At 34.5% G+C, this 72,089-nt stretch overlaps 3 protein-coding genes across 4 annotated transcripts; all 3 read right to left on the minus strand.

The window, feature by feature from the left end:
• Positions 1–23,214: 23,214 nt before the first annotated feature.
• Positions 23,215–33,587, minus strand: LOC138705965 (uncharacterized). 2 transcript variants are annotated; one of them, XM_069834787.1, is made up of 4 exons: positions 31,970–33,587; positions 29,756–30,033; positions 25,680–26,278; positions 23,215–24,401 (listed from the first exon to the last, which is right to left on the minus strand). In XM_069834787.1, the coding sequence occupies exons 2-4, from the start codon at positions 30,017–30,019 to the stop codon at positions 23,996–23,998; spliced, it is 1,269 nt and encodes a 422-aa protein (XP_069690888.1). In that variant the 5' UTR covers positions 30,020–30,033; positions 31,970–33,587; the 3' UTR covers positions 23,215–23,995. The 2 variants fall into 2 exon arrangements, with proteins under 2 accessions (XP_069690888.1, XP_069690887.1); XM_069834786.1 differs by having other exon boundaries at positions 31,963–33,587.
• Positions 33,588–33,747: 160 nt separating this feature from the next.
• LOC138705966 (uncharacterized) lies at positions 33,748–53,889 on the minus strand. The gene is made up of 4 exons (XM_069834788.1): positions 53,722–53,889; positions 47,081–47,354; positions 46,137–46,732; positions 33,748–37,877 (listed from the first exon to the last, which is right to left on the minus strand). The coding sequence occupies exons 2-4, from the start codon at positions 47,339–47,341 to the stop codon at positions 37,481–37,483; spliced, it is 1,254 nt and encodes a 417-aa protein (XP_069690889.1). The 5' UTR covers positions 47,342–47,354; positions 53,722–53,889; the 3' UTR covers positions 33,748–37,480.
• An 11,204-nt stretch (positions 53,890–65,093) lies between these two features.
• LOC138705654 (uncharacterized) lies at positions 65,094–71,127 on the minus strand. Its single transcript, XM_069834243.1, has 3 exons — positions 70,893–71,127; positions 67,736–68,379; positions 65,094–65,852 (listed from the first exon to the last, which is right to left on the minus strand). The coding sequence occupies exons 1-3, from the start codon at positions 71,124–71,126 to the stop codon at positions 65,453–65,455; spliced, it is 1,278 nt and encodes a 425-aa protein (XP_069690344.1). The 5' UTR covers position 71,127; the 3' UTR covers positions 65,094–65,452.
• Positions 71,128–72,089: the final 962 nt, after the last annotated feature.

A 72,089-nucleotide genomic window follows, 5' to 3' on the forward strand; every position in this document is an offset into this window, starting at 1 on the left:
TTTGCACTGCCACTATAAACTATAAAGCTTCACTGACAGAAACACACTTCACTGACACAAATACCAATTACACCCTTTAAATAGTGTGTATAATATACTACCGTCTATTAATAGAGTCCTTAAGCCTATTTTAAATACGAACTGCTCATTTGATGGAATAGTTCCATATGCTCAATGCTTTTTCTTAACGTGGAATCCTCTATCCTAAAGTCTTCGAAGAACCCTCAACAGTTGCCCATAAGATGACTTTGAATAAAAATGTTTAGTTTCTTATTAAATCCACGTGACAGTATATTTGGTACGTGAGTACTATTCTCGTTGATCAGTGCCTATAGGAATAAGCAGATTTAAACACACGAAACGGAGCGGAGAGACGAGTCAGAGCTCCTTTCCAAGAGAAGCTGGTAGGCCTAATACATGTACATCTAACTTATACTAAAAACTCAGGAATCTCGTAATAAAGAAGCAAATGGCTAACAAACTTCGGTTCTTTCAGTGCTTAATTTATGTATCATAACAATGGAGAAATTTGGTTTGGCACGAAGTCACTATGACTCCGTTCTTCACACATTCCATAGACACCTAGGTAATCTTGATTGGTCACTTTGTTTACAACATATTTTTCAGCTAGTTAGTTACTTCATAATACCATTATAATGCTCAAATAATTGAGTATAAAAACATATTTTCTTGTCATGCGAAGTTCCTTGCTTTGTGGACAAATGTGTCTGCGAGCCAACATACTTACTCACAAATGGCTTTTAAGGAACCCGGAGGTTCATTGCCGCCCTCACGTAAGCCTGCCATTGGTCCCTATCCTGAGCAAGATTAATCTAGTCTATCAACATATTCCACCTTCCTCAAATCCATTTTTATATTATCTTCCCATCTACATCTCGGCCTCTTCAAAGGTCTTTTTCCCTTCGGCCCTCCAATTAATACTCTATATGTATGTCTGGATTCGCCAATACGTGCTACATGCTCTGCCCATCTCAAACGTCTGGATTTAATATTGCTAATTATGTCAGGTGAAGAATGCAATGCGTGCAGTTCTACGTCGTGCAACTTTCTCCATTCTCCTGTAACTTCATCCTTCTTAGCTCCAAATATTTTTCTAAGCACCTTATTCTCGAACACTCTTAACCTCTGTTCCTCTCTCAAAATAAGAGTCCAAGTTTCACAATCATACAGAACAACCTCTAATATAAATATTTCATAAATTCCAACGTTTTGAGAGCAGACTGAATGACAAAAGCTTCTCAACCGAATAATTCCCATATTTATTCTGCGTTTAATTTTCTCCGAGTATCACATTTCTCACTGTTCAAGATATTTCAATTTTTCCACCTTTTCAAAGGCTAAATTTCTAATTTTTATATTTCCATTTCGTACTCTGTAAACGAGACATAATCAAATATTTTACCCTTTCCGGAATTCACTTCCAAACCTGTCTCTTTACTTCCTTCAAGCAAAAATCCCCTATTTTCCCTAATAATTTGCGGATTTCCTCCAACATATTCACGTCATCTGCATAGACAAGCAGCTGATGTAATCCGTTCAATTCCAAATCCTCTCTGTCATCCTGGAATTTCCTAATGTCATATTCTAGAGCACAGTTAAAGCCTTTTTCTAGCCCGCAGTGAACTGGAAAAACATCAGATAGAAAGTTGCATATACGGACTCTGCCGTACGTTTCACTGACAAGGGAAGTACCCCAGCTCGAACGGCTAAAACCGAGTGTAAATGCGTTTAAAATACAGAGCTGTGCTTGTTCTACCGCTCATCAAGGTTATTTATCTGTAAAACTCCGGAGTTGTGTGCAATCAATGATTGAAGAATAACGAATCTAATGACTAGAGAAGCACAAATCGCTGAAGAAACAACACCGTGTAACAGACAGTTATGACAAGCAGATCCATAAAATACATAAAGAGGTATTATGTGGCAAGAAGCTACACGACATTTGCTTTAAATAATATACGAGTATAGGGTATTTCAAAAGTCAGTTCAAACATTAAACCGCTATAAACATTATAATATGAGATAGGGAAAAAACAAAAATATCACAGTGTTGGGCAAACAACGGGGTTTACAAAACATTGGGAAGATTTCCGCCGTTCTCTTGTTCAACGTAGGTAGCTTTCTCTCTGCGACACCATGCACAGCATTTTGCAGATGATGTCTTAGAATATTGGCAATTTCTTGTGAGATGGCATCTTTCAGTTGCAGTAGGGTTGTTGGATGTGTGAGGAAAACTCGTTCATTAAGGTAACCCCACAACCAAAAGTCGGCCGGATTGAAATGTGGAGATCGCGGAGACCACATTGTTGGAAAGTGCCGACTGATGACACGATCGCCAAATATCTGCGTAATTAATTGTTTTTCAGAGATAAAGATGTGGGGTGGAGCGCCATCGTGCATGAAGATTATGTTTTCCATATCGTGATTCCTCAGTCTAGGAATGACGAAGTTCTGTAACATGCTGTAGTAGCGCTCCCCGTTTACTGTAATAGTCTGTCTTATTCCATTATTGTCCACCCCTTTAGAGTAACGGTTAGCGCGTCTGGACGGGAAACCAGGTGGCTCGGGTTCGATTCCCGGTCAGGTCAAGTTACCTGGTTGATGTTATTCCGGGGTTTTCCTTCAACCCAATATGAGCAAATGCTGGGTAACTTTCGGTGCTGGACCCCGGACTCATTTCACTGGCATTATCACCTTCATCTCATTCAGACGCTAAATAACATAAGATATTGATAAAGCGTCGTAAATAACCTACCAAAATAATTAATAGTGGAGTTAACACGCGCAATTAAGGTTCGTTTTCCGACCAAAGTCATCAGTAGGCACTTTTCAACAATGTGGCCTCCGCTATCTCCACATTTCAATCCGACCGACTTTTGGTTGTGGGGTTACCTTAAAGAACGAGTTTTCCTCACGCATCCAACAACCCTACTACAACTGAAAGATGCCATCTCGCAAGAAATTGCCAATATTCCAAGACATCATCTGCAAAATGCTGTGCATGATGTCGCAGAAAGAAAGCTACCTACGTTGAACAAGAGAACGGCGGAAATCTTCCCAATGTTTTGTAAACCCCGTTGTTTGCCCAAAACTGTGATATTTTTGTTTTTTCCCTATCTCATATTAAAATATTTATAGCGGTTTAATGTTTGAACTGACTTTTGAAATACCCTATACTCGTATATTATTTAAAGCAAATGCCGTGTAGCTTCTTGCCACATAATACCTCATTTATGTATTTTGTGGATCTCCTTGTCATAACTGTCTGTTACACGGTGTTGTTTCTTCAGCGATTTGTGCTTCTCTAGTCATTAGATTCGTTATTCTTCAATCATTGATTGCACACGACTCCGGAGTTTTACAGATAAATAACCTTGATGAGCGGTAGAACAAGCACAACTCTGTATTTTAAACGCATTTACACTCGGTTTTAGCCGTTCGAGCTGGGGTACTTCCCTTGTGAGACACATTTTAATTAATCGAACTACAGTCTTGGGAATACCAAATTCAATAAGAATATCATATAAAAGTCTGCGAGCCAACAGAATTGAAAATTATATGATACCCTAGACTTGATGTGCTTTCGGACATGGTTATTCCAATATTGGCAGAAATATCCTCAGTTTATCTACCACACGATTTACTTCTGTGAGTATGAAACTGATTGATTGAAAACTCTTCAGCAGAACGGCATATTGACAAACCATCAATATTAATCTTAAGCGTTTAATATGATTTACAGTTCTTCGATAATGACACTGATAGCTCATGTGAGGGCCTTTGTTTTCCGTGCAGTATGATCGATGGCATTCTGCATAATTGTAGAGCGTGCAAGTGTGTGGGTACTGCGATCGTGCGCTCAGGGTACATTACTTGTTCGTTTTACGTCCAGAAGTTCGGTGCCCGAAACTTGGCACGGGTGTCGAGCTCTACTTTTACTTTTTGTGTCTCGTCATGCGCTGGGCCGCTCCCTTTATTTTGCATTAATTGTAGTACACGTGCGGGAATAAGACTGATTAACTGTTGACTTATCTCCTTCCCTGGAGGGCACCAAGTATCGTGTTCGCCATCTGGTCCTATAATGAGAGGGCTCATATTTGCACACAGCAGGTTTCTTATGCTCTAATTATGCTGTGAGTATAAGATCCACAACATTTCAGAGTTCAGACCATCTGACCATAATGCAAACAATGGTATCACATTGATTAAAAATTGGTTTGATTCCAACATACTCGTCTTAAATAATTCTAAGACTACGGTTGTACCATTTTCGTTAACATCTGTTGGTATGAAATCTTCTGATTCGCTCTTGTGTTTAAAAATTCATACATCCAATTGTTCTTCTAATAGTTGTAACTGTCCTATTCTAAATGAATCTCCTTAATTTAAATATCTCGGAATAATAATCGACCAACATTTACGTTGGGATAAACATGTTCTTTTTCTGTGCAACAGATTAAGAAAAATTATTCACTATTTTTTCATCCTACGAAATTACTTGACTGTCCATACTTTACGACTGATTTACCTCGCATTATACAAGCTATATTACAATACGGCATTATAGGATGGGGTAGTGCTTATAGTACCTCCCTCATGCCAATAACTCTGCTACAGAAAATAATAATAAAAATATGCCTTAATAAACCTCTTGATTACCCTTGAGAGCTGCTGTATTCATAATTTGAAGTATTTGACTTCTATCAAATTTGTAACAATGTATTACTGAATTTCATACATAAAAAACGAAACATATTTAATTTATATTCACATAAATATAAAACCAAACGATCAGACAACATATGCTTGACAGTTTCTAATGTACTGCAACTGTAGCATATAATCATACTAGCACCTTCGGTTCAAGGCTTTATAACATGATAATAGATAAATTTCCAAACATATAATTTGCTAATGCTCCTTATTTCAAAAAAATCTATTGAAAATTGCTGTTAACAGAGAAAAATTAAAGTTCAATTATTCTTATATGTGTTTTTTTCTTTTTTTTTCCTTTTATTACTTTTTAGTCCGTTATTCAATAAAATATCTCAACATTAACTTATGTGGAATGCCCACTGAGCATGAGTATGTATGTAACTTACTCGTTGTGGGGTGCTAGGGAGTTCTTATATAAAAAATCAATATGTATCTTTGTTCTGGCAATAAAGCATTATTATTATTATTATTATTATTATTATTATTATTAATATTATTATTATTAGTATTATTATCTACAGTGTAAAAATGACATCAGTAAATAATGAAATAATGGAACAAATCTCTAATGTCTATTTGGGACACATACCTTAATAGCTCAACTGAAAATTTTTTTTCCTGTAACTGAACTTCGATCAATTCAAACGAATTTAATCATTAAATACAGTCGGATTGTTGAAGGTGGCGACCTAGGGTTCTCCTGCAACCTTAGAAATACTAAGATTTGCTAACAAATTTACTGCTACTGCCGAGTGGCTTTTCTTCCAGTTTGGTGGGTATAGCCTCATTCTTTGGAATAGGTGATGCTAGGAACAGGATTAATCTTGCTCAGAGTAGGGACCGATGGCGAGCTTATGTGAGAGCGGCAATGAACCTCGGGGTTCTGTAAAAGCCATTTGTAAGTAAGTAAATAATACGAAACCGTTTGCTGATTATGCAAGTAGGTCGTTATTGTGTTTATTTGGCAAAGATCCAATAATTTTTTACTGAAAATGATTACATTTCATGTGCTTCATTCCATTAAAAACTCACTCGTACATGTTAAATAGAAAAAACATCAAGTAGTAGTTTAGGAGAAATTGCCGTATAGACAGACGGTTCCCAAAATGAATTTCGGTATCAGGAATGTTGAAAGGGTGTTTTCATGATAATTAACAAATCGATATTTTTATAGCATTACATTACAAAGGGTGTAATTGATGTTTTGTTATTTGAAGTGTTGTATCAGTGAAGAAATGTGTTGTGACAGTGAAGTGTGTTGTATCAGTGAAGTGTGTTGTCAGTGAAGTGTGTTTGTGTCAGTGAAGTTTTATAGTTTATAGTGGTAGTGCAAAGTATTTAAACAGTGAAATTTTGTGAAAAGTTAGTGAAATCAGGATAGTATCAGTGAAATGTGTCATAGTACCAGTGCAGTGAGTGAGTTGACAGCGAAATGAGTGTAGTGATGAAATGTATTTGTGCATGTATGGACATATCATACTCGTGGGTTTTAGTTCGAACTTAGGGTTAAGATACAAATTAGATTTACTTTAAATTTTATTTTAAGTGATCGTACTTCGTTTAATTTAGGATGCTCCTTGTTAATTTTATTATACAATTGTTATTATTTATTATCAGTTATTATTATCATTAATTTATTATTAACTGTATTTATTATTAATTGTCATATTGAGTGTAATAAGTTACCACTGCCACCGGATATTTACCCATTTGCAATGTGAATACATACATATATACATACATACGTACTGTACATACATACATACATACATACATACATACATGCATACATACATACATACATACATACATACAATATTTCATACTAGGCTACGTCATTATTCTTCGTACAATGCGAAAGCATAAATAGAATTGAGAGTTTAGAACTTAGAAGTACGAAATATACTATTGGGGAGTAAAGGAAATACATGAAAGAGTAATTTCATCAACAGGCTGGAAAGTAAAAATTTGATGACAAAAGCTGCAGATGATAATGATATGGAATTGCAGTGGATTGACGTCTGGGAGAATCCCGAGTATTCCAAGAGAAACCCTCAAGCATCCATTCATACATTCCACTTGGAACAGTCGGAATTTAAACGAATTTTTTGGACATGGAAAGCACATTAAGCAAGTTTTCTTCTGACTAAGCCAGTTTTATAGCATGTGAACTTAAATTTTAATTAGTTGAACATGATGATAATTTGCACACAACACTTTTTAGTTGGTTATTTAACGACGCTCTATTAACTACTAGATTAATGAAATTTTATTGGTGATAGCGAGTTAGTATGTGGCGAAATGAGGCCATTATATTACATGATATTCTCCTTAGAGTTTGGGGAAATCTAAGAAAAACCCAGAAATCGGCTCAAGCGAGAATCGAATCCAGTCCGAACTCAGCTCCGTATCAGCTGGCACATGTGCCAACCACCTGAGCTACGCCGGTGACTGAAAACTTGTTAAGTGGTATTTAAAATATATGTACTGTACCTCCGCAACCAGAACACTAACAATGGAGGCAACTGAGTACAATAGCTCTGCAAGACAAATACAAGAGAGCTGAAGATTCTATAGTATACAGTACACAAAAGGTTTCCTTGAATCTGGCTTCGTATTCAATCGGAGAGTCACTTCTGAGGTAAAATTTATCTACAACACATTGAATAGTATTAGTAGGCCTACCGCTGTTACACTGCACGGCTGCAGTAAGAAATATGCACGATTGTAAAGTGTGTTACAAGTTTAAGTGCTCTTCTGCGTCCTGTTTCAAATGTTCAAGACGATGTTTTTCTCATTTCTATTGCTTCCATTACCGATAAGTTTTCTCACTCCAGAACGGGTTTCTAAGCAGTACAATTCAGGTAATTTGACAGTATGGTACGTAACATTTAGTTAGACTAACAACTACCAAGCATTCAGCTCGACTCCCGACAGAGAACACGCGCATCAAGCATACTTGCATGGCCGGCGTTGACTGCGTCATTATTAGGACCTTATTCTAGCCCAAGTCATACGGAGATAAGGTTAGTTGTTCATAGACTATATTGACGTGACGCCATGTTTGGCACGTGCCACAAGTACTATCAGGGAGCTTGTTTGTGTTGCAGTTTATCTTCTATTCATGACTGAAAACTAGACCTCGAAGACTGTTTACAATGCATTTTAGTGATAAAGACTAGTAGGTCTACTACAATGACCGTTGTCATAATTTGAATTATTTGTTCATTTCTTTAATTGATGTATTTTTACTGGCATTAAGGCCTTCTTTTCCATTGAATTGCTATAAAGATACATAGCAAATATAAATAACAGAAATACAGAAAACAGTGGTATAATAATAATAATAATAATAATAATAATAATAATAATAATAATAATAATAATAATAATAACAACAAAATGTAGATGTGTTCAGTTACGTGTAATTCTAAGAGTTAAACAATTCAGGGGCTAAGTGGAAAAGGGGCCCATGCCACAAAAACTAAATTTTGTAGGAGAAGCATTTATTCCACAGAGATTCTATCCTCAAGTGAAGAAGAGGCATTTATAAATGCTTACCATGTCTTGTAAACATATGCCACAAGACCGGAAGGTCATAAAAGAGGTCCTAGATGGCAAGATCTGTCAGGTTATCGAAGAAACTACAAATGTGGTGTGGACCCCTTTTTTCATTGGACCTCTCAATTACAATTTAATGATAACTAAAACAATTTGGATTAAAGGAATTGTTAATATAACGAAGGAAATTTGATATATCAAAAATAAAAATCATATTCTACAAAAGTTATATTTTAAGAAAGATCATATTCTAGAGACAAAAAACAGTCTTTCTGACATTCGGCTTTTGAAAGTTGTCTAACAGCTCTTCACACTATGCATACTTAGAATATGCTATTTTTACTATTTACATTATCATGAAGAATGTAGACTTACACTGACCAAATATTATTTTGAGTATTACACATTATTTGGGGGAAAGAAACTGGCCACATACCCCATTATCTCCTGGCTTAATTGTCTCATGAATGATGTCTTATTGGTGTCACTTATGAGGTTCAAAACTGTGTTGACTAAAATACATGCACTATTTACAAAATAAGTAGGTTATAATATTATTAAATAAAATAGCTTTGCATTACAATACACAACATTGTGCAAATAGTGTAAATTAATAATGTTTGATCAATGTAGGCCTACATTCTTCTTTATGATAATGTAAATAGTAGAAGTAGTGTATTCTAGTGTACATGGTGTAAATATTTTAAATTGTAAATATTAGTGTAATTGTTGAAGTGTCTCACGTTTTGTTCCGGCTAATTTTTCCAAACAAGAGTCGCGTAAGCAGTCAGTCAAGTACTTCGTTTGCTAGATGCACGCACGTCGTTCACTACCCTAAGAATTCCAGTAATAATTAATCCTGTAGCCTCGTGGGACAAAGTACGGTCCCTAGTCATCTTCTATCTGAAGCATTCCACGTACTACTCTGTGTCATAGGAATTGTTCGTCTGGATTCACACATTCCCGGCAGTACGAATAATTATGTGAATTTTTATTTTTTTCTGTATGAAAAAAAATTATAACATAGCAATAGGCCTATTTTTTTCTGAAATTGATTTTTATCTGTGAGCTGATTTTCTTCCGATGTACTGAATGAATCTTGTTCGTATTGACACTGAATTTTTAAATCCCATTGATTGCGTGACTAGGTCTCTATTTCTTTATTAATATTTTATTAATTTTCTAATAAGGAACATTTAATTTAAATGAGAGGATTATGAGTATTACAGTCTTTCTTTTATTGCTTTATATTCTACTGCTTTTATCGTTAGGGATATACCTATAATAATAATAATAATAATAATAATAATAATAATAATAATAATAATATCATTGTATTTTTATTTAATTTTAGATTATTAAAGATACATTTAATTCACTTGCAAGTAGATTACCTTAACACTCGACAGATGGTAGTACGCACACGCTTTGAAATGTGCAACATCTAGCTGAGACTTCTTGAACTTCGTGTTACTCGTACTACTTCCTGTTAAGCATAAAATGTAGTCTTTTTTTTCGTGTTTATACAGTACCTCCAATAAAGAAGTCACTTTTTTCAAGAAATTTGCATTTGTTATTTAACATGTTATTGAAATAGTACATAAGTCGATTTACGTACGGTATTTTACAGAAATAGCTCAAAGTATACTTACATTTACCCCTCAACGTTAGTACTGAGTTGGTGTACGATTCCCATTGCCAACAAAGTAACTTTTCCCATAGTAAAACATGGCAGGCGATTCGTAGAATAATTGCGTGGAATGTTTAAGTGGTTGGTGGTTGTATGGGTTTGGGTTTTTGTAGAGTATTATGCGTATGGAATAAATGAAAGATCATTGTTATGCGGAGTTATTCCATTTACATTTTTTATGTTATGTTGCAGGTAGCATCGGTCCCCTACAGCTAAGAAGTAAAGATTTATTCCGAATTGCATCGGCGCGCTTCTGCTAAGGAGGAAGACACGCGTGGAGTATTACAGAAATGGTAACGGACACTTTTCCCGAATAGGTGCCCACTTAAATGTTCCATATTAAGAAACTAATCATAGTAATAATAAGTGGCTCTTTTTAAAAAAGTCCTCCCATCTCAAATATTGTCTACAAGCAAGACATCCGGTGTGCGTTAATCTTTGTGAAAATTCTGATCACTAGATTTCTGTCACGATAATTTGAAATTATTACATAAAATAGAAGTGTATTTCATAGCTATATTGAATAAAAAGACAATCTGCATCGCATTAACTACGGTTTAATTGCAACACATTTTAGATAAGTTACTGTATACAGTTTAACGACGTCTATCGTTTCTTTTGTCACGAATATCAGTTCAATTATAATACATACAGGGTCAACCGTAAGTAATATAATTAATTTAAAGGGGTTATTCCTTGAGTTATTTAAAACAAAAAGGTTTAATACAATTTTACTCTTTTTTGCTTCCTTTTCGAGAAAAAATAATTACATGAAACATTTTATAGCGTATTTTGGAAAGCTATTGAATTCATTGCCGGTATGCTCTGTCATTTAAGGGAGAATAATTGAAAGAATTTTAGTTTTGTCCTTTAAATGTGCAGAAATTTGATCCAAACCAATGGAAGTTTTTGTTCCGCAGAGGAATTTAAAAACTTTCAGCGCTGTGACAACACTGTAAAACTGCCTGGACAGATACAGTTCGCGTATGCAAGGAATGGTTGGGTGAGACAACGAGACCGATTACTATTATAAAACTTAAAGTGGGTGGTAACTATTTCTAATTGGCTGAAGAAAATGTTCGTAGTACGACAAAGAAAGATTTTTAAAATCATTAATTATATTTGTATAATGTAAAATAAGCTTTTCTTATTGGCTGTGTTCATCGAATATGTAATTAAAATTAAGTCGAAGAGTTTGAAAATAAAATTGTTTGGACATCAGCATTATAAATATTCTTTATCGATAGTGAAAAACGTGCTTAATATGACACATTATCGTACTAGTGCCGTAAAATATTACCATGACAACTAACACGTAATGAATTCTATTAAGAAGGCATAACTTGTATCGTAAAGTTAACATTATGAAACGATTTGTCAGTGCTATAATAATAATAATAATAATAATAATAATAATAATAATAATAATAATAATAATAATAATAATAATAATAAATAAATCAAATTTGTCATAGCAACCTCTTGTTTCATAGACCGTGATATCAAACTACACATCATTACAAATCTGATGTTATTTCCTTATTAATATTCTTTTATGCTCGACTATGCCGAAATGTAGTAATTATACACCTGATAGCAGACCTTTAATGCATGTCATTAAAGTACACCTACTCATTAAAGGTCAGGTCTTTCAGCCAATGACGACTCAGTTTACAACTGTTCAGCCAATGACAGGTCAGCTTTCTACCGTTATAAACCGCAAGTATCGATTATTCTCGGATATGCAATCGAAAGAGAATTAGCGAAAAGTCACGGAGGCTGGAAATCCAATACTGTCGCAGGAGGTTATGTTATGTTACTATAATAATTAGCGTTAATTGTACATAATATTCAAATAAATTCAATTTGTCATCTCGTTTTTCAATGTCTAATTTTATTTCAATGTTATCTCTGTAGGTTCTTATGGCATAGCAAGGTCACTGTGGACATCTGTTCCTCGGAAAAAACCAATACTTTCGCGTCTGCGCACATCTCACAACATACGGGACATTGCTCCAGGTCAGATACAATAAAATTAATAATATCAAGTTAGAAATATGGTCGAGCATAAAAAGTCGTATGAAATTCGCCTATAATGGTAATTAAGAAGCTCGCTTGCGCTCGTTTCATAAATATCCATACTCACTTCTTAATTACCTTCATTATAGGCTCGTTGCATAATGTACTATTATAATACTGTCGTACAAAAAATAGCGTATGAAACTCATTAATAATGTTATATACAGTAATTATTATTACACTACACTAATTATCACTACGTTCGTTTCATAACATTTACTCATGTAATAAGGTATAACATTATAAACATGTTTCATAATATAGGTACATTAACTCTTGAATTGTCACTTTTCTTAAAAATTTTGGTAAATAACATTTTCGGCTTATCTTAAAAGTACCGGTAATTTCCTGTAGTTTTCAAAAACTTATAACTTGAACATATTATCTCAATATTCTAAAATGATTCGGGCATTTATAATATCAGCGCACTAAACTTTCTACACAGTAAGTTATGCCATCTTTAATTCCTGTTTTCTCCTATTTAAGATACTTCGAGAAATTTTTTATCATTTTGTCTTAAAAAAATGTAGGATTTCATTTCCGCAAGAGACTTATTTCAGGTATCTAATCATAGTTTAAATATGTGACTATGTTTTATACTAAAATTATTCTTTTATTCACTTAGAAGTGGTTGAGTCCAAAAATAAATTAAAATATATTATAATATTTTCAAACGTACTCATATAATGCAACATATTTTGTAAATGATTAGTAAAATATCAACAATTATTTTACTATGTGACATCCTTCATATATAGAGGATCATTTTGACGAAATAAATTTCACTCTAGATCTATTTGTAGACTAATAAAGCTTGGTATATCCAAAATTTGATATTCTCGTTTCAACTACACCTACATAAATCGCTTAGTTTATCCCCATGAATCTTATCACAGAAGTTTGAAAGACATTAGGCATAAGTAAAATATGTGGTATTTTGTCATAAGAGTCGATGTATAATGCATTCATTTTATCTCTTCACGTTCGCGGAAGTACAGCGGAAGCGGCTGTGCACAGCACAACTGCTCATATGAGAGTGCGGAAAGATAAATATATGCACTGCATATCTTAGGAAAATCATACGAACTACTTATGGGTGAAGTTTTATAACCCGCATTTGCAGTGAATGAGATAACCAGCGACTTTATCGTGAAGAAACGTATTTTTATTGCATCATAGATGGAGACAGTTTCGAAACTGTACGTTTCATAATGGCGTATTAAAAAGTCATACACAAATTAAACTGCATATCATTATTCAGACAATACTGCTAAATCGACACAAACAGGGCACACATTTTATCTTCCCCCGCTCGCGGATGTAGAGCGGATGCGGCAGCTGCACATATGCGAGTGAGGGAAGATAAAATGCATTCACTGTAGAACTTAATTAATTTATATACTACACAGGACGACAATTTATTTCAATCGGACAACGATAGTGAAGTCCCATGTCGTTCAATCAGTAATAAACTTGTAGTACAAAAAATGTTTATAAATATAAATAACCTTAACCAACATAGACAAGGATAGAAATAACTTACAATTATTTGAATATCGAATTTCTAAAGTGTACTTCGAAATACTAGTACTGCATTATACAAAATTCTCATAAAATTTGAAAAAGTTATACAGCTTACTATCATATTAGTGTGTCTTACCTGAACACTCAGTAGTAGGTACCGATCTCTGGAGATTACCATACAGGAACTTTCGCCGTCGGACATCCGTGAAGTTGGTCTTCTGTGGAGATAATACAAATCAATAATTTTCTACGGATAGTAATGAGGATGATCTTAGTGTATGGAGAAATTATGGAATAACTGTGCGAGAAATGTTAATACCCTAGCAAGCCTGCCATACAACTGCCTTGGTCCACCACGCCCACCGAAATCTCTGTTTGAAAATTCCGAGATTTGAACTCGAATCTCCGACCTGCAATACTAAGGCTGTAATTGTTCCGCAAAAGCTACATGGTATTCGCAGTTAATTACTCTTATAGGTGTCATCGTCATCGTCATAGTAGTAATTTATTGCCATAGTTGCCATTATCATAGAACCTATGTCTTTACAAATATTCGTTAACATCTGCGGAACAACTGGATAATACGCACGGTACACCAACGTCGGTCGGTAGTCGGCGTTGCTCGCTAGCCACTAGTCACCGGGCCGTACCGAGCCGTGTCAAACAAAAGACAATCGAAACGGTGGTAGTAAAATTCGCAACTATATTCTTAAATAATTCACTCCATTAATCAAGTGCAAGGTTTATGCAGTACAACGGAGGTATTTTGAATGCACCAAATTAAAACGCAGATGTAGTAAGATCTTAAAGTAGGTTATCACAACGAAATAAGGGGGGGGGGAAGGCGTGTTTCAGGGAACATCATTCAAATAAAGGAAAGTAAATTTCCGGTTAATGTTTTCCAAATCGTTAAGTATGTAATTATGACCACATTGCCGTTTTATTTGTGATATAGAGAAAATATCTCGTCTTTTACGAAGAAAACTTTTAGCGACCATGAAATTATTCACAGCTTTCATCATATTATTGTTTACCATATTACGAAATAAAAACTATCATAAGGACCATGACCGACAAGGTCATTTTGGCTGTCTGCGCATGTCTTGGATAATAAAAACCTAAACTAACCAAACCTAACCTTCGTATAATATGCAAGATGTGTAACCGGAGCAGGAAGGGATCTTCTTGATTTGATCTGGAATGTACAGACGAAAATAAATTCAAGTAAGGATCACGCTGCCACTGCAAGCGCCACAGCAAAACGGTTCCTGTCGCGAACCGCTCATCTAAGACACGTAATCTACTCGCAATATTTACGCAAATACATCTTGTCGCTAACAGTGTTGCTATTTCTCAGTAATGTTCAGAACAAAGAAGGTAGGGAGAAAAAAAAATCAAATTTATCCTTCTAACGACGCCACAGATCAACGTCATGTCCTTATGTTGGCGACATTGTGTATTTAGTTGAATTTCGTCGTAACCGTAACGCATGGTTCAAAGCTACCGTAGCAAATTTTCCAGTTTAACGACATCTGCTTTAAGGAACTAAGTCACAAGATCTTTCATTCTCTTTTAAGACAGTAATCAGATGCGAATGAATTTCGGATACTCTATCAAATTGATTCGGCTGACAGTCTAAAAATATAGATGGGAAGGACGCACTAGTGTATGTAATAGTACGTCTGTGTGCAGTCTGTATCTCGTGGAACCTACCTGAGCGTGGAGGGAAGGAAAATGTGGACTGGGAAGCTTCCCTACTTCGCTATGCTTTGAGTATTAAATCAGCTGTTTAGCGTATTCCTACCATAAGGTTCTTACTAAAAGCTATGACGCACATTGCATTTGGTTTCACGGGATACCGAATGGCCTATAATTCATTCAACTTTAAGAGATTTTAAACTTGAGCTTTTTGGATTTATTACCAAGAATAATCCACAGTTGAATAACTGTAATCCATTAGTTACTTTTATTTTATTTTTTAAACAGAGACTTAAGTAATGTTTCCCTTCCTTAATTAAATTACATATAACTTAAATTAATTTTTAATTGTTACTATTTTTTCCACGTGAATTGAATTGCTGCTAGCTAAAAGTTTACTTTGAACATATTCACAATGATTTTGAGTAGGGTACATCTTTCTATTAACACTAATGATAATAATGATAATAATAATAATAATAATAATAATAATAATAATAATAATAATAATAATAAAGGTTACACTTTAGTGATCTTCACTGCAATTAAAGAAGAGAATAAACTTACGTTATTTTTACTCGAAAGTAATCAGCACCATAACTTTCGAAAGTGTACATGCCACTAATTATGTCCAAGAAAAATACACAACGTTTATTACTTTTGTCCACAATAAAGTCCTAATTTTTACTCCATTTGTATTATGTTTTTAAACACTAGAAATACTAGTTTTATAGGAGAATACTAGTCTTTTATTCAAAGATTCATATTATAATTTTTGGTCAAGGAAAAATACTCGTTTAGAACATAAAAAAGACCCAAGCATCGCTTCGGATTGTACCACTTTGACTTGTGTTATTATAATGTTAATAATGATGGTAATAATACGATAAATAATATGGTAATGCATAAGGTTAGCTCATAGCTTATTGCTTTTAATCATCTGAACAGAAAGCAGGAAAGTATAACATTGAAAATAACTCATTTCAGTTCTAATCACATGCTTTTGCCTTTCATACGCACAATTATTACATCAATGACGTGCTACTCACTCAGATAAATTATGTATTCTTATGCTACACCTTCTGACCAGTTACAGATAGATTAAATACAGCTACAAAATCGTAATTTTGTCAGTGTACTTACCTAAGAGGCAGCTTTGCATTCGTTTAACTTAGATCTTCGCCGTACGGAGTCTCGATGCAAATTGACTGTGTCCACCACCCTTCTCCTCCTGCTCATCCTGCCTAGGATATAAGTGAACCAGGATTTGAATGCCGCAGGCCGCTGAAGTAAATCGGAAGGAAGGAAGCAATAGAAATATGTAATACATATAGGTCTACAATTTTCTAATGAAAACAGTTACTTACACATGCGAAGAGTTTGGCTTGAAAAAAGTTTGTTCCTGTTCCACACTTTCATGTTATATTAAAAGTCTGCCAAGTTCGCAATATATTTTAGAGGAAGATGATAGGCACGGATCTCTCTGAAGTAAAGCTATGTTAGTAAATTTTATCATCATCATCATCATCATCATCATCATCATCATCATCATCGTCATCGTCATCATCATCGTCGTCGTCATCATCTTCTTTTCTTCTTCTTCTTCTTCTTCTTATTCTTCTTCTTCTTCTTCTTCTTCTTGTCATATTATAACCTTGTAAAACAATTACAGTCTACAAGAAATTTTTCACCTGGTTTTCCTGGGGCCTCCCAATGATCTTCTCTCATATGATCAATAACTATACAAAAGGTGGCGTAAGGTTGATCATGATGTAAACAAAAAAGAAACTGTGTTCATCCCCGGACGAAGATGGTGATTGGTGCTTATTCGGCACTACTTGCAGCAAGTTGTCGTCGAGAACTGACTCATTCTCAGGATGCGTATTGTGTTGTGCAACAGCCATTCTTCTGAGATGACGTCCGCTGATTTTTTTAGTAGGTTATTTTACGACGCTGTATCAACATCTCAGGTTATTTAGCGTCTGAATAAAATGAAGGTGATAATGCCGGTGAAATGAGTCCGGGGTCCAACACCGATAGTTACCCAGCATTTGCTCATATTAGGTTGAGGGAAAACCCCAGAAAAAACCTCAACCAGGTACATTCGTTTCGATTTTCTTGGTACAGTCTCCATGGCACCTTTATATTTAAATATATTAACAATATACTGCACCGTTATGTGACTTTGTTCCTATTTTTCTTAAAGAATATCCCTGCAGGGCAAGATTGACAAGTGTATGAATAAGAAGTGGTTTGTATTTTGGGTTAAAATTACTTATTTTGTTATAAATAAAGTATTTTAGTTTTGAAGTGCTTTTTTGCTCTGGATTTTACATACGCTATGTCTCTTTACTCATACAAAAATACAATTTAGTATTTTGCAGTAAACTTATTTAAAAGTTCTGATTTATAATAGATTTGGTCTTGTATGAATAACAGTGATACACTGTATATGAGAAGAAATGTAATATAATCCCTTCTTTCTGTATATTGGGTTCTATAGCCTGTTTCTCTCTCATGACCACAAATTTGGATGCGGGAGCAACCATAAAGCAAGGCGTCTTTTAACCCTTTGTTTGATGTAAACAACTTGACCTTATCGCGTTCTTCATGTGCTGAGATTATTACGTGCCAAATACATAGGTAGGCCTATACCTTGAACTGTATTCGATCAATTATTATCTGTCGATCATCATATGTATTTATTTAGCCGCGATCGATTTATCAGTTACGCGTCATTGTTCTGTCAAGCAGAAACGTGACGGCACGTGTGTTCAAGTCAACTTAAATTGTAATCAATTTTCTTTGGCAGACGCAAAGAACCTTATGAATACCATGCGAACTATTTATTTACAATATGTGTTTTTGGAATTTTACGGTGAATGTGTTCAGAAACAGATTTTTGGGTATTCCGTCGTGTTATAGAACAACATTACCAACCTTTCGGAAATACTACAGGTTCATAATCAGGACAAATAGGTATGACCAGATAGGTCTGCCTGGTGACGGGACCTTCATGTACAGTAGTGGCAAAAAAAAAAAAAACCGGACCGACCCTTGTAGCTGATTTCAGAGTCATAGATTCAAATTTGGCTAGTCACAAAACACATCCATCTTGTATAATTTATTGTAACAATGAAATTTATTGTTTTTGTTCGATTCTTACCGGCTCTTGTTTACTTCAGTGCCTCAAACTTACAGACGAAAAAACTTTGAGAATTTTATTTTCATCTGGCATCAATATTACATTTATACCTCTATTCGGCAAAGATAACTGCGTATTTTTACATAAAATAGCAGTACATACCTCTGGTTTCACTATCCATATTGAAATTACCATAGTTTGACACAATACACAGCACATGATTCTTTTGTATCAGATACAAGGGTCGGTCCGGTTTTTTTTGCCACTACGGTACATAATTCTAAAACGTTTGAAATGTGAAGTTCCAAGACACGGTGGAATGCTCATAAGTCTGTTTCTGATGTTTATTTACAAGTTCATATGTTTCAGTTACAATAAACAATCACATTGTCGAAATGGAAACAAAAAAAAAAAAAAAAAAATTATTAGCTACAGAAATAAATTGTTTAAAATTCTCTGTAGAAATTTCACAAATGTATAAGATAAAAATGAAGAAATTTATTGTAAGGGAAATAAGATTAAGAAAAACATTTTACGGTAAGTGGAAGAATTACGATTAAGTTGATATGGAATACCATTTTAACGGTTAATTTTTTGCGGGGTTTTCCTAGTTTTTCTAACGTTTAAAATGTTAGAATGATCCCCAATGGGTCACGCACCTAGTCATAGGCCTACTCAACATAAAGTTTTAGATTTTTTTTTTTACAAAATTAATTTCATGTTTTTCCTTCTTCTGGATAACTGTTGACCCTAATGGCAACAACTGATATATATATATATATATATATATATATATATATATATATATATATATATGATTCTTATGAATTCATAACAGCGTCTGATTACTTCCCGGCGTGGTATAGCAATAACAAGAATTCGTAAAGGGAAACTGTGCTTGGGCTCATTACATGGCTTGTTACATTTCTGATGTTTTCTCAAAGTGTAAGATTGATACAGCATCGTTAAACAATCTACTAAAAGAAGGGCGAAGCTCTGCTTATGAAGTAACTGAACCTGTTGTCGCTGGTGAGTAACAGTTAGCACGACTGACCGTGAAACGAGCGGACCCGGATTCATATCCTGTTTGGGACAAGTTACATGGTTGGTTTTTTTTGGGGGGATTTTCCTTCAGAAGGAAGTAGAAGTGTAATTTTCGGCGTTCGACCTTAGACTCATTTCAGTATCAATAATTTATATCTCATCATCATTCATACCATAGCCTGGGTTAAGTTCACGCTGCACCGTTCGGCAACATTCACAAAACAGGAGTGGTAAGGACAGTAAACCTTAGGTTGCAGTGTAACCTTCATGTCCCTCCTCCGTAAAAGTGAGAAAAAACTGAACAACTGATTAAAAGGTGTATTACAGTATCATTTTGAGACTTTCAGTCTACTTTTTTTTTACTATTTATTTCTTTCTGTTGCTTTCAATGCTTTAATTGAATGGTTCAGTGCCATGGCGGGCCAAGCGCCATTTATTAAAAACGGAGAAAGCAAGGGTTAAAGTTAAGTAAGTACCATAATTTAATGAAGATTGACATATCATTTAATTTTATATTACTTGCTATATGTTTCGTTAAATTATGGTAATCACTTAATTTAACTCATGTTTTCTCCGTTTTTAATAAAAGGCGCTTGGCCCAATATGGCTCTGAACCCTTCAATTGTGCCACATGTTAAAGTCTGAATCTGAATTTTTTTACCGTATGTTACGCTTTGTTTTGCACAAATAATAACTTTGTTACTTTGTTGGTATAACTGGCTTTTGCATTCGTAAGTATGCTACGAGATCATACGAAATACATTGCGGTGCTAACCATCAATTCTGTCTTTGCATCTAATCCTTTGCTAACTTTCATCTGGACATATCTAAAATTTCAGTGTAATAAACAAATCGGTTGAGTATGGCATGAGTGAGAAGCTTGTGTTTGTTAAATCGGAAAACGAAGCAACTGACATTTGAAATAAATCAACGTCAAGAAAACATCATGGCATTTCGTTAATAATGAAATGAAGCTTTAAGCTAAAAATTGTCGATCATAAAAAAGAACTATTTCATTTCGAAGCATACAACAACGCTGAACTAGATCATTGTAATGATATAATCAAAAGCAAAAAGAAGCGCTATACATTTCAATTACATACTTGATCCTCTTATTATTATGAACATTTGATCACGATAGTTCGACATTGATTAATAGTATTCAGGCTTTGGCATCCACTTTACAAGTCCGTTGCTGTTATCGGGCGTACTAAGCAGCAATGATGGTGATGAGGTTGGACTCAGATTGAAGGGAAACGAAGTCATACATTCTTTATAACTAGGAAATTGATCGTATTAATTTTGTTTAATATATCATACTTTGTGTAAATTTATTTACAATTACTATCCAAGTTCAAACACGCTTTTCAACTTCAGACTACAAGTGTTGTAAAATTAGGGTGGCCAGAGTCACATCGATAAAAAAAGAGGACACAAAGCTTAAAAAATGAGGAATTGTTCGAAAAAAAAAAAGAACATAAAATATGTATACTTAGATTTAGACTTGGGCCTATATTATGCTTTAAATTACGTCAATATCTATTTTATTACAAAATACTTACAGTACAGACTTAGGCTTATATTATATTAACCCTGCATTACTCAGGTGGGGTGTGGTAAACCCCGTTGCGTATATTTCAACGAAAATCTAAGAGATGGAGCTAGTGTGTACTCTGTGCATTTGTATACTTTTCAATCACATCCAGAAGAGTTCACTTAAGAAATTGTTTAAGTGACCTAAGAATAGTATATTTAATTGCGTTTATCTGATTTCTGAAACTTGCGGAAAAATATATTAGTTATTTAAAATGGGGTTTGTGAAACCCCACCTGAGCAATGGTGAGAATATTTATAACATGAGTAACGCAGGGTTAAAAGTATGTTAATGTCTATTTTATTACAAAATAATTATGAAAAAATAATTATTATTTTACAGTTAGATACATATGAAAGTCATGGGAACTATAATGAAATTATTAAAGAGAAGAGAAAATATCTATTTAGATTTACATCCGCATCTCGAGCAACGACAATAACAAGAAGGAGCAGAGGGAGTTATGATCCTTAGCAAAGAGTACATTCCGTCGATGCTGCTGCCACCTACAGGCAAATTACTTTAAAAGGCGTCAAAGCAGATAATTTCAAATTATCAGGCATACAAGTTATGAAAAGGAGGACATTTCTTGACTTTTAAAAAAATCCGCCCGGACCCCGGACAAAGGTCTAAAAAGGAGGACATGTCCGGGCAAAAGAGGACGTCTGGTCACTCTATACAAAATACAGATGCCTAATATGGGAAAAACGGGAGAACACCGAGAATAACCCCAAGTGCGACCTTGTCCGCCACAAGTGTCTCTATGGACTTTTCAATGAAAAATTCCAGACCTGACCGGGACTCGAACCGGGACCATCTGCATGACAGGCCGGAGGTCTGACCACTCAACCACCGCAGGGGTAGGGACTACAGAAACATCAGTGACTTTATTTCAGTCTTCCCTGTACTTGCATTAGAAACAGTAAAATGGGGTTTTCCAGGAATATGGTCAAGAAGCCTCTAAGGCTATTGAGGTCAATCCTCCTCTATTCGTGACACGCACTATAGTTTTGTTTTCCAACCTTTATTATTGTATGTATTTTACTACTGCTAAATGGATTGGAATGTGATTCCCAATATTTTTTACCTGGGAACACCAGCAGTCGGGTATACAGAAGCGTATTGTATGTGGTATAGGCTTAAAACTTGCTACCTTTGGGTGTTCTTAACATCTTCACTGGCTCTGACGCTGTTTGCTTACTGATAATGGATCTGCGGCACAGATGCGTTTGTGAAAGTAACATTACTGTAGTGTTACCCATTGAGATTCAGGTTAAGCGTGGCAGATGAAATAATTTAAGGAATTAGGTACAGCTTACAGCAGTAAAATTTTGAAAATATTCAACATTTTTTTCCTCCATTACTATATCTTATACAATAATGAAAATTAGTAAGTGTAAAACACTGTCCTTCTACTATATGAAAAAATATTCTTACGATTTAAAAAAAAATATTTATTTATTTATTTATTTATTTATTTTTTCAAAATGTTGGCAGTTCACTGTGGAGTGATGAAGCGTTTCGCTCATAATTCAAAAACTGACCAACATTCTGTGATGAAATTTTTTATGTGTATTTATGCATGTCATATCTACAATATTATGCAAAATCACTTCTCTACCTTTGATAGAATGTCTGATAAAAAATAAATTCATTTTAAAAATGGTCAAATATCAGTATTTTCTTTTAACACAAAATAAAAAAAATGATTTATTAAGGAATGTGGTTGAAAGAGCATGATATTGTAAACATGAATTTCAGCAATAAAATAAAAGAGAGAGAACATGAAAAAGTTAATAAGTTATGAGTTATGAGGGAAATGCTTCATCACTGCACAGTATACTGCCACCGTTTTGAATTTTGAAATAAAATAAAATAAAATAAAATAAAAAATAAATAAATACTTTTTTTAATAGTGAAAAAACTTTTTTCATATAGCAGAAGGGCAGTGTTTTACACATAAAATTTTCATTATTATACAAGATACAGTAATGGAGGAAAAACATGTTGAATAGTTAAAAAAATTTTACTGCTGTAAGCTGTAAGGGGTTTTTAATTTGACAGGACAGTATCAGTTCAGTAGTAACTATGGCTACAAGAACTAAAATAAAAAAGAATATAATTCGTAAATATAGCAAGAAATATAGTTGTAAGTTTTGTTCATAAGAATATTTAATTTATTTATTTTATTCTCGGCGAGTAACAGTTCCGTTGTACCACGGGTAAGTTATAACGCGGACAAGCATGTCCCATAACCTCTGTGTTGTAACGGGCCTTTAATGTAAAGTCAGTCTACTCGGGTTCGCTTCCCGGCAAGAAAATCAAGATTTCATCTCTTACATAGGAACCAGATGTCACTGTTATATTGAGTTTGTTCTGTGTTCCATTAACAGACAATACAGCGTCGCACTAATCATATGATTTAGAAATTCCATCGCATATATTAAATTGTTTTGAAGTTTGTCATGTTTATCACAAAAAGTAAAAATAAATAAGCTGAACGGTGTAAATCTTGAGGCTAATATTATGAATTTACTTATCTAATGTAATTATGGTATAAAAGGATGCACGATAAGCTTCGAATGAGAATATAGGCTTATATTTAATTCACATTTACTTCTATTTATAAGTTATTTCGGCTATTATTTGTGACCGAGATAATTTACTTCAAATAATGTGTTTTTTTAACTCTTACCATCATCATTTACATGAGGATTTTGAATTAATAATAGACATTCACAAATCTCAAGACTTCGTGTTGGTCCTTATCAAATAGCGCAAATCCAGTACAGGACAAACAAGACGAACATTCATGTAAGGAGAAAGATCACCATTTTCTTGTCGGAAGTTGAACCCGACCAACTAGATTTCCAATCAAACCCGCTACCGCCTGTTTCACAACAGAGAAATTTTCCAGGACTTTTCACAATAAATTCTTGGCGTCGAATATAGGCAGAATCTTCTTCATCATTGCCTTGTATGCCTCACTGGAATGTAATTTGGATTTGGCAATTCCTTCCTGCACATCGTTCTTGAAGACCTGGTCCATGTCCATTGCGCGATTGGGGTTGCAGAGGACTACGGGCATCACTGCCACCGCCGCAAACATGGCGTACAGCATCCTCTTCTCCATCTGCTCCTGCAAGTCACGTAGAGTGGGTTGCAGATGTGCCAGACCGAGCTCTTCCAACGTCTGTCCCAAGGCGGAGTGGTAAGCTTCAACCAGGATGTGGTGTTGGTCGAGAAGATCCTCCGCGGGACTCGTGTATAGGAAGTACAGCAGATCTAACGCTGGTGAAGTCCAATGCGGCAGCTGGAAGTCCACGAACCTGCGATGATATCGACCATTGTAACTACGTTAAGAAAAGCAGGCCTACCTATTACACTTTCCATCTACCCAGATATTAAATTATAATAATGGAGTGTATCCTAATTATTTTCAAAGACACTTTCTAGCTAAATCAGTACGCCTCACTTTGTTAAGACAAAACCTTAATACTCCATTGAAACAACGCGCTAGAGGTTATAAGATGCTTTTTGGATTTACATTTTTTCAAAGATAGTAATATTACAGTCTAATATATACAGTCACGAAGCTCAATACGTAGTAAATATGCATCCATAGATAGTTGCTAACCACTAGGATCGCTACTATCGCCTCATTACAAACAATGCGAAATAGTACCTGCATAGTCTATTGTTCCTAGTACCCTCATAAACTCAAGCTTCGTGACTGTATATACTAGACTGTGATAATATCTTAACTATAACACATCACTGTTATTTCCATTGTTCTAAAGATTCCAGTTCAGCATCGTATTTCTAGTTGTGAGGATGTTTTCTTGAGATTATTTTCAGTTGTTTAATTACTTATACGGAAAATGTTAAAAAAAAATTAACTTCATTACAACAATTTGCCATTATAGGCCTACATATTGTGTAGGTAATAATGATACTATTATTATGATGTACCGAAGTACATATGATATTTCCGTGCAGATATTCTGGGTCATCATATGATGAAAGATGAGTGGAACGAGAAAAATTCTCTCCGGCACCGGGATTTGAGCCCGGGTTTTCAGCTCTACGTTCTGATGCTATATCCACTAAGCTACACCAGATTCCCATCCTGATGTCTTAGTGATTTAAGACGGCGCTTATTCCGTCGGATCCCGGCCACTTAGTCACTCATAACGAGTGCACCTCTACACATGTGTGGACCTGGTCCTATTGCCATACGTCTATGACGCAGTGCGTGAGGGTAGGCCACTAGAGGGAACCCAAGAGGTGGAACTTAAACTACATCGGGATGGGAATCCGGGATAACATTTTTTCATTCTCTCTGTGAGAGGAATATACCCCTAAAATTTACATAAATTTTAGTCACACTCTGTATAATATTAACTACTTTGCTTTGATTGACCTACAGTACAAAATACTCTGGTAAGATTTTTCGGTTTACATCTGGGAGAGACTGTACAAAAAGCTAGTTACACATAAAATAAATTTTCATTAGAGGAGACATTTTTATATTAAAATAATCAATGTTACAGTCCACTACGTAATATAGGATTGTTAGTGCTTACTGCCATTCGTTTTCACAGTACCTTATATCCTGAATGTCCTCCGTGCTTCCTGAGTGGCGAAACATGATGTTATTCACCCACATGTCCCCATGTGTAAGGACATTGAATTCTTCTTCTTCTCTCTTAGTTACATCATACAATTTTCCTTTGATATTGTCCGCTAAATGTCGAAGTCTTTGTGGATAGTTTTCTCCATTTTCAAACCATGCTTCCACTTCGTCGGCCAGAGATTTCAAGACACCTTTAAAATAATCATCCATCCATACTTCTCTAAGTTCCTCAGTGTCTGATCCTACTCTATTTTTAAAAATACTAAAGTAATGTGGATTCTTCTGGTAAACTGCTACAGAAGCTGCGTGGAATCTGGCTAGAGTTCGTATCACAAATAAACTTTGACTCAAGTTTAGTCCAGATATTCTCTCTGCCATCGTAAATCCCTGATGTTTCAAATCCTCTAGAATCACCACACACGATGTAGGAGTGATAATGGAATATAAGCACTCTGCAGAGAATGGCTGATAATTTTGTAGCGAGGCCTTATTCAGGAGTAGAAGCATATCTGGAAGAACCACTCTGTACATTTGTTCTTCTCGTTCGAAAACTCCAAGTTTTGAAATAAGCTGTAAACAGAGCAGAATTACTATGAATAATGTGCAGCCATGTTGTCCCGTATTTTGTACTTATATTAGTGTTATATGAGAGTGATATTAAAAAAATGATTTTAAGGTAGGATGGTTAGTTTAATGTTTTTACTTACTTATTACAGTACAAAATTCGTTTAATGTTTTTACTTACTTATTAGAAGAGAAAAATTCGTTTCGGCACCGGGAATCGAACCCAGGACTCTTAACTAGGCGTGCTAAGTGCTCTTCCCATCTGGGCTACACTGGAATCCGATCCACAACTCCGGCCGAACTCTCCTCCTTATGTATCGTCACTACCTGCATTTTAGATATGTCATATATGCAGGAGCGCATATTTAAATGACATTTTGTGGCCATTCCAACAACAGTTCTAGAGAACTGTCAACATTGTTACATATATTCTTATTAGGAGACCTCGCCGTCTCTATTGAATGTCAATGGCTTTATGTAGTCATCACTTAGATACTTATTAGCGGAGAAAAATTCGTTCCGGCACCGGGAATCGAACCCAGGACCCTCAGCTTGGAAATACATAAGGAGAAGAGTGCATCTAAGTGATGACTACATAAAGTCATTGACATTCAATAGAGGACAGATAGATAGATAGATAGATAGATAGATAGATAGATAGATAGATAGGTAGATAGGTAGATAGGTAGATAGGTAGATAGGTAGATAGGTAGATAGGTAGATAGGTATATAGGTAGATAGATAGATAGATAGATAGATAGATAGATAGATAGATAGATAGATAGATAGATAGATAGATAGATAGATAGATAGATAGATAGATAGATAGATAGATAGATAGATAGATAGATAGATAGATAGATAGATAGATAGATAGATAGATAGATAGATAGATAGATAGATAGATAGATAGATAGATAGATTAGATAGATAGATTAGATAGATTAGATAGAATAGATAGATAGATAGATAGATAGATAGATAGATAGATAGATAGATAGATAGATAGATAGATAGATAGATAGATAGATAGATAGATAGATAGATAGATAGATAGATAGATAGATAGATAGATAGATAGATAGGCAGGCAGGCAGGCAGGCAGGCAGGCAGGCAGGCAGGCAGGCAGGCAGGCAGGCAGGCAGACAGACAGACAGATTAGATAGATAGATAGATAGATAGATAGATAGATAGATAGATAGATAGATAGATAGATAGATAGATAGATAGATAGATAGATAGATAGATAGATAGATAGATAGATAGATAGATAGATAGATAGATAGATAGATAGATAGATAGATAGATAGATAGATAGATAGATAGATAGGCAGGCAGGCAGGCAGGCAGGCAGGCAGGCAGGCAGGCAGGCAGGCAGGCAGGCAGGCAGGCAGACAGACAGACAGATAGATAGATAGGTATATGATGCCTTATTGGTGTACCTTATGAGGTTACAACTTGTCTTTGGACTGTTGACTAAACAACATTAAACTATATAAACTTTTAATTAATTTTTAGGAGGAAAAAATGCAAAAACAGGCATTTATTCTTAAAATAGGCAGCAAGAGCTGAAATAGACAAAATAATAATTGCCCTTGGCAGTCCTAAATACTTAGAAACGCTTTAAATCTACATAAATTTGGAATTTATCAACATATTAATAAAAGGCATTTTGCCAAACAACAGGGCTTCAGTGATGATAGGAAGAAGATAGTGCTGATAAGTTTATGTGGCTTCGGACGTGTATGGAAGAGAAAAAGGAGAAATGACAGAGAACAAGGGCGAGAGGGAAAGGGGGAAACATAGAATTTGTAACTACACATATGATAAACTTTGTTGTGTGAGGACACTTAAGTAAAACATTATATAATTTCTTCCAATTTAGTTTAAGTAAAATAACGTGACATGAAAATAATGAAGGTCTATGTTGACAGTAATTTAAATGAAACAAAGTTGTGTTGTTATTTAATTTACTTCATATGCTTCTGTTTTGTAAGTATTAACTCAGCTATTGGAAAATATGTGTCTTTATTATAAAAATAAAAAGGCACGACGATAATAAGAGTAATGTTCTGTCAGAATATCACAATTATTTAAAGCTAGAAGAAATACTATGACGTTTATGAAATGGATAAAATGTGAATGAAACGTGGAAATAAATACTTCATAAAATCCTTCCTTCAACACCTTCCTCCATCAAGATCGGCCGTTAACTGAACACATTTTTCTCGACAGCAGCCATCCTCCTAGTTTTGTGAGCTAGCAAATTGTAAAGCGTGAAGGAAAATATGAATTTCTTACATCTAGTGGAAATTCATCCCACAACAGTCAGTCCGTCAGTGACTTCTTCGACATCTCGAAGTTTCAATATCGATGTAAAATCTATGGAATGCAATAAAAGAAATAAAAAAATTGAAAAACTAATTTCAGTAAGTTAAAGTTAAATCAATTCAATCATTCATCGATTGATCGGTCGGTCGGTCGGTCGGACAGATCAGTCAGTCAGTCAGTCAGTCAGTCAGTCAGTCAGTCAGTCAGTCAGTCAGTCAGCAGTCATATATAGGTCGATCAGGTCAGTCAGTCAGTCAGTCAGTCAGTGTCAAATAGCGTCAATCAGTTATGTAGTCAATAAGTGAGTTAGATAGGGATGAAGTTACAGGAGAATGGAGAAAGTTACACAACGCAGAACTGCACGCATTGTATTCATCACCCGACATAATTAGGAACATTAAATCCAGACGTTTGAGATGGGCGAATCCAGAAATGCATATAGAGTGTTAATTGAGAGGTCAGAGGGAAAAATACCTTTGGGGATGCCGAGGTGTAGATGGGAGGATAATATTAAAATCGATTTGAAGGAGGTGGGATATGATGGTAGAGACTGGATTAATCTTGCTCAGGATAGGGACCGATGGCGGGATTATGTGAGGGCGGCAATGAACCTCCGAGTTCCTTAAAATAGTCATAAGTAAGTAATAGTAAATAAATAAGTAAGCAAGCAAGCAAGTAAGTGAGTTATATAGTCTGGCAGATCAATTAGTCGGTCGGTGATATCAGTCAATCACTGTGAGCTAGTCAGTTATTAAGTAAGTCAATCAGCCAGATCAGCCAGTTGATCAGTCACATCGGCCACTTATTGTCGAATAGTTTTAGTCCGTCTCAAATCAGACTGCCAGTTAATTATTAGTAAGTCGATCAGCTCATTCAGTGAATTGGTCGATCGGAAAAATCAGTCTATCAGTGTGAGGAAGTATCAGTTAGTCATTAAATTAGTGAGTTAATCGGCGAAGTCAATCAGGTCAGCCAAACGATCAATCAGGTTTGTAACCTATCAGTGTCATGTAGTGTTAATCTATCGGTCAAGATTGTTAATCTATCAGTACCAGGTAGTGTCAATCAGCCATTCGTCAGTCAGTCAGTCCAATTGTTCAATCGACCAGTTATTTTTGAAAGTATGGATCTGATCTGTGTGTTTATACTGACCTTTCCTATGGATGGACGGCTGGGCGTACACTTAATGATCAATGAAACATTCTTCTTTTCAGTTCGTTTTTGACTCCTGACTTCCAGGTGCGCTCGATACAATTCACTCATGTAATTATCTCCACTCGCAGTTGCACACTTGACTTCACTCGTTATTACTGTCAAACTGTTGTCATCTTCTTTCGTTCTTAGAATTGATTCTAAAAATATCTTATCCAGCCACCTTATGGTGGACATTTCTGTCTTACATCCGTCCTCTTCCATGTGTTGTTTTGTACCTAATGGAATAAATATACGAATATGATAGTAAGTAATAATTGATTATTGGAGCCTCAAGAGCACACAATTTCGAAAGTGAACAAAGTAGTCTATTATATAGCTGACGACAAATGACAAGAAAAGATAAGATATATATTTTTAAGTAGGTTATTTTACGACGCTTTATCAACATCTATGGTTATGTAGCGTCTGAATGAGATGAAGGTGATAATGCCGGTGAAATGAGTCCGGGGTCCAGCACCGAAAGTTACCCAGCATTTGCTCAAATTGGGTTGAGGGGAAAACCCCGGAAAAAACCTCAACCAGGTAACTTGCCACGACCGGGAATCGAACCCGGGCCACCTGGTTTCGCGGCCAGACGCGCTGACCGTTACTCCACAGGCGTGGACGGTAAGATAGTATAATTATTGTACTTTTTATCCTACTCCATGCATACTTACGATTTTATTTTACCTTCCATTTCCATTTATATTTGCTTTAGAATAACCTTATATTTGTTTGTTATTTTTTCTTTAAAATATTAAAATACTTATTAGCCATCGGCCAGTTACGTGGATTTAGCCATTTGTTGTAACCCCAAAATAAAATTATATATAAGATGAGTAATGAGATAGCTAGAATGAACTATACAGCAATTTAAACAAATTACGGTCATTAATTCGTTACCGAGAAGTGTAAATCTTATGGGAACAAGAAAAATACGTACATAGGAGTTAACTCCTGGTAAGAATGGATAGGTTCAGCATGATTGCAATTAGGAATTTGGAGAATAAGGAACAGGAGGGAAAACTTCGACAATATACTGTATGTCCGTTCTGCTGACAAAAGAAGACGCTATGCACATATTGTTATCTTGTCCTGAAAATGTTAGAAGAAGGAAATTGTGTGAAAGTTTCTAGTCATTACACACTATTACAAAATCATCTATAGAAAAAATGCTTTTGAAATTATATCTATGTTTATTATTCAATTTATTCACTAGTGTTTGTCTTGGGATGAAATGCAAACCTGCAGCTTCTCGTTAACTAAATTTTCCAGTGTTTATATCATCAGCCTGCTGTAGAATTTCACTGGAACACCTCGCCTTTATTGCATACTGTCTACTCTCTGGAGAATACTTTTGACCTCTTACCATCCAAAATTTCAACGCATTATGAAAATTCTAGAGGAGTGTAAAAGCTAGAACAGTAGTTAAATAAACAGGGTCAAAGAAATTTCATTAATCAGCCAACCATATGGGACTTGGTAAAAAAATCTATTCTTCAATATAAACTTAAAGTGTTTCCGTAATAGACCTGGTAGTTATATTCTATATTAAGTTTATTAATTGATAATAATATCTCATGCTAATTCAATAAAAAATTAATTATGTTTATTTATAATCAAATTGAAATGTTTATAATAGAATTAATGTTATTAGGCAAAGTTTGTACCAGTAGAAAGTAACCCTGAAATCGAACCAAAACAGCACTGTCGGATTAATTTTATAATTTACAAGACATAGGAGTATGTATCTCACAAGTTCATTAGTCTATTTTAAAGAAGAGAGAATTTAAGCATTAACATTTACAATAATTGTAACGGTAAGATAAAATTATATACTTAAAATATAAAGTTAAAAATCGTCCATAAATCAGCTTACTATAAACAGAATGCAATATTTAACCATAGAGAGCCTTAAATATATTCTTCAGGCGCTCGACATAATAGATAGACAACAAAGCATAGAGATCGCAGGTTATGGGGATAACCTCATTCTGAAGATATCATACTAAGGAAATGTGGAATTAAATACTGTATTATAGTAAAATTAGTAACTGGTACAACGTTACACTGATCGATACAGAGTTACCCCAAATGACTGTACACATTTTTATCTTATATGTATATTTTTAAGTATAAAATAGTAATAGTAATACAACTCTTACCACTCACTTCATTCACACTTGAAGCGACGATGTGCAATAGAGACTGGTGTAACGTTGCTGAACCTCAGATCTGTCGCTCTTGTAAATCACTGTGATGGCGGTATTTATGTAATTTAAATGTAGTGCAAGGCAGAGGAACAAATAGAAGTTCAAGGTCCATTGCTATTATTTGACTATGGTGCCATTATCTTCTTCTTGCATGGTGACAAAGAGTTTGCTTTTATCTCACATGGCGAGCAGTGTGTAACACTGTAACCATTTCGTGATGATTCATTCGTCTCTATCTCCTGAGGTCTGTGTTCCGTATATAGTAAATCCACAATAATGTAAGCCCCATCAATATCCAAATATTCTTCATTGCAACCAGTCTTACACCGATCTTCAAATAGGCCCACAGGTACATATACTCCTCACGAAATTTTACAGGAAGAATCGAAATCATAGTACGATATATACAGCATATTATGTTTTTCTCAGGTAGAACATTAAATGAAAACTATACGGAATAATATCACACTTAACTCATTTCATCTTTTTCTTCTTCAAGCGTATTAGGCATAAGGTGCACACCTAAAATATTAAAAAAATAAATTATCCTGATACAATTAGCAATGTCAACAGCTATGATAACGTGGTCAGGTTATTCAAACTTCTTCATAAATGGATTATACTGTACATATTTTAATTGAGAAATTAATCCCCATGCGTGTCAGAATATTGGATTTTTGTATGCCTCTGAGGTTAGTAGTCATAAATAATAATGACATAATTATACGAGGGAGAGTCAAAAATTAACCTTAATAATTGTTTTATTAATTGAATATGTATAATAAGACTACAAATACTTCATCACTTTTAACATAGTGTAACAGGAATACTTGCATTGAACATAGTTGGGACTATGTTGAAAAGTGATGAAGTGTTTGTAGTATTATTGTACATATTAAATTAATAAAACAATTTATTAACTCTCCCTCGTAGATATACCTATACACGAGAAAATTGCTGTAGCAAATTGTTGTCTGCGAGCATGAGATAACATCATGGAAGCTAAATACATAAGATATCTAAAAAGAAATTAAAATAAACCCATACAGAACCATAATCAAACCTATTGTGGTATATGACAGCGAAACTTGGAGTATCTCTAGAAAGGTTAAATCTGGTACTCAGAAAGTTTTTGTACTTGGTTATTTAACGACGCTGTATCAACTACTAGGTTATTTAGCGTCGATGGTATTGGTTATAGCGAGATAATATTTGGCGAGATGAGGCCGAGAATTCGCTATAGGTTACCTGACATTCGCTTTACGGTTGGGGAAACTCTGAAAAAACCCAACCAAGTAATCAGCCCAAGTGAAAATCGAACCCGCGTCCGAGCGCAACTCCGAATCGGCAGACAAACGCCTTAGCCCACTGAGTTACGCCGGTGGATCTCAGTAAGATTTAAGGCCCAGTTTTTGAAAATTGTGTAGGTCTATGGCGTAATCAAACCAATTTGGTGATTAAAAATATGTATATACACAGATACAGATATCATCGCTGACATTGAACTCAGTGGCCATGTGGTGAGGATGAAGGAAGGTAGAACACCAAAAACTTCTTGGATGCTAAAATAATTGGATCAAGAGAAAAAGTTGAAATACCTAAACTATGCTGCTTTGATGATGTCCAAACTGATATGAAGGAAACTGGGGTTAAAAGATGGAGATTGAAAGCATAGAATCGGTTTGATTGGAAGGCTGTCATTAGGGAAACCAAGGTTATACTGAAAGGACTATAGTGTCATAGAAGAAGAAAGAAGTACGCCTTTGAATATTTAACACTCTTAACTCAATTCTATGGCTTAATCAAGTTTAAATCATTTCAGGATCTTAATAAGACCTGATTTTCAACTTGTGATTCATGCATCAGAGTACTCCCACTTCAGAGGTCTGCAAAGACTTCTATCCACGAGAAGGAGAAACTTAGACGAGAAAACGGTTATGGGTTATTTTGTTCAAGATATGAGACCAACAGATCATTTTCTTTCCTAAAGAAGATATGGTAAGATTTTTCTTCTCATAAAATCCCTCACATCATACATCATACTGGACACAAGATCATTTGTATTTACTGGTGAATAAGGTATTGATGAAGTCTGCCATATATATTACACAATTTATTAATATATTAAATTCAGTTTCTTGTTTTGAATTGGATAATCACTTTAACTTGAAAATACACGTAAAACATAAGAGGAGTTCCGTAAGAGAAGGGCGAACCCGCCAAATGTACCTGTAGAGATAATCGATGTTCAAAGTATTTTACCTGTAAACGAGATAAGGGCGAAGCCGCCAAGGACACGTCTGTAAATAATGATAATTACTTTGTACACTGAAAAACGAATACCTTTATTGATAAATTGCAATTAAATGTCCAATTTAATATTCCAACTTAATAGTGATATTAGATGACATTATACATTCATCCATATTATGGGAATAATTTGAAAACAGTATATTAGAAAAAGCAAAGGGCGTAGAATGAACTGAATAGTAGCAGACATTAATAATAATAATAATAATAATAATAATAATAATAATAATAATAATAATAATAAAATAATAATAATAAATAAAAACCCTTAATTGCACTGTGATGTGATATTTATAAAGTGTCTGAAATTATTAATAAACAAAAATAAGTAGATGCCTGTCATGTTATTACACTTGCTATCAAAAGCAGTCTCACTTGTTCTGGGAACAGAGGTGCTAATAATCCATTACATCATTTTCATGAAGATGTTCCTCTGAGTCGGTCACTGCTAGTTGCACGTTTTGTTTGCTGATTACGTCATTCAGAAACGTTCTGTGGCACATAGATGAGAGCTTCCAGATCCTTTACTTTATCAGAAGTGAGCTTTATTGGAGTGACATAGTACCTCTTTGGCAAAACCAGCTGAGAGAGGTCTGCCTGTTAATGCGACATCTGTTCACATCAACACTGGTTACGGGCTTAGAAATATAGGCATTCTGGAGATCATAATCACCCAACTCTCAGAAATTACGAAATACAGGTTGTATTACATGGCGGCCTATACCACGAGCTTGCACATGTGGAGATGTTTTCGTACTAATGTACGATTCACCTTTGTTCCTTTTAATCTTTGCTTGTAAGTTTATCCATTTTTCAACATTCCTCTGATGTTTTCTACAATAACCAGATATGTCTGCCTCATTATCACTGTCACTATTACTCATACTAAGCTATTACAATGTCCATAAATACATGTGATTCCTCACTACGGTTGTATTCGTCTGTGTGGTTACAACAACACTGAGACAATGAATGGCGCGCGCCTTCAGGCGGAGTGGCGTATTCGCCCTTCTCGTACATGAATATTATGAACCTGTCACAGACTACGCAGTTTCTTCAACCTTACAAACAATGGTAATCTCTATATAGTAAGGGTGAGTCCGTCAACGTCTGCCAGGCTTAAGTTGCAGATGTGTGTCTTAAATATTCGGAGGAGAAAAAAACATAAAATTCGACCCTTGGCGGGCTCGCCCTTCTCTTACAAAACACCTAATATGTTCTCCTAAATTATTGAACTCTGCTGTTATGCATTAAGATCCTTACCTTCTGTTGGCAATATAAACACGTTTAAATTGGCATAAGTTGCATAGCTATGTTCATTATATATAACGAAACATGGATTTATATTCTGGAGCAACTCACCTGACACTAAATACATTTTTGTGAAGAATCGGTAGAATGAAGAAAAATTCTCTCTGGCACCGGGACTCGAACCCGAGTTTCCAGCTTCATAGTAATATGATAAAGCGTAAGTAATCACTTGTGATTCAAGACGGCGCCATGTTCCGTTGGATCCCGGCTATTCAGTCACTCGTAATGAGTGCACCTCTGTACTTGTGGTTGGACATTGTATCTACTGTCACATATTCTGTGACACTGCGACACGGTACACGGGGGTAGGCCAACAAAAGGGAACACAGTAGATGAACTTACACAAGAGAGAGAGAGTTAATCCGGCATCGGGACTTGAATCTGGTGTGGATAGTAGATAAAGAGCCAGCAAGTAAAGATAGAAACCAGGGTTCGAGTCCCAGTGTCGGAGAGAATAATTTTTTTCTTCTTTCTACTGACTCTTCACTGTGTGCAAATGCAGAATTACAGCACTGAAACTCCATATGTACTTCGGTACATCATAGTAAATACATTTTTGCTTTACAAAATAAAACTCTAAGGATAATGACAAGTGTGTATAAATGACCGTATGTAAAAGGATTTTTCAAAATTTAAAAACCAGGATAAATTTAATATTAATCAAAACATTCATAAATTTAATACAAGACACAAATCAAATCTCCATTTACCTGTGTTAATCTCAGCTGTTTTAAAATTGGAGTTCACAATTCATATAGGTCTACTACAGTCTTCAGTGCAATGTCCAATTTTCTTAAGTCCAAGAGAAAAGGTTCAGAAGAGAATTAACAAAATTTACCCATAATCATACCTTCTCGTCAGGTGATAAATTGTTTACTTACTTACTTACTGGCTTTTAAGGAACCCGGAGGTTCATTGCCGCCCTCACATAAGCCCGCCATTGGTCCCTATCCTGAGCAAGATTAATCCAGTCTCTACCATCATATCCCACCTCCCTCAAATCCATTTTAATATTATCTTCCCACCTACGTCTCGGCCTCCCCAAAGGTCTTTTTCCCTCCGGTCTCCCAATTAACACTCTATATGCATTTTTTGGAATCGCCCATACGTGCTACATGTCCTGCCCATCTCAAACGTCTGGATTTTATGTTCCTAATTTTGTCAGGTGAAGTATACAATGCGTGCAGCTCTCCGTTGTGTAACTTTCTCCATTCTCCTGTAACTTCATCCCTCTTAGCCCCAAATATTTTCCTAAGCACCTTATTCTCAAATACCCTTAATCTCTGTTCCTCTCTCAAAGTGAGAGTCCAAGTTTCACAACCATACAGAACAACCGGTAATATAACTGTTTTATAAATTCTAACTTCCAGATTTTTTAACAGAAGGCTAGATGACAAAAGCTTCTCAACTATTCTTTTAAATTGAATTAATCTGGTTTGCTACTGTATTGTATATTTTTGTATAATTTTTTAATTCTTCCACAATTTAAAGCTACCATACTGATGTAAGACCTATGGAATAAATAAATAAAATCAAATAAAAATGAAATTAAATATCTACCTCAAATATTTGTGTTTAAAAGAAGTAGAGGAAGTTTAAAAATATTTTGATCCCAGTTGACTACTTACACTGAAATTTGACAACAATGAAAATATTTTAACAGATCAGACTTCTGTTATATTGTTTTAGCTAATACTAAATTTTATTCAAAGAAGTAAATAAAAATGAAAATAACAGAGACGTAATTGTATATTAATACAATGTTTTCAGTATTTAAATAGGAAAACAACATTTTTGTTCCCTCTTTTGTGACACATCTTTGCTAATTTATTTTTTTCTGTAATAACTTTTATAACAGTCCCTTTGCATCAAATATAGGTAGAAATTTCCTGATAGCGCTTCTGTAGGTATCGCTAAACTGCAGATTTTGCTTCGAGACTTCACTTTGTTCGAGGATTTCATTTAGCTTCATGGGCTGGTCAGGATCTGTGAGTATGATGGGAAGTATTACCACCGTCGAGAATATGATGTAGAACGATCTGTCCTCCAACTGCCTGTGCAGTTCCTCTAGAGAGGGATGCAGGTGTTCCAGGTCAAATAACTTCAGAGTATCGCCTAGAGTCTTGTGATACTCCTCTATAAAGAAATCGTGTTTGTCCCATAAATCCAAATTGGGACTGGTAAACAAAAAGTAATGCAAGTCTATCGCTGGAGAGGTCCAGTGACTCAGCTGGAAGTCCACAAACCTAGAAAAATACACATACTATATATTTAAGTATATAAAAAATGAGTAAATCAATATATATCATACTTATTGACAAAGCAATTGGATATATAATTCAGGGCCCATTACTAGTGTAAACTGAATCTTTCCAAGAAAAACAGAAAAACGTGAATAACTAAGTGTTAAATGATTATCCCTACCTGAACTACAGTAGCCTATACATATTTTTTCATTTTAAGCTTAATTAAAGTTGAATTGTGAATACAGAAAATATGAGTTAAAATTTACGCTGTACTACATAGTTATTTATTTAATATTATTTATATAATATTATACACTATATTTTTTATATATTATTATACATAATATATAATGATTTATATAATATTTATTTAATATTAGGCCTACATCTCTTTCGCGAAATATTTCATGTAAACTTTAAACATTATTCCAGAGTCAAAGTATAAAGTCCCGTGCCGAAGCGTCATGATTTAAGGATTCATGCCTGGACTCGCGTTACGGAATGAGTGCTGGTTAGAATCTTCATGGGGAAGGAATTTTATCTTGAAATTTCGGCTACTGTATAGGACCGGTGTCCACTCAGCATTAAGATGAATTTGGGGAGTGGCGATAGGTAGCGAAGTATAGTCGGAAGAAACCGGCTACAACATCGTGCCGACTACACGTTTCCCTGTTCTGTTGGATGATCGTTCACCTCTACTGATGCATGTGGACGTAAGAAGTTTAGTTCAGTATTTCCCCGATATGGCTGGACGCTTGGTCGCACAATACATACATACATACATACATACATACATACATACATACATACATATAGTGGAGTCCCTTCGTTTTCATAAAAGGGGGTAAAAACTATTAGCCAATCAAAGGTCATCTAATACATTTGTACGTACTGTGTACTACATTACTGGTCTTCTGTATGCGCCCCTACCTCAGCGGTGCAACCACTGCCGAGCGACAAAACTCGGTGATTCGTAGAGAGAGGACGTGATGTAAGCAGCTGGGTGAGTACAGACACTGTACATACTTGTCTTTAAGCGTTGGAAGGACCACACAGCAGATTCCCTACAAGTTCCAACCTAATTTTTTGTCTGAATGAAGTATGTATTATGAAAGCGTATGAATCTAAATGAGTTAAGAATATCTTTGTCGTTAATGTTAAAACAATTCTTTTATTTAGAGAAGTTCCCACTGTAATTATTTACTCTTATATTTGTGTGTGTCACTAAAATTCTTTTCTTTGTATTTGAATGTGTACATATTTAGATGCTAAAATCATTCATATTTATTTTAAATTTGTATTTTCATGTATAGGCGAAAATAAATTTCTTTCTTCTTCTTTATTGTATCTTTTGATGCCAATGTCAAGCATGAACAAAGCGATCGCCTTACAGCATCAGTAACGTATTGAGTGGTGTTCCTGTAGTGAGCGGAGTCAGCTAGCTTTCCAAATTAGAAGTTTCCGTAACAACAGATTCCAACAGAGGGATTCCACTGTACATACATACATACATACAAACATACATACACACATACATACATATATACATACATTACATGCATACATACATACATACATACATACATACATACATACATACATACATACATACATACATACATACATACATACATACATACGTATTGTTGTATGTACATTGTGTGCAAGGGCTTGCATAGCTTGCACTGAAATAGGTAGAGAGGTAATATTTGTTCTTGAAGTTCACATTTCTGTCGCCCACTACAGTGTGTCATCACGTTTGTGCAATTATATATGAATGAATGAAGGTAGAATGAATGAAAAGGGGGAATTGGAGGAGAAACATTAAAAGGTTTACGAAAACGCGTCCTTGCAAGGGAGTTTGGGGGCTGATGAAAACTGAATACATGGGCTCCAAGTCTGTTGATTACTTGTCTCACTTCGAGTTTCGTGCTCGACTGAAACAGCTCTAGGAAATTTAGAAGGGAAAATTGCCGAAAATGGACGTAACTTAATAACTACCACATACAGGGGGAGGGGGACGGTGGAGAAACTGACTGCAAGATCGGAAAGAGAAACGCAGGAAGTTATAACTGTGCACATTGAAAGATGCTGCGTCCTTTCGCAGTGCCAGTGAAGTCAAGTAAACTCGTTCATGTAACAGGAGTGATGTTCGAAGCTAAGCCAAGACCGCCGGAAGAAGCACCGGGACTTGTAAGTCTGTACGTTGAAAGGTACAGTGTCCTTTCGCAGTGCAAGTAGGAGTCGAGTAAACTCGCTCATGTAATAGAGTAATATATAAAAGCTAAGTCAGTGTACCTATGTCGAAAAATTATGGTGAAAAAATACAAGAATCTTTATGGGGAAGGAGATGTAGGTCCGTGGTCCGTTTCTTTTAGGGCTCATCCCGACATTTGTCTTAGCGCCTTATGAAAACCATGAGAAAATCTTAGCCAGGATGGTAATTAGTATACAGGGTGTAACAAAAAGTTACGATCAAACTTTCAGGAAACATTCCTCACACGTAGAAGAAGAAAATACGTTAAATGGACATGGTTCCGTAAACGCTTTATTTCCATAGGCTATAAACACTTCATGCACGACAGATTTTCATGTGGTATGCTGGTACGTTCTGTTCCTGTGTGTTTCCCATGATTAATGTATTATGAAGGGTTGTAAAAAATGCGTTATAACATGGAAATAAAGCGTTTGCGGAACCATATCTACATAACATATTTTCGTCTTCTATATGTGAGGAATGTTTCCTGAAAGTTTGGCCGAACTTTTTTTTGTTACATCCTGTACTGTCTGTTCAAGTTTATATAGGCCCTACCGCCTCGTCCACCCCTCCTCTTATACTTTATCCCCTTCCTGTATCTCTTACGTAGCCACATATGGGTCTCCCATTACCAATGTCTAGTACAGAAACCCAAAATTCTTGAGTTTGACAAGAGTGTTTTACAGGTGCGCAATACACAATAACTGAACATAGTTTCCTATCTGCATTTCAGCAGACATTCAGCAACCCGACATTCAGCAATAAGCTTTCTGATACGGGCGATAACCGATACTTTTAAAATCTTATTTATAGTTGACGGAGAAATATAACTGTGTACAAACAACGCTGCTTGCTCCATCTCCTTAATGGATGTGGTTCCATTAGTTTTTAAACCTAATTAATTTATATCTCCTTCAATCATTAAGTGTTTGAAGTTGTTATCAATTTGGATGTATAATTCTGTACCTAGCAATTAACTTCTGTAACTAGATATCGGTTTTATGCATTTTAATTTGTCTTACAGAGGAAGAAAAATACAAGAATAAAGTTGAAGTCTAATGTAAATAAATTGCCAATTTGAACTAATTTTTAAATAGAAATTATTTAATAATAAAATATTTGTGTTCATTCCACATAATTCACGTATGGATTAGGTATACAGGGGCAAAATATAGATAAAAATTATTGTAATAGTTTAGAATACATCTCTGTGAGCGATAGAGAGACATGATAAAAACAGATCATTTTGTGAAAACAACGAAATAAATTATAGCACATTAACACTTTAATATTTTAATTTGAAATATAATGAAAAATTCATATTTTCAGATTATACACATATTTTTATTTTCTTATGAAATAATAAAAGTGTTTTAATTTAATTTGTATTATTTTCATCAGTGTTTGTATTCCTTTTTTGTATTTATATGTGCTATCTGGTAGGATGGAAAAGAAGGCCTTATGGCCTTAATCCTGTCAGAATAACTCATCGTCATCATCCTTCACGAATTAGGCCTCTGTAGACCTGTTTCGGCCCCATCTAGCAGTCTTCTTAAAGGTCTTCCTGGTCGACGATGTCCTCTAGGTTTATATTGCATCATAATTTTTGGGATTCTTGAATTTTCCATTCTTCTTACATGATCTAGCCAATTGAATTTGTATCTGCTGATTTTTTCTTCTACTGACTCTACTTCTAATTGTTCTAAAATTTCTTCATTCCTTTTTCGGTCTAAAAGAGTATATCCTGCTGTCCTCCTCAAAAATTTCATTTCCGTTGCTTTGATTCTGTTCATGTGTTTTTTCTTTAATGACCAAATCTCGCTTCCGTATAAAAGGGTGGGTAATGCTAATGTATTACATATTTTTATTCTTGTAGATTTTTGTACTAATTTAGCTTTTAATGCATTGTTTATTATTCCTAGAATTTGTGTAAATTTGGTAATTTTCTTGTTCACATCTTTTTCATTTTGATAAGATATTTCACAACCCAGATAATTGAAATTTTGCACTTGTTCGAGGCATTGGTTATTGTGTATTATCTTACTTCTGACTGGGTCTTGTCCTAAAAACCTAATTAATTTATATATACTTTTGATTTTTGTGCTGAAATTTCCATCTCAAAATCTTTTAATATTTTATTTAATGTATACAATCCTCTTTGTAAATTATCCTCTGAATTGGAAATTATGACTTGATCATCGGCATAGAGTAAGGTATTTAATGTTAGAGCACTGGTTATTTTGATTCCTGATGTGTAGATTTGGTTCCATTTTAAAATAATTTCATTTATATAAATATTAAATAAAGTTGGTGATAGTGGACAACCTTGTCGAACTCCATTATTAACTAATTTTCTTTCGGATATACAGTTATTTATTTTCACACTTATTTTGCTGTCTGTGTAGATTTCTATTATATTTTGCAATAGCAAATTTGGAATATTTTTTTCTTGTAATATGTCGAATAAAAGGTCTCTTCGGACTTTATCAAAAGCTTTCACAAAATCAATAAAAGCTATATGGGTTTCTAAATTAAATTCTCTTCTTTTTTCTAACAATAGTTTCATACTAAATAATAGATCTACACATGATCTTCCTTTTCTAAAGCCATTTTGACACTCCAGAAGGAAAGTTTCAGCATGTTTTTTTAATTTTTCATTTAAAATCCTACTAAATATCTTATAACATGTGTTGAGGATACTAATCCCTCTATAGTTTTCAACATTCTGTTTATCTCCTGTTTTATATATGGGAATAATTACACTATTTTTCCATTCTTCCGGTAAAGTGGCAGTCAGAATAACTAAATAAATAAATAAACAAGTAAGTAAGTAAATAAACAAACAAACACACAAATGAATGAATGAATGAATAAATAAATAAATAAATAAACAAATAAACAAACAAACAAACAAACAAACAAACAAACAAACAAACAAACAAACAAACAAACAAACAAATAAATAAATAAATAAATAAATAAATAAATAAATAAATAAATAAATAAATAAATAAATAAATAAATAAATAAATAAATAAATAAATAAATAAATAAAAACATTCAATGCATTATTGCACCTTGTTTCACGTAAATTTTCGTTGGTTTAAGTAGAAAAATAAAGTACTAACACGAGAGCAGAAAGCTCTAACCTTCATCCAAAGTCAATGTCAATTGTGTCGACAATTACTCAACCGTTATGTTGTAAAGGTTCTATTTACATCGCATCTACCTTATGAAAACAGGCTGGTGTATACATATTGAAGGCAGGTGGGATGGAGGGAAAGTCCATGCAGTCATAAACTTGGAACAGGGAATTGAAATCCAATCAGTACTCTGTTGGCAGCATAAGTATATTTCTGGTTGTAAATGTTTAATGAGATCTGTACGTGGTTGAATCCACATCAGGCAAATCATGATAGTTACTTCTTTCTTGGGAATTTTGTTTCATTCAAACTCACTTTTTTTTGAAAACATGAGGCGACGCAGAAGTGAAATAATGCCGCGATTTCAGGAGGAATTGAAATATTAAAAAAATAAAACTGTCCCAATACTATCCTTGTCCATCATAAATTCTGTAATACAATCCGGGTTTCCGACCTGAAGACAGAGAGTAATATCTTCTCATATGTTAATACGACAGGGAGTAATATCATATTATGTTAAAAATTACGATCGCATTTAGTCCGAATATTATTCCGCGCTATTCTGTGCAGTCAGAGAAATGTTGTTCGATAAGTTTCATCAATTTTTCTCTGAAATCAAGAAATAATGTAATTACTGTTACCCAAAGAATGATTTGGTTGCTGGAATAGTCAAAGTTCCAGATACAGGTCACCGCGCATGATCAGAGGCCGAGAGCACAGATACATAATAAAACGCGTAACTGAGTTATTTGAAGGGGAAAACTAAGGAGAGGAGTTCGATCCGGTGCTGTGGATGGAGCCTAGGCGTAGTTTAGTGGTAGAGCACCCAGTACGTAGAATTGAAGATTCCTGGTTCGATCTCCAGTGTCGGCGCGAATTTTTCGCCGCAAATAATGCCTCATCAGACGTGAACGATCTTCCAAACAGTAAGGTGAAACATGCGATCAGCACGATGATCTCTCAGCAGTTAGAACTCTCTTACGTAACCAGATTTCGTTATTTATTACGCCCTATATCTCCTTAAACTCATCATGAAGTTCGGTGGGCACAGGTCCCATACATTGCCAGAAATTTCGTGAGAAAATTGACTTCAGGACTTGAACCAGCGAAAGAAGAAAGTAGTCTTATTGTTACTATATCAATCTTAGGATAGCTACACTATGTGTAGTGTGGTAGTAATATATATATATATATATATATATATATATATATATATATATTCATATATACATATATGTTCATATATGAGGCCTCGCCGTCCTCATTGAATAAAATCAAGTCAACATGTAGATCGGTATGATTGTAGTAAGTTGAAAAATAAGTAATGTTTATTATTGATGTTGATGATGATGATGATGATGATTATTATTATTATTATTATTATTATTATTATTTACAACGTAATACATAAAATATAAAGGTTGCCGAAAAGTGTGACAAAAGAAAATTTGACAAAAGCCCACAAAATTTAATTTGGAAAAGTTTTGTAAATAAACTCTTTTTCTTTAGTTGGTTACTTAACGACTATGTATCAACTACTAAATTATTTAGAGTCGATGGAATTGGATATAGCGAGATGAGGCCGAGAATTCGCCATAGATTACTTGACATTCGCCTTACGGTTGGGGAAAACCTTGGATAAACCCCAACCAAGTAATCAACCAAGCAGGAATCGAACCCGTGTTCGAGCGCAACTCTGGATCGGCAGACAAGCACCTTAGCCGACTGAACTTCGCTGTCTGTTAACGATTTAGCAGACTAGTCATTTTTCACGAATTTCTTTCGCTTATTTGTATTTTTGTAAGCGTAATTGTGTCTTAAATTAAAAAAAAAAATATTACCTTAAAACTATTTTAGTTACAAACCGGCTGACTATATACTTTCAAATACTTTGCAGGTAGAAAGTCATGTGCTTAAAATATTTTTTAGTTTGTCTTTGATGTCACGTTTGAGTATTGTGGAAGGTGAATGCAAACATTTTTTCAATGCTTCTATTATATTATAAACCCATAAAGAGAGTATTTCAACCACTTTATCATTGCGTCATTCTGTGTAAATAAAACAATTAAACAACACTTTCCTTTGTATGAACTTCCTCAAACTTGAAATGCACGATTACAATAATAGTAAATAAGCGATATTTTTTTTTATGTACACGTTCCTATCATTTGTTAACAGTCATGTGAAGTTGCAAATTTTAATGGAAAATTTCAATTCAGAAATGTTAAAGAAAATATGTTAATGAACAAAACAGGAAACTTACTAAATACAGATACATTTTTAATCAGTACTGAAAAATGTGCACAGATATGATTTGATTAAAACTTAATACACAAATTGAATTCCAATCTTCGGATGTGACTCTATACTTTTATAAAATGTACTGTCCCAATATTCATGTATGTAAAACTATTTTACTGTTATTTTGTAATAATAGGCTTGAAAATTCACAAATGAAATAAAATGTTAAAACTTGTTAAATTAACAACTTATGATACTACATTGTGTTAACTAACAGAAACTTCGTAAGGTACTTCACTTTATTAGTTCAGGCGTGGGTTTCCGCCATTTTAGAATGTTTGATAATGGCGATAAACCACTCCGAAACTAGCCACAAAGGTAAAGTACCTTAATAAGTTTCTATTAGTTAACACAGTGCAGTATCAAAAGTCGTTACTTTAACAAGTTTTAATATTATCATTAGTAATATACAAGTGTTAAATTAAAAGTGTGTGAATCAAGACTGAATATTAAAAATGTAGCTAGTCCAGTACTATGATAGACTAGCAGTACTTGAAATTTAAATTAATATACTTTTATTAAATGCATAGTATATTATGAGTAGCATCACGTACGTACCTTAAATCTTTAAGTTTTTTGGTAGACTCATCGTACTGAAACATCACATTGTTGATCCAGATGTCACCATGCGTAAGCACATTAAACTCATCATCTTTTCTTTCTGAAACGTCGTATATTTTATTCCTGATATTATTTGATAATTTTCGCAGCTTTTCTGAATACAGGTCCTTAAAGTCTGGCATCTCCTCTACTTCGTCAGCCAGATTTCTTAAGACACAACTAAAGAAATCATCCATACTATTTCTCTGCTCTTCATTATCAGCGCCCGCTCTCTGGTCGAAGGGCTTCACGTAGCCGGGATCCCTCTGATGGAGAGCGACCGACGCTGCATGGAATCGCGCCAGAGTTCTGATTACGAGGAGCGAGTGCTCTAGGTCGAGACCAGAATGCCTCTGAGCCATCGTGAAACCCTGCTTCTTGAGGTCTTCGAGGACGATTATACAAGTTTCAGGCAGAAGTTCATGGTACACACATTTCGCTCCAAATGGTTGGAAGCTTCCAGGGGAAGCTTCATCGAGAAGTCTGAACATTTCTGGCAGCACAACTATAAAGACTTGGGTCTCTCTTTCAAAAATTCCTAACTCTGTGGCAATCTGAAAATAAGAAAAAAACACAAATTCTCAACACACAACTCAATTTCAGAACACACACACTCTTTGACTCTACATTATACCACACGAACACACCCTCACAGTAAACAAAACAAGAGGCGCCAAGACTAACAACGACCAGTTCTGAGGATGACTCATAAAAGGTCGAAACATGTAAAACGGTACGTTAGAATTTAACACAAGAAAGTCTTATCATATGTATTCTTAAGTATTTCATTAAATTTAAACATTATTTCCACTTGTTTACATAAGAAATAAATGTAAACCGACAACATTGACTGCATATATTAATATTGTTGAAATATTTTAAATTATAAACGTGTTACTTACTTTTCTTACATTAACTTCCAATGGAGTACATTTTATTACGAGTGATATTTCTTCTTCTCCAGAACGGCGGTTATTCTCTCGAACGATCTTCAAATTTGCTCTGTACATGATACTCAAATAATTGTCACCATTTGCTGTTGCACGTGCAAATTCCATAGAGGTCACTGTTATGTTTCGATCACACTCTCCAGATCTTAGTGCAGTTTCAAGAAACCTCTTGTTTAACCAGTCCGGTATGTCTTTCAGTGTTTCTGCCGGCATTTTTATTCTCCTTCTGTGAAGAGAAATATGAAGAAACAAATAACAAGTAGGCCTATGCAAAAGAAATGAAAAGAATCCAAGTTCATATTAAATTAATACAAGCTGAATTATTTTAGTTGGATATTTTAGTGTAGTGTAGGTATTTCACGGTTATTATTCAGAAAAGTTATTTAAAATTATTAACACATCACTGCCACCATACCGCCATGTTTTATATTAGGCCTAATCAACATCATTATCAATTTCCAAATATTTCACTTTTGACTGATTTTTATCGATAAAAAAGAGGACACAAAGCTTCAAAAAGGAGGACATTGTTCGAAAAAAGAGGATAGAAAATATGTGCTTCGATTTAGTCGTAGACCTATATTATACTTTAAATTACGTCAATATCTATTTTATTACAAAATATTTACGGTACAGATTTAGGCTTATATCATACTTAAAAGTGTTTTAATATCTATTTTATTACAAAATAATTACAATAAAACTTAGTTTTTATTATTTTATTTTATTGGGTTATTTTACGACGCTGTATCAACATCTCAGGTTATTTAGCTTCTGAATGAAATGAAGGTGATAATGCCGGTGAAATGAGTCCGGGGTCCAGCACCGAAAGTTACCCAGCATTTACTCGTATTGGGTTGAGGGAAAACCCCGAAAAAAACCTCAACCAGGTAACTTGCCCCGACCGGGATTCGAACCCGGGCCACCTGGTTTCGCAGCCAGACGCACTGACCGTTACTCCACAGGTGTGGACTAAAACTTAGTAATAATGATTTTACATTTAGCTACATATGAAAGTCAAGGAAACTATAATTATTAAAGAGGACAGAAAATATCTTTTTAGATATAAATTCGCATCTCGATCTCTCGATTTACTAGCTACCTGTGAGCAACGACAATAACAAGGGGGAGCAAAGACAGTTATTATGATCATTGGCAAAGAGTATATTCCGTCGATGCTGCTGCCACCTACAGGAAAGTTACTTGAAAAATGTGGCAAACCAGATAATTTCAAAATATCAGGCATACAAGTTACGAAAAGGGGGACATTTCTTGAATTTTTTAAAATCCGCCCGGACCCCGGACAAAGGTCTAAAAAGGAGGACATGTCCGGACAAAAGAGAACGTCTGGTCACCCTAGTCCTAACACTTTTATTGTTAACCAACAGCATGTAGTGGAAATACTGAGTGAATTTAGGTAAGAGGTGCGAAAATTTCACTATCCACTAACTGCAGTCAATCTCGCATTGGCCCAGGTGTTTGCCGTGTATATCCGGCTCTAGGCGAACTGACGAGAAAGAAAGTACCGTAATAGCGACGGTACGTACTGCAGTTGAATCTAAGGATGTTAAACTTGAAGTTATTCAGGATAGAGTAATTACTAATTATCAGGGAAAGGATTTATATGTAAATACATATTTACTTATAAAGCTAATATAATTTATATTTTGCATTATCTTTATGTTTCACAATGTGTAGGGTTGAAAAATCCTACTTTTATTTTCCATATTTTTCCATATTTTAGAGTTTAGTACATATTTTCGTTAATTTCCATATATTTTCCATATTTCATATAAAACAGTCCATATTATATTAGGTTTAACAATAAAACAAAACAAAATTCCATTAACTTTTAAAAATACATTTCAACAATAGAGATTTAAACACATGTTCAGTAATCCCTTTAACATCAGAGTTATTTGAAAATTAGCAGTCCTATCAACAATGGGAAAGTAAGTTACAAAACTGTATTAATTTAATTTAAAATTTTTAACAGACTTCAGTTGTGCAGCTCAACAGTTAAATGCCAGTCAGAGTACACATAGGTTCAGTTTTGTAAATCATACTATAAAGACGGTAAATATGCCAAAAGTACGTCATTCAGTCAATTTAAAATCAAAACTAACAAGTTACATTTCAGAATTTAAAGAAGATGGTTTATCAACTGACAATAAAATATTATTTTGTAATTTGTGTCAGTGTGCAGTATCATCTACACAAAAGTTCCTGGTGCAACAACACATTACAACTAGTAAACATCAGGCCAACAAACAACTAAATTCCAAGCAGAGACAATTGTTTTTAACACAACCAACAACATCGAATGTAAGATCTGAGTTTAACATCTGTTCTCTCATCTCTGCTGATATTCCTCTCTACAAACTAAAGAATAAGGTCTTCAGGGAATTCCTTGAAAAATATACTCAACATACAATCCCGGATGAGTCAACACTTAGGAAGACGTATGCTCCATCCATCTACGATGAGACAATACAGAAGATAAGAGATGAAATTAAAGATAGTTCAATTTGGGTTTCCATTGATGAGACTCCCGACAAAGAAGGTAGACTTGTTGGTAATGTAGTTATCGGTTTGTTAAGTGAACAATATTCTGAACGAATTCTTTTACATTGTGATGTTCTAGAAAAGTGCAATAACAAAACTATAGTTAAACTGTTCAACGAAGCTATGGGTATCCTGTGGCCAAAGGGTATTATGTACGATAATGTGTTATTCTTTATTAGCGATGCTGCCCCTTATATGGTCAAAGCTGGACAAGCATTATCTGTTGTATATCCTAAATTGACTCATTTTACTTGTGTGGCGCATGCATTTCATCGTGTGGCAGAAGTGGTCAGAAACAATTTCCCTAAAGTAGATTTGTTGATTTCATCAGTGAAAAAAGTATTTCTCAAAGCTCCCAGTAGAGTTAACGTGTTGAAAGAAATGTACCCTGAAATTCCATTGCCACCAAAGCCAATTTTAACTAGATGGGGTACATGGCTAGAAGCAGTTGAATATTATGCCGAACATATAGACTCTATTAACAATGTTCTCCTTGCATTGGACTCTGAAGATGCAGTCTCAATTGATACTGCGAAAACAGTTACCTGTGACATAAGTGTGAAGAATGACTTAGCTCACATTCAGCATACATTTTCATGCATCATAAAAACGCTCAAAAGTCTCCAAAATAGGCACCTTTCACTATCTGAAAGTTTTGAAATTATAAATAGTACTGTGGAACAACTGAATCGTGGTAGAGGTAAAGTTGCAGATGCAGTAAGAGCTAAGGTGGACACTGTACTTTCAAAAAACCCTGGATATGAAGAACTACAAAAGGTTGTTGCTGTGATGAGTGGTGAATCAACAGTGAAGATTAACTTGGACTTATCCCCAGCAGACATTGTGAAATTGAATTATGTACCAGTTACTTCTTGTGACGTCGAACGCTCTTTTAGTCAGTATAAATCTATCCTCAGAGACAATAGAAGAAGATTCACTTTTCAGCACTTGAAAGAAATGTTTGTAACCTATTGTTATGGTAACAGACAATAAAAATTGTGTTTTGTTGAAACTACATTGGAAGATAAGGTACGTCCATTATATTTTTTGTTTAGTTTGATTAAAATGTACCAATATTTAACGTACATAGTCATTTTTTTATAATTTTAAGTCCATATTTAATTCCATATTTTGGTAAAAATCCATATTTAATTCCATATTTTGGTAAAAATAACTACATATATATTTACATATTTCATATATTTTTAGTCCATATAAATCCGTTCCCTGCTAATTATAGATAATAATTAATGGCCAGTCCGTTCCCCCGACCTCAATCTTGTAACTTTCATCTGTGAGAGAAGTTAAACGATAAAGAGTATGAGTCTAATCCGTAGAAGGAGGGGGAATTAAAAGAAAACATTCGCCACGAAATTTCATCAATTTGTGAAGAAGAACTTCACCCAGTCAACGGAAACTTTGTCTCCAGATGTCAGCAGTACACCAAATCCGAGAGACAATACTGACAGCACAGCTTCTACAAGAAGTGAGTACATTTAACAATCTGATATCTTTCCCAGTATCTTGCAGTAATTAACTGCTGGTTAATAAGATACAGAAATGAACCCCTTTTGTAAATTCACTCTTTACTTGTTAATATAGTCAACATGGCGCGAGGATATCGCTCAAGCAACATAGAAGCATAAATTAAAAAAATACATATAATCAATGTGAGAAACAAATAACTAATATAAACGAAAAAAATGTTAATTTTAATACGTAGTTTCGCTTTCTCATGCCTTGGTTAACTGGCTTTTCGAGGGACGTATCCTGAATGGATCCATACATCTAAGCCATTGTGTGTACTAAGTGTATGGGATGATTATTTCACTGCGACAGGTAGTTCCTTAGTTATTTATTTAACGATGCTGTACCAACTACCCAACTACTTGGATATTTATCGTTTATTGAATTGGCGATAGCAAAATGGTATTTGGCGAGATGAGGCAGACGATCCGCCATTTGAATATTTGACATTTGCCTTACAGTTAGAAAAACACCAGTTCAAACCCAACCTGGTAATCAAGAACTCACATCCGAGCGCAGTTTCAAACCAACGCGCTAACGCCTGAGCTATACTGTTGGCCTCAACAAGTGATCCGGGTGGCATTCGTCAACTCGATGCTGACAGGTGGAACCAATCTATCTCAGTCCCGACAGGGCCAAGTCTCATATCCTAGAAGAGTATGTGGTAAGCCACTAATTTTTTTTTTTTAATTTTAGTAGGTTATTTTACGACGCTTTATCAATAGCTTAGGTTATTTAGCGTCTGAATGAGATGAAGGTGATAATGCCGGTGAAATGAGTCCAGGATCCAGCACCGAAAGTTACCCAGCATTTGCTCATATTGGGTTGAGGGAAAACCCCGGAAAAGATCTCAACCAGGTATACTTGCCCCGACCAGGAATCGAACCCGGGCCACCTGGTTTCGCGGCCAGACGCGCTAACCGTTACTCCACAGGTGTGGACGGTCTTTTCAATGTCAGCGTCGGAAATACATACTTATCTCCACCCTCCCCCAAGATTTCACCTCAGGCGATTTTTAAGAATGATTACTGATGATAAATGAAATGAGAGAAATAGAGTGTGTTGGTGGAGTGAAAGTTATAAGCGGGAGTACCCTGGAAAAACTCCTCGGCAACGCCTTTGTCCACCGTCAATTTCTTCACGACCTGACCCAGAATCGAACCCTGACCGCTATCGCTGAGCCATAGACGCGGCTGTCTCCTTGCTTTATGTGATACTGAAGTCGACATGCAGTTATTTAACATTGTATGTTTCTGTATTTACAAGTATTTAAAACTTATGGACGAACGAAAGGACGGACAAACAAACAAACAAACAAACAATAAATAAATAAATAAATAAATAAATAAATAAATAAATAAATAAATAAATAAATAAATAAATAAATAAATAAATAAATAAATAAATAAATAAATAAATAAATAAATAAATAAATAAATAAATAAATAAAATAGATAAGTGCATAAATAAATGAACTTTGCAAAACTTAATTTTGCTCAATTGAAATTAATAAGTTTTGAAGTAAAGTACTCTCTGATTCGCAATCAAAGTTTTATTTTTTCTTCTTGGTTATTTAACGACGCTGCATCAAACTCGTTCATGCCAATAACTCTGCTATAGAAAAGAATAATAAAAATATGCCCTAATAAACCTCTTGATTATCCTTGAGAGCTGCTGTATTCAGAATTTAAAGTATTTGACTTCCATCAAATTTATAACAATGTATTACTGAATTTCGTACATAAAAACCGAAACATATTTAATTTATATTCACATAAATATAAAACCAAAAGATGACAACATATGCTTGACAGTTCCTAAATGCACTACAACTGTAGCATATAATCACAGTAGCAACTTCGGTCCAAGACTTTATAACATGATCATAGATAAATTCCCAAACATACAATTTGCTAATGCTCCTTATTTCAAAAAATCTATTAAAAATTGCTGTTAACAGAGAAAATTTAAGGTTAAATTATTGCGATATCTATTTTTTTTCTTCTTTTTTTCTTCTATTACTTTTTACTCTGTTATTCAATAAAATGTCTTAACATCAACTTGTGTGGAATGCCCGCTGAGCACGAGTATGTAACTTACTCTTTCTTGGGGTGCTAGAGAGTTCTTATATAAAAAAATCAATATGTTTCTTTGTTCTGGCAATAAAGTATTATTATTATTATTATTATTATTATTATTATTATTATTATTTAGCGTCGATAGGATTGTTGAAAGCGAGAAGATATTTGGCAAGATCAGGCCGAGGATTCGCATTAGATTACCTGAAATTTGCCTTACGGTTGGGGAAAACCTCGGAAAAAGCCCAACCAGCTCAAGCGGGAATCGAACCCACGCCTGAACGCAGCTCCGGATCGGCTGGCAAGCATCTTAGCCAACTGAGCTACGCCTGTTGTTATCAAAGTTTTATAGATTGAACAAGGCAATAACTGAAAAATTTTAACCCACATACACACAACTTATAACATAATAATTTTACTCACCTAGTGACTAAAGCTAATTGTAAATATTGTATCGGATATAAGGGGATACGTTCCTTCAACACTGCGTGCGTAAAGTGACTGAGAAGAGGAACTTTTCTGCTGTAATATCACATTACGTAAACCCCTCTCTGACAAGCACCAGAGCTATTGGCCAAGGCTGTGTTATGAATGCTAACTCTGAGCTGGAATATTTGTACTATTCTCTGTCAAGGCCAATTATATCAAGCGAATGATGGTGCACTTTAAATTATCTCAGAAAATTGGATACAACTGAAGGAGCGTGACGTATGCGTACAATTTAAACATTCTGCGTTAGTTGTAGGAAATTGTTCCAAGGTTCCTCAAATTCTGACTTAATAATCCTGTGTTGTTTACGATTTAGTTCTCTATCTACTGTATCTCGACCTGTGTCTGTTTTGTCTAGTGAAGGATATTATAGTACTTACTGTTAGAATCTTAGCCTATCAGTTAAATTGATTTCAAGCGGACTTCCTGTTAAATCAATTTATTATTTTATTTACAGGTAATATGACCATTATTTTCTGTTGTATCGAATACTTTACAACTGGAAAAAATTAAATTTCGCTGTTTGAATTTGATTAAATATATTTTAATAACATTAACTGAGACTTGTGCACTGGGAGTAGCTACTATCGTAAAACTGTATGAATTTTGAGAGTTATTCCAATGATAATAAGAATAAACGTAATTTCGTTGATAACTAATTATTATTGATCACGTTAGAAATACCTTAACATAATGTTAGATCTAATGAAGTATTAGTTTAATGAATGAATCCTGGCAGTAGATATTGCGGAAGGTTTGGAACCCAGAGACGGTTTCGGAGAGGATGCCCCTACTGTAAGCGGATGAAGACATACCTCATGACCTGAATATGCCTATGAAATGAGATGATGAAGATGAATGATATGATATGAAATCTAAATTTTATTTCTTCAGGGGAGAGGAAGGGAAATGGACCATGACAATTAAAATTCTAATTCGGTATTTGCCTAAGTAACTATGGAAGCACAGTCAGGTTGGTCGGTCAGGGGGTTTGAACCGTGGACCTTCCGAATGCGAGTTCCATGCGGAACACATGAGCCACTTCGCTCGGTTGCCTGACTAATTATTTGTGACTTGAAAGAAGTTGGTATTATCCAGGGCAAATTTATAGCCGGATACTGAATAATTTTATACCTTGAAGCATTTTGGATAGACTTCGAAATTGCGTTTCTTCTATTTCCAATATAAATGCTGCCATGTGAAGTGGGTTCCACTTTCTTGTTAGTTGAAATAGGGAAAAGGCCGTATAAGATAAATTGAAATCATTATGGTGCAAGAATTAAGTAATATAGATTACCTATACACAATTTGGAGTTGCAGAAGAGGAAGAAGAAGAAGAAGAAGAAGAAGAAGAAGAAGAGGTAATATCTCCTTCACATGCTATTAAGGTACATAAGGGCACCCATGACGCTCCGATCTCCTTTTAATCTCGGCGGAAACCCGGTAATCAATTTGTCAGGAGGATGAGTGCACCTCGAAGTCATTCTGAAAAATTTCGTAACGAAATAAATTCAGCCATCATCCGGGATTGAATCCACAAATTTTGGAGTAATAATAATAATAATAATAATAATAATAATAATAATAATAATAATAATAATAATAATAATAATGAATTAAAACTAAGAAAACTTCTAACATGTTTCAAACATGACATTTATCTGTTCGCTGAAACGGATCAGCTTGTTTAAAATTATTTAGATGATGATAATGAAGATAGTGATAATTTTTGAGAACATTGTGAAGAAGTTGATGAATAACATGATGATATGATGGTTAAAAAGAAAATGAATAACAAGATGATGGTGATGATTAAGAAAAAGATGACAGTGGTGAACATAACTAAGATGATGAAAATTATGATGACGACGACAGTAATAAAACAGAGACCACAGCATTCTAAAATCTTCTTACAACTAAAATTAAAAAGTAAGTTTTCTTCGGATTGTACATTATATGCGGTTCGCAATAATTTACTTCTTTTACCATGCTGTGAATATTGCTACTTATAGTTTATTTTTGAACTGCTATTCAAACGATATAATTTACTGTTGATGAAATTCCTTATCCTGTAGGTGTACAGTATTACACACAAATTACATCCCCTGTAGTACAAAAATGAAGATATTGAACTTCATTTATATATTGTAGAATGAAATATACCTAGGCCTATTTAATTTTAAAAAAATCTACATAAAAGATAACGTTCACCAATATATTACAATTATTTCTAATATATTATATTATATTATACTTCTGCTTTCCAAATCCCTGATTAAGAGCACTTTCAAGGGCGCTTCGACACCTTAGAAGGGCTGTAGCAATGGATCACTTTGGCGGTATGAGTTTAGGGCGAGGAGGTGTAGTGGGACCCATTGGGTAAGCGGGTGAGAAGTCTCATGCGGCCGGTGGGCTGGTACATCTCATTCTCATTCATCCAATAATTCGGGGTGCGCAATAGGCCTCAGTCTGGCAGACGTGCCATAGCCACCTTTCCCTAATCCCTAAGTAGGCCTAGTCAGGCACTAATAAATTTAATATTTTTTCTTAAGAATACAAAAAAATAAAATAAAACATTCTTTGCTTATCGTACAGAAGGATGGGAAACCTATGGAATACTTGATGGACGATGTAGGATTAAAAATAAATTACTATAGAGTCAAGGACGAAGATGCAGAAGATGGACAATATTATTGAGAAGTAAAATTAACTTCGAGCGGAGGAAATTTGTTGTATTGTGAGAATGGATAATACAATAACAATTAACTACAAACATGGTTTAGATTTTGTAATATTGTTCCGACTTCAGTTCCCCAATATTTACTTTGGGTAGGCCTATCTGCTCTGGTCCATTCTACAGTATGAACATGGTCTTACGAATTTTGTCTGCAAATTATCGGTAAAGTCTGGTTAATAATATAAGAATAACATTAATAATAATAATAATAATAATAATAATAATAATAATAAAACTTTCTGATACAACAGAATAAATGAACCAAGCTCTGAAGGTCATCCTATGAATTTCCTAAACTTTTAAAATCTCTAGAGAAATATCTGCTTGCAAGCTGATAAATGACCAGTTAATTGAATAGTCTCATGTTACATATGCAGTTCATTGACTGTTGTAACTTTTAAGTTGTTAAATGTCATTTTCATAAACTTCAGAGCTGGAGGAGGGATTTGCCTACTGAAAAGAATAGGACATAAATGAAAGGTTGTGGCCATATGTTTTTGTTATTATCACAATGCAGTATAGTTAGAGAGGAATTACTATTACGTAACAGTTGAAGATAGTGAATCGACTGTTCTGGCTCTTTGGTCGCATGACGCTGCTAGTTATTACTGAAAATGAATGCGTTCATTTCCGTCCCGTCCTTTACCATAAGCAGTATGTTTATATATGCTCTTTCCTGTAGTCTACGCAGTGGCACTGTGATATTGTGGGATGAAAAGAATTTCTACGTAACAGTGAAAAAACTGCTTAAGAAAAGGAAGCTCAGAAATAAAACGCGTTTCCTTCAAGATTTTCACTGTGCAATTGCTCCGACAACCCTAGGCTTTCAACAAAGTATGAAATAGTTGAAGGGTTCAGAGCCATAACGGGCCAAGCGCCATTTATTAAAACCGGAGAACGTAAGGGTTAAAGTTAAGTAAATACCATAGTTTAATGGAGATTGACATATCATTTAGTTTCAATGTGCATACTTCATCTTACTTGCTATATGTTTCGTTAAATTATGATAATCACTTAATTTTAACCCTTCTTTTCTCCATTTTTAATAAATGGCGCTTGGCCCGCAATGGCTCTGAACCCTTCTGTTCATTCCCACAGATACTAGTGCAAGAAACATGTGTCACCTTACTGTTCGACGAAATTTTTATAACTGCAATTTTCTTTATGATCGAAGAAGAAGAACCCACTGTTTTTCCACTACTCTAGAATAATAACTCTGTTTATTTTCTGCTGTTCTTTCTTTTATATTAATTTTATACTTCTCTGCAGAATGTAAACCAATTATTTTTTGCAAGGAGAAGGAGATTGTCTATTTATCGTTACAAATTCTGAGACTAGTTGCGTAGTTCACCTTCTGGATTGACACCCTTATCACTTCAATTCACGCAAAGACATGGACTTTCTATAGGGTAGGACACTTATAACGGTGCAGATTGAAGGGGACAAATACATTAAAATAAGTAAAAAAAATCTTATGCGTTTTGTAATTAAGTGCACTGTTAATACAGTATTATAAAATTAGACTGGAAGTTGGAAACTACGCATCGCCAGCTCACCTACGATTTGCGACTTGAATAGGAGCATTCCCTCCCGTATTCAGATTTCCTCATAGAAGGAAATAACGACACGTATTATTCTTTTCATTTAATTCACAAAGAACAGTCCAGTTTATTTAAAAACTGTAAAGGAATAAATAATTCATCAGATTTTCTAATGATGAGTATAAAATAATGTGAATCGTACGGGTAGTACTTTTGTAAAATAGTGTTAACATTTAGGGCAAAATTATTTTTTCTGATAAAAATATTCATTTGGAACTACTGTGGTATTAGAACTTTTTGTTGTACTTTGTCCAAGAATAAGCTGTTAAAATCTGTAGATTTATATTAACTTCACGTTGTAGATGGGCCGTGATATTTAGATTTGTACAATAACCCAAACCGACAACTCATCCATGGAATTCAAATTAAATTACCCAACTCTCAAGTACTATCATGCAAAATAAAATTTAAAAAAATATATAATTTTTATTAAATTTTTCTTTGAGAACATGTAGAAGGAAAAAGGCGAGTGTTCGAAAGTAGTATTTCTACTGTATCTATCCGTCTGTCAATGTACTCCCTTATTTTCTAAGTGGTGTAGCATATTGCATCTATTTCAAATTTTTCCTGTTCAATTTATAGATACAGGATATTAAATTATTTCGTTCATAATGACACAAGGATGGTGAAGTGAAAAAAGAGAGAGAATTTCGCACGGGAGAACAATCCAATAAGCCTATTGTTGGATTGGCCATCTCAGACCGCCCACGCCCGGTCTCCTAGATATGGACTATTTTTTGTGGAGGCGGGTGATGAAACGCCTTGTCGATGAGAGCCCAACCTCGGCAGATAGTTTACACAGGAACAGGCCTCGTGAAACTATGGCTGCAGCGAATATTGCCGAAACTTCTCGTATTTTTAGGAATATTAGAGCATTGATATTAGGACATGGATGTCAGTTCTGTATGAAATGAAAGTTTCTACGACATGTATGCGAGCCAAGATGTAAACGCACCTAACGGGAAAACGGCACATCTGCCGGACTGTTTTCACGTACGAAAACTGTTCATCTTTACCTCCCCCTTGTAAACGATTATATATATATATATACACTTGAGTATTTAGACTATTCAAATAGTTTTATAGTTTTGAGTTTTTCGTGTAAAAACATTTTTTAAAAAGTAAAAAAATGACAACTTCGTCAAATCAGTCACATCCTTTCTTCCAGCACAGTGATGTCAAAGCAAGCGCATTTTTCTGACCTTGACGTCGTGCGCGGGCAGCAAGCGCTAAGTATGGAAAGAGGAAGGGTTGTGTATATGAATAATCTACCTGTTGGATTAAGAAAACAGTGGTGCACAAACTTCAAACGGAACGTGAAATTTTATGTCAGTCATTTTTATATGGCTTCTTTCTGTTTAATATTATCTATATTGTCTGTAAAAAAAAAGTACTAACACTGATTTCTTAATATTGCACTTGTGTTTTAAATCTTAATAACATAGTATAGGGTTAAGAAGGAATATTCACTTAAAATCCATAGTAGTATAATATTATACTGTATTAAATGGATGAAACACATCATTCATAAAGAAAGTGATATTCCAAAGAAAGAGATTGAGTATGACATGATAAGTTGGAATTTATATTGATGGTATCTTTAGCCTTACAAAAGTAATCAATAAACTAATCAGAACAATATTATAGTACAAAGCAAAGTTACCTAGGTACTGCGTCTGTTTTAAGTGTAACTAATATACCATAACAAAACTCTTATCGCATTATGCTTTTAAGGTGATATTTGTGAGCAACTTCCTATCATCAGAATATTAAATTATTTTCTCGAAATCTGCTGAAGCTATAGAGCTGACATTTTTACAACACATGGGCACGTATCTTTTGCTTATGATGTAACAGTAGTTGCTTTGTTAATTCATTTCCTTACAAACAATTTCCTTGCGAATATTTTCAAAATTTTCAATACACTATCTTCAGTAATACGTATATACGGTATATTAGATTTACGAAAACATTCTGTAAGGCTACTAAATAAATAGACCTATACCTGAAAATTTCACTTTTCTATACGAAAAGTTGAGAAAAAAAAAAAAATCTTTCTTGTGAAAAATGAGCATTAAAATTAAAACTTACATTCTTATAATGCACTTATACTTCTCAGGCAAATATAAAAATTAACATGGCCAGTTTTAATAAGTTGTCTTCCCTTCATCTATTGAATCAGTGCTGGCCATCCCTGAATATAGCTCGACCAAGCGGCATATACCACCTCTTTCCTTTCCGCTGTAAAGCGCTCAGGCTCTCCTGGGCTCTAAAGCGCACGCTTGCTCCTGTGGGCATCAATTGACGTGTCTGTTCTAGCAGGCCTATATGCTTCTTGAGGAAAAGTAGTGATGGCAAATCAGAGGGTTTAAGTTCCGAGGCCATTTTTGGCATGAACTACGAGGAAGAGAGAAGGGGGAGGAGTATAAAAAAAATAAATCGAACGAAACAACTACCTTTATCAAAAGTGTATGGTTATGCTGCAATTCGGTAATGTATTTAACTTTACAGAGATATAGATACATTTCTTTATACAAATTAATCATGCATGAAATAAAAGAAAGTAGCTGCCCATGACGGATTCTATTTAACAAAACTTTGTACGGAAGAAGCCGTACCACCTGCAGGTTCTGAATCACCTTCCTGACGAGGACTTTGCACAGCGTGTGACTTCTTTGTGTGAAGACTTATCGAAGGATGTGTGTTCACCCAATCCATTACCACACTGGTGGAGCTCTGAAACCGCATTAAACAAGAACGTTTTCCGCGCAACTGCCGACAGATGGGAGGCATGTCGCGAGGTGAATGATGCACATGTTGAAAGTAAATATACAACGAACATATACCATTACAAACATTACTAGTACAATCACTATTTCAACAAAATCTATAATTAGTTTTTTGGACACCACGTATAATTATTTTATTATTATTACTATCAAATTTATTTTTATTTCACTTGAAACCTCCTCTACATCTTGTTCCAAGTCCATTATAAGATAAGTATTGAAGTGAACTTATATCTGACTTCTACGTAGCTGATGTGTGTCGTGAATTATTTGAGAAAGTGTTATCTAACAGAGTGGTGATGGTAATAAATTACACTTCTGCTTTATCGTTTGTTTTTTTTTTTGTAAAAGTCATATTAGTATTATACTTCGTTATAATTGAGGACTGTTACAATAGCTTACATGGGAAAGGAATGCACAGAATTTCTCACAAACTTGTATGTTGGATAACTCTGGTGGATAGAATCTCACCCAGACAAGCATTCATAAAATGTCACCGATGTATTATTTACAAAGGAAGTGCAGCTATAATTATAGCTGTGTTCTGTCTGTTGTAACATAATGGAAAATAGTAAAGATTTTCAAGTGAAGAGAAGTTGTAGGTAATAAAATAATTGAGCAAAAGCAATTTTAATTACCTTGAATGTAAAACAGTTTCCAGACGTTCTCGATTTTTTTTATTGATCTGGGTTTTAATGGTGTGTCCTGGATTTAGTTGTACTTGTCCCAGAATATCAACAAAATTGAAACAAATACAATTTATATATTATTCATTTCTGTAAAATTATTTTAAAAATTTCTTATTCATTTTTTTCAAGAACCTATCCAATCTACGTTTAACGTTGTCGTCAACGCCACCTGTCTCTCCTATCGGGTTGTATTGAAATAACACGACAATACTATAGTTTGTATCGGATGTTAACGTAGTTTACTCTATTCTAAGAATAAAAACTGGATAACAATTATTATTAGGATGCATTAATACTAAAATATAATTTCGATAAAAATGTCTTACTACTGCATGTACATTCTGTAGAAAAAAAAATGCTTACGTTTGTGTTGAATATGATAAGCATTTTTCGTACTTTGATAACTGACAGGAACTTCGTTAAATACGCAGAACATTAACTTAGATTAACAACAAAATCCACACTTCATTCTATGGATGACATTACAGAATATTCGCTGTGTGATAAAGAACACGCAATCTCACGATTCCTTAGCAATTTAAGATTAGAATTTATGATATAATAATTCTTTCTGTTTACATTGATTCACGCAACTTTTCGGCAACCACTCAACCCCCTCTCTCTTTCTGTAAATATAAACAAATAAAGTAATTCAGTTTTTAAAGTGTATTTTTATGAGGGGCCCAAAAATGTATAGGTCTACACATTTTCACAGATTTTATGTTACTCGTATATGGACTCTCAAAGTTTAACTAATTACTGCGGAAACGTGTAGTGTGATATTCTACAGTGCTCAAAGAAATTATTGCATATTATTTTATTACAAACTTACGGAAAAATATGAACTAATCTTTTATGTATAAACTTTTTTTTTTCACATTTCTTCATAAGTTTGTAAAAAACTAATAAGCAACAATTTTTAGCAAAAAAGTATTGCATATTTCTTCTTAAGTTTGCAATAAACTAATATGCAACAATTTTTAGCAAAACATTATTGCATATTGCTTTATAAGTTTGCAATAAACTAATATGCAACAATTTTTAGCAAAACATTATTGCATATTTCTCCATAAATTTGCAATAAACTAATAAGCAACAATTTTTAGCAAAAAAGTATTGCATATTTCTTCATAAGTTTGCAATAAACTAATATGCAACAATTTTTAGCAAAATATTATTGCATATTGCTTCATAAGTTTGCAATAAAATAATATATAGCTGTATTAAAAGATAATGCTAGCCACATGAATGCCAGAGCCAACAATTCAACTGGCAGGACAATAAAAATATATGGCTGTATGTTTGTCATTCAAGGAAAAGGTACAAGGGAAGAGTGGATTTGCGAGCAAAGTGGTTTGGTCTAACAAGGCACAGTTTAAACTGAAGGGTACAGTGAATCACCATTATTGTGTGTACTGGGCTCTAGAAAATCCACACATTCATATAGGCAAGGAGTGAATTTACTGGGACTCATGTCTGGTGTGGCCTAGAAGGTAAGAGGATCGTTCGTTTTGAAACAACAGTTACTGCTTGAGTACCTCGATATACTTCCCACTTTCCTTTTACCTGCCATTCGTGCACTTTATGGGAAGGAGCGATTTTACTTTCAACAAGATGGCCCACCACCACACTATCACCAAGATCATACCAGGTAAATGGATAGGACGAAGAGGTGATGTTGAGTAGCCTCCAAGCCCTCCCTATTTAACTCCACTCAATTTTCACTTATGAGGGACCCACATAATATAATACTGTTTTATTTGATGTTCAGTCTAATTGACATATCACAATTGAAGACATTATTACGAAAACAGCCCTAGTAATTTTTAATGAAATTGAATTAAGGACACATTTGCTACTATTTTAAATGTTTATAGACTTAAAAAATGACACACATTAGGTACAATAGCCACAAGGATAAACACCAGTTGTACGGAAACAGCTGACATGTGTTGTTTTATTTATTTTTATTATTTTCCTGAAAAATAGCAATTTTGACAAGGGTTGTTTTTGTAATAATGTCTTCAATTTAAAAAAATTAATGACATTTACATATGTAAATCATCGGTATTATGAAACTTAAGCAAAGGTTTTCGCCCTTCGGGCATCATCAGGCATTTTTTTAATACAATATCTTGTACATTTTGTTTTGTTGTGGAATCTGTACAAACTAATTACAACACAACCTATAAAATAATGTTGAACCAACTATTTCAGATAAACTTGTGATGATTAACGACCTAAAATATAAAATACAGGTATAAAATTTAATATGTAAATAAAATTGTAGCTGACCTGTCTGTCTTATACTTAAATTATGACATATGAAATTGCAAACATGATCAAACTATTTGGTTCCTCTTTAAACTTCATAATAGCTTCCATTAGTTGAATATTTGTTGCGAGTCTTGGTCTCTGGTACATCACTCGTTTTTTAGTGAAGTATTATTTAAGATAGCGTGTGCAGCACTGGGTTATCATGACGACAATTTCACTGAATCAATTTTGTGGGATTGGGTTTTATGTTACATTATGGCTGACCTAGTTGCTATGCGTCCTGTTGACTCTGTTAGTTTGTACAGATTCCACAACAAGACATAAAATGTACAAGATATTGTATAAAAAATGCCTGATGATGCCCGAAGGGCGATTACGTTTGCTTAAGTTTCATAATACCAATGATCATTTACATATGTAAATGTGATTAATTTTTTTAAATTGTGATATGTCGATTAGACTGAACATCAAATAAAACAGTATTATATTATATCATATTATATTATTGACTATCTGAATATCTTTCATCATGCTTTCTAAGATAGTGATGTGTCATAGAAAACAAGCTACGTTACTGGAGCTACGTGTAGAAAATTTAAGTGGCGTGTACAATCATCACAATGGATACATTGATTAATGCTGCCCATGGATTAGTTAATCGAAGCCAGAAGTATCAGGATGCTAATGGTGAGCACTTCGAGCACTTGTGATAGTAGTTGTTAAACATGTCTCACAGCCATCTTTTGACATGTTTATCAATGTAGATAGTATATTTACAAGATAATCTACGTGACACTTTGTTGTGTTTATAAGTGTGTATAAAACACACATACCGTGGATATAGCTTTTATTCATATTTTCATACCTAAAAATCTCGCAAAAACTAAGTTTCCACAAATTCTTTTCTTTGAGTCGAAAATCAAAACCTACGGTAGATACTGATGTAGACACACGAATTTAACACTTTCTGAAAGAATTAGCCCAATCCGTTGGAATTTATAGATTTTATTAACGTTTACACAAATAGCAATTTCGTCTCCTGAAACGAACGATTTTCCCCACTTGGAAGTCATACACTAACAAATGGCCACGCATATAAATTTGTCTTTAAGAACGCATGTCCATGTTCGCATACAGAGACATGATTCAGTTAAAATATAGATATTATTGGTTCTTCGATCTGAAGAATTGAAGTATAGAGTTCAGAAAGGAAGGTGCATATATGAATAAATTTTAATTTCTAAGCAAAATCTCTTACAAAATATTCCTTCACAAGCACTGTAACAAAGAAACGCAAATGTATATAATTTAGTGTCTCAAAACAGAAATAAATTATTTAAATTACCAACACATCATTAATTCATTATGTACTGTACATTATCAAACTAGTCAGTAATAAGTTCTTTGTAATCACATGTGATATAGACGTAACTAAGAGTAGAATCCGAAGGATCTGTCATTGTAAACTCAGTCTATTGAAAAGCAAATTGACTGGATTATAGCCAAATCTTTTCATCAGAGATACCCAACAGCTGATTGAAAATTCTCTTGTATTTTTCAGTGAGATGAGGATTACAGCCACATCTTTTCATCAAAGAGATCCAACAGTTGCTTGAAAATTCTCTTGTATTCTTCAGTGAGATGAATGTTTGGTTCGTACGAAGGGTCATCAATATTACGTAGCAATTCGAATACACTTTTGTGAGTTTCCTTATCACCAAAGTGAATAGGTAGAAGAGTTGCTGTCATTATGACACAGTAATCGCTTCGTTTTTCAATTTCATCCACGATATAGTCAAAAAAGAATTTGTAAGGTAACTGTAGCAAGAAGATTGTTTCATTCGCACATTTAAAATATTCCTCCAAAACCACTCGGGGAGATTTTAGTATCTCCTCGTTAGGCAAAGTGTAGATGAATCGTATCAGATCGATTGCAGGAGATGCGTAGGAACTGAACTGATAATCCAGGAACCTGAAAGAGATGAGTTTTTAATGGTTTTGCTGTATTATATAATATGAAACTAAAAAACTAGAGTTCCAAACAAAACAGAATAAAAGTATAAAATTAAGAAGGAGACAATAGACCAAATTCCAAAAGTGGATGCTTAAGATTTCACTACAGTACTGAACTGGAGACTACATTAAAGTGACAAATTTTGGAAAACTTGGAATTCAACGAAACTGGTAACTGGCCTAATATAAAAAATCCAAAAATAAAAAAAGAAGAGAAATTTAGTCAGCCTGAATTTGTATGCTCTTCTTAGATCTTTTATTAAAAGGCGTACACTGAGATAAATAAAAATCAACTACAGAAGAATATATATGGCTCCAAAATACTATAAAAATTACTAAATACAGACACAAAAAAAAAAAACAAAAATTGAATTATTTAATAATTCACACAAAACTAAAAATCAGAGTTCAACAGTAAATTGTGGGCTATGAAAAGACACAGGATAGTATCCAAACTCATTTCACACTTGTATCAACAAAATTTTAGTATCATGGAACGAAATTAGAATTAAGAGAACTAAATAAATATTTTATTGAATCAGTTCTATTCACATTTTCGTTTGTAACGTATTGTTTCAAGTTAGTATGAAGGCTTGTAAGTAATTTTATTTTAAGATAGATTACTAGACTTTTGATCAGGTATTACAATAGTGTAGTTACCACTTTTAGCCTCTAGGCAATCTTGCTCTACAGCACTTCCTTTGTACTCAGAAATGTTAGATGAATTTTCTGAAGAACAATGAAATATATTTAATTAATCTGATAGTGCTAATGTGCAATGAAAACAAATACAAAGATCTGGCTTAATTATGGGTTTCGAAATAAGCGACGCTATTATTAAAATAAGAGAGATTACATGTTGTGCATTTCATTCCCTTTAATTCTATTCTAGGATAAGCTTTTTTGTCGATCTCGGTTCAGAGGTTTTTTCTTGGTTTTTAAAATAATAGTGTCAAGTGTAATTTCGCATTAACATACTTTCTCCGAAGATTTTGTTCAGAGTAAAAGATTGTGTTAAACTGAAAACTCCTTTAGACAAGAGTTTTGATGTTTATAAATCTAATTGCATACGATACTTAAGATGAATGTAACCACTTGTAGCAAAAATATAAACGGCAGGAGGGATATAATATTCATTTTCACAGATGCAGAAAATGGTAAATATCGCATATCGCGAATGGCAAAAATACAAGTATCTCACACTACGTATATAGATGAGCTCTCAAAGCAACAATCTCTCCTCGGAGAATGTACAGCCTAAAACAAAAAATGACCCATCTCCTGTAGCATTAATTTGTCTAAGACCATTGTGGGCAGTGCCTGTGTCACGCGGCTAAGGAAAGTATGTTTATTTTACACCTAATTTATTCCTTGAATACATCTTTTTATAGATTAGTTATAACACTTGATCTATAAACAGACAGAAAAAGCAACAAACAAACGAACAAAACAAAGGACATATACACAGGAGTCATGCATAAGAAATGCACACTCTCCCGGAACAAACCTAAGTCTTCCGAAGGGAACTTGGATATGAGTGCCGGTATTTATTTATTTAATTAATTAATTAATTAATTTATTTATTTATTTATTTTAGTCATAATCGGTCGCAACAATAAACAAGGTTTCTTTTCTAGTGTATGTGTGATATAAAGAATCATATACGAAAAAGGTTTTGAAAGAATGCAAACTTGATAGTTCGACAGTTTTCATAAAAGAGAGTTTATCTTAATGATAGTATAAAATGTGTAGTGGAAATGTGTCATTTGCATTGTCACAATTTAATGACTGTCTAGTTTGAACACTCCTAATTTGATAACCATTTCTGAGAAAAGCACTTACCTCACATCAGGACTTCCGTTTGAAGACTTCAGCATGATATTTGACATTATCAGGTCTCCGTGAGTAAGGACTTTCAATTCATAACAGTTTTGTTTTTCCCTTCTCTCTTCCAATAAATCTGAACAAGAAAGAACTTGCATTCCTTCGACGCTGGCTCGTGCGGAATTCGCGATAATATCCATTACATTATCAGCGAGTCTTCGCAGTCCACCTGCAAACTTGTCGCCATAAACAGGCCAGCTTTCAACTTCTCGAGCAACACATTTTAATACGCCTCGATAAAGCGGTTCAAGCTTCGCTCGTAATTCCGCGTTGTATACATCTTCCGCCAGCACTTCCAACATCTGAGGCGCTCTCTCGCACGGGCCAATTGTTCCGACGTGGTACTTCGCCATGGCCCGTGCTACGTTTTTGCAGATGTTTATGTTCTGGGCGTCGTCTTTACTCATGGTTTTGAATCCCTCCACTGTTATATCTTCCATAATTATACAGGGAGCAGGATTTTCCAACTCAGTGTAAATACATTTTGGTGAAAAAGATGGGATTAGATCACTGCTGAATTCCAATAAAACCTTATGCACTGCTGGTAGCATGTAAGTATACATACGCGCTTCCCTTTCGAATATCTTGCATTTTCTGAAAAACTATAAAATGAAATGGTAGTAGCATTTACAAGCAGCATCAATAGTAATTGCAGAAATAGCAATACTAATGGTAGCATCAGCTTCAGCAATAGTAATGCAGGTAGCAATAGTGAGACAGTACGTGCAGTATTACCAACAGCAATATTGGTAGCCAGTAGGAATATTGATGATGGATGTGATGGTGAACTTAATTGGAGCATTAGAACTATCACTACCACTACCACTAGTAATTATGAAAATATTAAGGTTAGGACAAATGTTTGTATGACATTTTTTGCTCAGAATGTCTTCGGAAATAAGCTCCGCAAGGGACGGTAAGTCCTCGTGAATCAGGGGTTTATAGTAAATAAATGCAGTGAGAGTGAGTTACAGTCCAGTCTACAGACAAAATGGACACTGCCTAAAGAGGCTGTTGATAACATGCGACCAACACGACACGGCTTGAAGTGTGTCGGAAACAGTGGCGGTGCGTGGAATTTTGGAAACTGTTAGCTCTCATTCTGTGTATTTTAAAGTAACACGTAACACCCGTCGTAAGTCTGGACAACTAGTTTATCCTCAATCTAAAATTATTTGATTAATTTGAAAACATTGTCACGGTCAGCCCAAAAAAAAAAAACAAACAGTGAGTTGTTAAATTATATCAATAAACCTTCTGAATCTTTCTTGGACGCCATTATGTGTAACTTAGCGCAAAATGGAATAAAGTTGAGATTTTTGAGTTACATCTGTAGGCTCATGTTATGTTATAGGTGCAAATGGTGCCGATTTGACTTTGTTTGAATTTATTGAATAAGATTGTAGATATAGGATCGAATAAATCATTCTGAATTTATGTGATATGTCAACAAATACATTAGGAGTTTCCAAATAATTATTGTTTAATTTCTCGTCAATTCAACAAAATTTCTTCTGTTGTCTGATTCAGAGTCCTCATAGTCCTTAAATGGTATCTCTTGTTCGACCAAGAAACATACGGCATTTATTAAGCACCAAAGTATACATCTGTTTAATATAACGTTTTCATTATGTTTATCCATATTAATTCTTTTAAGCCAAGCTTAGAGACTTCAACTGCAGTGTCTCTGAACTTGTGTAATGCTATTTTGCAGTTAACATGGTTTACAGATAGCTCATGCTGTTTTTTCAGCCCATGACAACTATTTACTTCACCAACCCCTTTTGTTGTTCAAACATTTTCTCCGTTGAAAATGGAATTTTATTTTTTATATTAGTAGGTTATTTTACGACGCTTTATCAACATCTTAGGTTATTTAGCGTCTGAATGAGATGAAGGTGACAATACCGGTGAAATGAGTCCGGGGTCCAGCACTGAAAGTTACCCAGCATTTGCTCATATTGGGTTGAGGGAAAACTCCGGAAAACCCTCAACCGGGTAACTTGTTCCGATCGGGAATCGAACCCGGGCCACCTGGTTTCGCGGCCAGACGCACTAACCGTTACTCCACAGGTGTGAACTCGAAAATAGAAGTTAGGTCCAAGAGTACATAGAACATGATCTTTTACAGACATATGACTACTTATCATTTTCATACCAACCTTTATTAAAATTTCGTACTTTAGTTCTTGTTTAGTTAGTACACAACCAGGACAGTCCAGTTCAGTCTATGATCTGATCATAAAAAGAGCTTTTAATAAATAATTGTTACGTTAAATTCAACTACATTCAGAGAATTAAAGGTTTTGTTGGAAGAATTCATATAGTCTATATACTTTTATCGTATAGGGTTTATAAATTTTGAAATTTATTATATATTTTGAATTACAGGCAGATATTTTGGTGGAGAAATTTGGAAGTAGATTCATTTTTTTCAATTGAAGATTACGTATATTATAAGATCTGCCAAACACAAATTATAGAGTGGAAACGATTCATTGAAGAACATTAATACTAAAAATTATCGTAAACAAGTAGCATTGCTGAAGCAGAAGCAGAAAAATATTGCATTCATTCAAATTGAAATGAGCATTTAGAGCTATTTGGTGACGTCTGCAAAATGATAGTGAGGGCCAACATGTCAATTTATAAAGTATGTAACTTTTTCAACAGTTCATAGAAAAATAAACACCAAAAATTGTTTCCTTTTCAGAACTTCGCAGAACGTGCCTACGAAAGAAATCAGAATTTTAAACTTGTTTATTTTTGTTGTTCAATTATAGGCCTACATCTAATTATTGCTTATTTCACTTATTTCAATGATCTCAATAAGGTGTTCAGGCAGTGACCACATTATCAGTAGACTCGACTGCACCTCCATGTTGAAAGCTCGCGTTTGTTTATACTGAACTCCTATCCCCAGCTACATTTACGGAATAGAAGGTCGGAGTTTCCGAACCCGGACTTTAGTTATCACTGACCCAGAAAAAAAATTCCTGTGCATCATAAACCTGGAAAGTATGAGATAATAATAATCTTTCCAATACCACTATGGTTGTCAAAAGAAAGTCAATATTAATTTGGAAGTTTTATTCAATATAGGCTGCATACTAACCTCCAAGCTTTGAACTACGGTTTTCACAATCAGACTTCGATCTCGTGGCCCATTAGATCTCTCCATATGTACTACCACTCTGAACAGCACGGTTAAAGTGCCATCAACTGCTTCTTCTGGCCGGTCCTGTTCGCTCCTTGTCACGACCAATTTGGAGTCCGATGGTGAGGTCGTTAGTATCTTCTCTAAGAATTCGTTGTGAAGCCAAGCTGGAGGAAAGCCTACGATAGCCATTTCCGCTGTTAAAGAAGCGTTTAAAAATTAATTTTCCCAGTGTGCAAGAAATATTAAACTTCATATTGCACATGTCCACATTTACACATTTTCTTCAACGAACACAAACTGCAATCTATGACCTATTCAATTTATATTAAATACATTTTTGTATAAGAACTACATGGCAATAAAGTAAGAGTACACAAAAACATAATTGACGAAAGTTAAAATTTTACTTAAACAAGAGAATAACTAAACAATAATTAACTCTTCTACAAGTAAATTTACCCACTAAGAACAGAAGGATTTTGCGCCTTGTTCTAAGTCTACCAGTATCTTTGTATGCTTCTGACTGGTAATTTTCCACTGTTTTTTAAAGTATACTTTCTTTCATTCTTAAATGTGTGTTCGTAACAGTCTCTTTTGTTTAAAAACGATTGTCTTTGTCAGTCGATTGTTTGAGGATGATATAAACGTGCGTCTAACAACATGGAATTGGTCCAACTTTTCATTATAGGCCTACATGTTTTCTTAGATGGAAATTTATTAAGTTTTCATAGATTATTCAAATAGATTTGAATACGCTTGACGTATTGAAACTTTCATAACATCGGAGTTTTAAACCAGACACTCAAGATTGATACACTTTAAAACTGGGATCGTATCGTATTAAAAACGGATTGGGTTGTATGAAGACGCATATCTTATTGAAAACGATTTCAAACGCTAAGTACATGGACCATTGTCATTTGTTTTATTTGTCATCTATTTTACCAAGAGCGAGTGCAATTTTTTATGTTGAAAAGTCTTTGGTATTTGGAACTTTTCTAAAATCCTTTATTAACATTCTACAGAGAGGGACAGAAGATGTCAGATAATAGACGACATTAAGTTATATGGATCATATGCTGTTATGGCGAAGAAAGGAATGTGTGAAGTGGACAGACAGAATAAGAAATGAAGCTGTGTTGGAAAGAGTGG

Source organism: Periplaneta americana, chromosome 9, assembly GCF_040183065.1.
Source record: "Periplaneta americana isolate PAMFEO1 chromosome 9, P.americana_PAMFEO1_priV1, whole genome shotgun sequence".
NCBI classification, from domain to species: domain Eukaryota; kingdom Metazoa; phylum Arthropoda; class Insecta; order Blattodea; family Blattidae; genus Periplaneta; species Periplaneta americana.

Coding starts and splice junctions, on each gene's coding strand:
- LOC138705654 (XM_069834243.1), bottom strand. CDS start 71,126: ATGGCTATCGTAGGCTTTCCTCCAGCTTGGCTTCACAACGAATTCTTA. Junction 68,380..70,892: donor CCGTAGTTCAAAGCTTGGAG/GTTAGTATGCAG, acceptor TTCATTTTATAG/TTTTTCAGAAAATGCAAGAT. Junction 65,853..67,735: donor AACGGAAGTCCTGATGTGAG/GTAAGTGCTTTT, acceptor CATCTCTTTCAG/GTTCCTGGATTATCAGTTCA.
- LOC138705965 (XM_069834787.1), bottom strand. CDS start 30,019: ATGGAAGAGGACGGATGTAAGACAGAAATGTCCACCATAAGGTGGCTG. Junction 26,279..29,755: donor GCCGTCCATCCATAGGAAAG/GTCAGTATAAAC, acceptor CTCTGTTTACAG/CTTATTTCAAAACTTGGAGT. Junction 24,402..25,679: donor GAGGACATTCAGGATATAAG/GTACTGTGAAAA, acceptor ATATCATCGCAG/GTTCGTGGACTTCCAGCTGC.
- LOC138705966 (XM_069834788.1), bottom strand. CDS start 47,341: ATGCCGGCAGAAACACTGAAAGACATACCGGACTGGTTAAACAAGAGG. Junction 46,733..47,080: donor TGGAAGTTAATGTAAGAAAA/GTAAGTAACACG, acceptor TCTTATTTTCAG/ATTGCCACAGAGTTAGGAAT. Junction 37,878..46,136: donor AAAAAACTTAAAGATTTAAG/GTACGTACGTGA, acceptor GTATTTTTCTAG/GTTTGTGGACTTCCAGCTGA.